General features: G+C 43.8%; 2 protein-coding genes across 5 annotated transcripts; one reads left to right on the plus strand and one right to left on the minus strand.

Annotated features, from left to right (window-relative positions):
- Window positions 1-852: 852 nt before the first annotated feature.
- On the minus strand, window positions 853-38134 carry LOC112223153 (protein dopey-1). 4 transcript variants are annotated; one of them, XM_024386161.2, is made up of 39 exons: window positions 37761-38134; window positions 36239-36434; window positions 35845-36026; window positions 35301-35471; window positions 34930-35119; window positions 34458-34556; window positions 34062-34161; window positions 30797-30906; window positions 29788-29902; window positions 29352-29472; window positions 29131-29250; window positions 28804-28909; window positions 28238-28267; window positions 25010-25231; window positions 22592-23090; window positions 22053-22336; window positions 20093-20245; window positions 19782-19882; window positions 17261-17535; window positions 15704-16984; window positions 14718-15621; window positions 12705-12816; window positions 11425-11607; window positions 10784-10909; window positions 10503-10637; window positions 10057-10112; window positions 9587-9691; window positions 8888-8954; window positions 8384-8528; window positions 7922-8001; window positions 7335-7444; window positions 6977-7126; window positions 6795-6856; window positions 4753-4905; window positions 4436-4572; window positions 4027-4082; window positions 3479-3643; window positions 3008-3137; window positions 853-1470 (listed from the first exon to the last, which is right to left on the minus strand). In XM_024386161.2, exons 2-39 carry the CDS (start codon window positions 36374-36376, stop codon window positions 1162-1164), a joined length of 7482 nt encoding a protein of 2493 aa, XP_024241929.1. In that variant the 5' UTR covers window positions 36377-36434; window positions 37761-38134; the 3' UTR covers window positions 853-1161. The 4 variants fall into 4 exon arrangements, with proteins under 4 accessions (XP_024241929.1, XP_024241930.1, XP_024241931.1 ...); XM_024386162.2 differs by having other exon boundaries at window positions 38025-38126; XM_024386163.2 differs by lacking the exon at window positions 28238-28267.
- A 1710-nt stretch (window positions 38135-39844) lies between these two features.
- On the plus strand, window positions 39845-55290 carry LOC112222577 (E3 ubiquitin-protein ligase E3D-like). Its single transcript, XM_024385318.2, has 9 exons — window positions 39845-39849; window positions 42630-42835; window positions 44883-44934; window positions 45344-45584; window positions 46307-46379; window positions 46756-46834; window positions 47050-47158; window positions 49233-49371; window positions 54944-55290. Exons 1-9 carry the CDS (start codon window positions 39845-39847, stop codon window positions 55003-55005), a joined length of 966 nt encoding a protein of 321 aa, XP_024241086.1. The 3' UTR covers window positions 55006-55290.
- Window positions 55291-71875: the final 16585 nt, after the last annotated feature.

Below are 71875 nucleotides of genomic sequence, written 5' to 3' on the forward strand. Positions count from 1 at the left end.
TTGACAGACACAAATTCATGTTCATGTCAACCCTCTCTCCTGCCTAGCACCGTTTGTACATATTGCCAGAAAATCCACCTCTCAACCACAGGAGAAACCATGCAAGCGCTCCCTCTTTGTGAGGATGTTTTCATGCCTGAGGAAGACTTCCAAAAAATCCTCCTGCTGCAAGACCTTGTAGAGGAATGTATTAGTCTTATTATACTAATGTTATTGTAGCTTGTCTTTTTTGAATCTATCTAATACCACAAATGTGGCAACATTCTAGTTATTCATTCTATTAGTCATGAAGCCAAAATAAGCACAAATTACAGCTTCTGTCCCCAACCCTATATATGAAATCACACATAAAAATGGCACAAATCAATCACACTATTTATGTACAATATGAGAGAGAACATGTTAAAGGCAAAGTGCAGTAAAAAATGATTTTCCTGTGTTTTATGTATTTCCACACACTTTCAGCATGACAGCGGTTTGAAAAGACTGAAATTTCAGCTGGTGGGATAGAGTTTTGGCCTGCCTGGTGAATAGACCAATAAGAAAGAGAGTTCCAAACCTCTCTGCAAATAACAGCTAGCTTTCAGTTTCTCTCTCCACTCAGATGACTTCCAGACAGTCCTAGCAAAAATCTTGCTTGAGAAATTGCTCTTTACCAAGAAGTTATTCTTTTTTGACCATTTTAATTGAAAACAATCACAGTAAGGTACTTAATTGCTAAACAGAAATGTGATATTGAGATAAAAACAGCTGCACTGGACCTTTAAGAGCTTTCCACTCTATGATGCTTGAAACATTTCAAATAACATGTCTGTCCATGGTGATGGTGAGACCGAGACACACAGTTGCATGTGGATCTCATGATGCCTTTAATTCAGTAAGTCACAACAATATAGAATTGCACAGCATCTTCACATTGTCCCAGAGGGCATACACAAACTGCCAAAGACAGTCTTCACAGCTGCCCTGTATATACAAATAATTAAAAGCCTTTGAAAAGTAAAATACAGTCATAAATACAAAAAGAGAAAAAGAAAATGTACAAACTTCATTCATTTTTAGTTCCCATGGTTTATGTCCCTAATATGTTCCATTATATACAAGATTAGTTTTATTAATATATATCGCTTGGGAAAATACATTTCCATCTGTCCCTCATATTCACGTCTTGATAAGGCCCTCTAGAAAGTCTTTCTCCACCATCTCCTCAATGTTCTGCCGTGCCCGGCTCCAGAACACTTTCTGGCTCTCCAGCTTGCCCTCCTTGTTGGGGAAGGAGTTGCCAGAGTGGCTAGGGGCGGTGGTGTGGGTGGGGCCATTGCGGCTGCTGGCCTTACTGTTGAACACCTGACTGAGCAGGTTGAAGAAGGGGAGGAGCTGCTCCATGCTGCGGATCATGTAGAGTGTCAGGGTGAGGTGGCCCCGTTCCCAGGACAGAGTACGCAGGGAACAGTCCTCCTCTGGGTTCTTCTATGGACGAATGGATGGAAACAGACGACAGCAGAATGAGCAAAAAGTTGTGACTTTATACAGCTATGAATATGTTATATTTACATTACAGTTCAAAAGTTTGGGGTCACTTAGAAATGTCCGTGATTTTGAAAGAAAAGCAATTTTTTTTGGTCCATTAAAATATCAAATTGATCAGAAATACAGTGTAGACATTGTTAATGTTGTAAATCACTATTATAGCTGGAAACGAAAAGGACAGCATCCCAGAGTCGCCTCTTCACTGTTGACGTTGAGACTGGTGTTTTGTGGGTACTATTTAATGAAGCTGCCAGTTGAGGACTTGTGAGGCGTCTGTTTCTCAAACTAGACATTTTAATGTACTTGTCCTCTTGCTCAGTTGTGCAGCGGGGCCTCCAACTCCTCTTTCTATTCTGGTTAAAGCCAGTTTGCGCTGTTCTGTAAAGGGAGTAGTACACAGTGTTGCACGAGATCTTCAGTTTCTTGCCAATTTCTCACATGGACTAGCCTTCATTTCTCAGAACAAGAATAGACTGATGAGTTTCAGAAGAAAGTTCTTTGTTTCTGGCCATTTTGAGCCTGTAATTTAACCCACAAATGCTGATGCTCCAGATACTCAACTAGTCTAAAGAAGGCCAGCTTTATTGCTTCTTTAATCAGGACAACAGTTTTCAGCTGTGCTAACATAATTGCCAAAGGTTTTTCTAATGATCAATTAGATTTTTAAATGAAAAAACTTGGATTAGCTAACACAATGTGCCATTGGAACACAGGAGTGATGGTTGCTGATAATGGGCCTCTGCACGCCTTTGTACTGTAGATAATTCCATTTTTATTTTTTTTATTTTAAATCTGCGGTTTCCAGCTACAATAGTCAAATACAAAATCACTAACAATGTCTACACTGCATTTCTGATCAATTTAATGTTATTTTAATGGACTTTTTTTTGTGATTTTCTTTTAAAAAACAAGGACATTTCTAAGTGACCCCAAACTTTTGAACGGTAGTGTATGTGCTTTGTTGGTGTGCCATTATCTGACTGGATTGTCTGCCAGAATTTTTCTAACATTTTCATTTTTTAAATATATTTTTTTACACAAATTAAGTACAAAACCTGCTGGAACACACTGTTCAGGCTACAGATGACATTTACATTTCTCAAGTTTCATTTTTGTTGTCACTTGGGGAAAGCGCTCTGATTGGCTCAAGGGTGTGAAGCTATTCCTGACGCTCCTCCAAGATTCTACATGTTGAATCGTGAAAAGACTGCCATCACTCTCGACCACCTGGCAGGTGGCCCCTGGAACACACCGTGTGGGACTGCACCTGATGTTCGCCCACTGATAGCCTTCAGGAAAGATTTTCAGCCTGCTGTGTCCAGGCTCTTACACTGCTGGCCTTAGGGGTACAGTAAGTTGTCCCAAATGTCAGTAATAGCTCAAGTTACCATGGTCATTGGGATTGGTCATTTTTTACTAATGTGGGTCATTGTCCAACCTTGCACACATTGCTCTGAAGGTAGACCAGAGCAGTTACCTTGGCTCGTTTCCTCAGCAGCTTGGCTAGTCGGACAACATAGGGTTTGAACTCTCGCTGGTGGGTCCCCTGTCGTCTCACCTCCAGGCCCGAGTCATCAGATGCCTCGGGGATAAAGGCCCAGCGGTACCTGGGAAAGAACACAGCCAATGCCCAAACATTACACACACATGAACCTTTTCACACATCTGAGCAAAAAACACACAATTTATGAGGGAAAGGACAAAGTGACAGGAAAATATATGAGCCATCACTGAATGATTTCGTTCAGTACGATAGTGCAAAAAGTCTTGAGGATCTCATTGGGTAAAAGTGTTGCAACATACTTTAATGCGTTGTGAAACACAATCTATGTGCTTGAACCTTTTATATAAATATAAATGAAACAGTACAGTGTGCACTACAGCCTTCAGATAAATGTACTGCATGGGAGTGTATGAACCCAGGCAGGAGTAGTGGGTTAGTACACACATCTGGAACTGGGGCAGGCTCTCTGAGGGCAGTGCCAGGGCCAGGTCCAGCAGTTTGCAGGCAGACAGGTAGAGGTTGAGCCAGCGCTGGCTGTTGTAGGAGGTGGAGAAACCGTTCCCTCCAGAGTAGGTGGTCTCCAGGCCAGCCACCGATGGACCTGACGTCCTACAGGTCAAACCCAGATGGAAACATGACCAATGCATACACACAGCATAGACTCAAGACAGTACGGAGCCGTTTCCTGGACACAGATGAAACCTAGCCCTGGACTCCATTGAACATGAGCATCTCCATTGAACATGCTTTTACATTTCAGGTCTATTCTTAATCTGTGTCCAGGAAACCAGCCCTACAAAGTCACCCAGGTTGAAGATAACATTGGTAGTGGATGTTTCCCCCACCATACATTCTAAAGCGCGTTGAGCACCTGAAAACTCGATAAATCCAATCCATCATCATCAAGTCACATTTCTATGGCAGGAAAAACACACACTCTCATTGTCATGTATTAATCAATGTCCACTCCCATTTGGTGGACTGACAGTTACCTTGACATGTCCTCGTCTGCAGTAAGCTCCTGCTCCATGAGTAAAAAGACCTGAACCTGAGAGGGAGGAAACACATCAGTAAATAGGAGAAGGATTATATATAACAATCTATTATCTTGGTCGACGATCTATAGTACAGTAGTTTGAGACAAAGGGGATGACAACCACAACTCGGCAATCGAAAAGTATTGCAAGAATAACAGTGGGGCTTACTTATCCAAACAAGACACTCAATACTTGATTTAAAAAGCCTACATTATCTTGGAAATTCTATCGTAGGCCTTCCTCCGGCTGTTCATCGGCAGTTGTCGCTTGTGTGTGTGTGTGTGTGTGTGTGTGTGTGTGTGTGAGACTAAGTGCGTACATTTTTTTGTGGTGTATGTTTGTAGCGTGCTCTTGTGTCTCTCACCAGTTCAGTGATCATGGTGGGCCACAGTGAGGTGAGGTGTTGAGGAGACATGCGCAGCAGTAGAACTCTGAAGAACAGGAACACCTGGGCATGGAGGATGGGCACCTGGGGCAGACGCAGACTCTCCACCAGCCGCTCTGATAGGGGAGCACACACACACTCATAAGTCAATACTCCATCGCTGTGTGTGTGTGTAAATATTTGAAAACAGAAGGATGTGTGTGTTTATTTCTTAGAGGCGTGTGTGTGTGTTGGTAAGCAGGGGTATGTGTTTGTGTGCATGCCTGTCTGTATGCTGTCTGCATGTGCATGTTTACCCTGTATGTCAGGTAGGTATTTCTGGTACTGGTCCACCTCGCTGCTGTAGATGGTGAAGGCCAGGCGTTTGAGCAGCATTGCTCTCTGCTCCAGCTCTGCGTCTCGGTTAGAGAACAGATTCAGAGAGCTGCTCTGAGCCACCGCCACACGAGCTGCAGACACACGCACGTTAACTACTATACTAAATCCAAATCAAATTTTATTTGTCACATACACATGGTTAGCAGATGTTAATGCGAGTGTAGCTAAATGCTTGTGCTTTTAGTTCCGACAATGCAGTAATAACCAACAAGTAATCTAGCTAACAATTCCAAAACTACTACCTTATAGACACAAGTGTAAGGGGATAAAGAATATGTACATAAAGATATATGAATGAGCGATGGTACAGAGCGGCATTGGCAAGATACAGTAGATGGTATTGAGTGCAGTACATACATATGAGATGAGTATGTAAACAAAGTGGCATAGTTAAAGTGGCTAGTGATACATGTATTACATAAAGATGCAGTAGATGATATAGAGTACAGTATATACGTATATATATGAGATGAATAATATAGGGTATGTAAACATTATATTAGGTAGCATTGTTTAAAGTGGCTAGTGATATATTTTACATCAATTCCCATCAATTCCCATTATTAAAGTGGCTGGAGTTGAGTCAGTGTGTTGGCAGCAGCCACTCAATGTTAGTGGTGGCTGTTTAACAGTCTGATGGCCTTGAGATAGAAGCTGGTTTTCAGTCTCGGTCCCTGCTTTGATGCACCTGTACTGACCTCGCCTTCTGGATGATAGCGGGGTGAACAGGCAGTGGCTCGGGTGGTTGTTGTCCTTGATGATCTTTATGGCCTTCCTGTGACATCGGCTGGTGTAGGTGTCCTGGAGGGCGGGTAGTTTGCCCCCGGTGATGCGTTGTGCAGACCTCACTACCCTCTGGAGAGCCTTACGGTTGTGGGCGGAGCAGTTGCCGTACCAGGCGGTGATACAGCCCGACAGGATGCTCTCGATTGTGCATCTGTAGAAGTTTGTGAGTACTTTTGGTGACAAGCCGAATTTCTTCAGCCTCCTGAGGTTGAAGAGGCGCTGCTGCGCCTTCTTCACGATGCTGTCTGTGTGGGTGGACCAATTCAGTTTGTCTGTGATGTGTACGCCGAGGAACTTAAAACTTACTACCCTCTCCACTACTGTTCCATCGATGTGGATAGGGGGGTGTTCCCTCTGCTGTTTCCTGAAGTCCACAATCATCTCCTTAGTTTTGTTGACGTTGAGTGTGAGGTTATTTTCCTGACACCACACTCCGAGGGCCCTCACCTCCTCCCTGTAGGCCGTCTCGTCGTTAATCAAGCCTACCACTGTTGTGTCGTCCGCAAACTTGATGATTGAGTTGGAGGTGTGCGTGGCCACGCAGTCGTGGGTGAACAGGGAGTACAGAAGAGTGCTCAGAACGCACCCTTGTGGGGCCCCAGTTTTGAGGATCAGCGGGGTGGAGATGTTGTTACCTACCCTCACCACCTGGGGGCGGCCCGTCAGGAAGTCCAGTACCCAGTTGCACAGGGCGGGTTTGAGACCCGTTTAAATGTTTTCCTCACGTCGGCTGCAGTGCAAGGAGAGTCTGCATGTTTTGGTTGCGGGCCGTGTCAGTGGCACTGTATTGTCCTCAAAGCGTTCAAAAAAGTTATTTAGTCTGCCTGGGAGCAAGACATCCTGGTCCGTGACGGGGCTGGTTTTCTTTTTGTAATCCGTGATTGACTGTAGACCCTGCCACATACCTCTTGTGTCTGAGCCGTTGAATTGAGATTCTACTTTGTCTCTTTACTGTCGCTTAGCTTGTTTGATTGCCTTGCGGAGGGAATAGCTACACTGTTTGTATTCGGTCATGTTTCCGGTCACCTTGCCCTGATTAAAAGCAGTGGTTCGCTTTTACTATAACAGTTCCAATATAATATCTACCTGTAGAGCTCACATACAACTATACACATAAATTATATACACACAGAAATGCTCATTTAGAAAAATCAGGCTACTCAATTATACTTACTCATTAGATCTCTAAACGTGGTTTTGTCGTGGGTCATAAGATGGTCAATGATGGCTCTCCAACTGGAAAATACAGGAGAGGACTTCAGATAGAATCCTATTATATGAAGCACATAACAAAACTACACAATCCCCGTGCCCCATCGTTCCCCTCCCCCACACACTCAACAATGCTCAACTCACTGGCTGACACAGGACGAATCCATCTGGAAAAAGGTGTGGTCCATGAAAAGGTCGAAGGCTTCTTTCTTCCAGGCCCGCCGGGTGTACTGGTACCCACTCAGGCTGCTCAGCAGCTGGATACACGCCCGGTAGCTGGGGGCGTTGTGGGCACTGCCAGGGAAGAGGCCACAGAGACACACTGCACATTAGAGATAGGACCCAGATATGACCTGACCAGGAAATACTAGGCCCTAGTTATACAGCTTGGGAGTGTTTCCTTGGCAGATCCCATGGGCATGTTATTTCGTGTTAACTGAGGACCTGGGCGTGCTCTAGGCTCTAGTGAAGGAGTGTAGTGTATTGGCTGGTCCATCCTTACCTGTGGTTGCGGAGGTAGGGCACAACATAGTGCATAATGTTCACCAGTAGAGGGATCACCCTCTCCTTCTCGTCACTGTAGAACACCATGTCTAGGAGATGGGCCAGCACCTGACAACACACAATCACTACTATCAATACTCTGCACTGTTCAGATAGGATACATGACAAAAGCGTACTACACTAAAAAGTCATAAGACTTAGCACTACAGCAGACATCAACCGACCAATAAACACCAATGCACTGCAATGAGTAAAACGGGTCACATGAGAGTGACATAAGCCTAAACAACGGAGAGGGAGGTCTGTTTATAACACTAAAGCAAGAGAGGCACACTTAGAGCCTCCAGTTTCTATCTGGCTTCAGCAGCAACAGTGTCCAGGGAAGAATGTATTGCTTTGCTAATAATGATTGAGGTTGGGCCTGGGGGAGGGAGAGCTGATCGTAAATCAGCTGAGTGAGAGTAGACTGTGTGTGGGTCCTAATAGCAGAAGCAAGGCTGTTGGTAGCCGCGAGTGGAGAGGATGCACAGACGGATGGACACAGACCGACAGACAGACGGCCAGACAGTGCGCTGGGTGTTTTACCTCCGCTAGCAGTGTGAGGGCGTGAACGCTGTACACAGATGGAGTAAAACTGGACGCCTCCATCACTGTGAGCATTAGATCTGAAACACACACACCATTAGTGACATATCATACCCAGCACACACACATGCAGACACATGCTGTTTGTGTGCACGATCAAATATCCACACTAACATAATGTACCCCTTTGAATGCATTCCCAATACATTGGGTCATTCTAAGTGGTATGATAGTGTGGATATTGAAAACACAGCCATACATTTAGTCACACAACAAACACCTCTAATCTGCACATTCCTGATTAAGGTTGTGTTCATTAGGGACCAAACGGAAGAAAACTGACTGAAACAGGGAGAGACTACCCTGGACTTGTCCAATAAGAATCCGGTGCCCCAATGATCACGAAGCTGACATATTGTACACAACTAGCACAGAGAGCCAGGGTCCTCTCATCAGTCCTACCCTCTACGTCTTGCTCCAGGCTAGTCCCGTCCACCATGATCTGTGGTGAGGCCTTGACCTCCAGGTTCCTCCTCAGCCAGGTGGTCTGCTCCAGAGAGGAGCCTGCGATGGTGCCGATGGCCTCCACCACCTTGTGGGTCACATCCTGCACACACACACGGTGAATAATCATACTGGCTTCATTACAATAACCATACTACCATACCACTTAAATAAAATGCATGCCCAATACACTGCTTCAATCTAATCGGTATGCTGGGGTAAATAATGGAACGGAAGTCTTGAATTTGATTTATTTGGGTAAAAACATATTCAGCAATAGGTACATTGTATTCCCAGGGGACAGCACTTAAAAGTATTATTCAAAACACTTGAATCAAAAGTGGTCCTCGATGGGGCTTTTACCTCGATTAATATGATCTTATCTAGAAGATAAGAATTGTGAATTATGTCATCTTAAAGACAGAAGAATAGTGAATCCTTTTGCATGGGACTGAGGCTTACCTGCAGCTCCCGCTGGTCCTTCTTGCTCTCTAGGTTTGGGTTCTTGAGGATGAACTCATTCAGAACTCTGGGGAAGAGACAGATGGATAGGTTAGTCTGGTGGCTGCGTATGTAAAGGGTACATAAGGGGAAGAGAGTGATGGTGTAAGTAAGAGAGGGCAGTGTCTCAGAGAGCGTTGTAAAGCGCAGTTATACCAAAAACTACAGAGTAGTAAGGAATCGCAGAGCTCTCCTCCTTTGTGGGTGTAGCTTCCAAGCAACAGGCTCACAACATCACGTTGGATATTGGCATATACAGCACAGTGCCAAAGCTAGCTTGCAAGACTCTCCCTCCTCCGACTTGATTATTAGCTAATTATAAACTGTGTGGGTCGAGCCCTGAATGCTGACTGGCTGACAGCTGTGGTATATCAGCTGCTCTAATTACTTTGGTAAGCAGTTTATAATATCAATAAGGCACCTGGGGGTTTGTGGTATATGGCCAATATACCACGGCTAAGGGGTGTGTCCAGGCACTCCACGTTGTGCACAAGAACAGCCCTTAGCCGCGGTATATTGGCCATATACCCCACCTCCTCGGGCCTTATTGCTTAAATGTATATTTAACTAGGCAAGTCAGTTAAGAACAAATTCTTATTTACAATGACTGCCTACCCAGGCTGTCTGTCTCTGTGTCTGTGTCTGTGCGTGTGGTCTAACCCCAGTATGAGGAACTGTCCAGGAGCAGGCAGCCCCAGCTGTATAGAGTCCTTCAGCAGTGCCAGCAGAGACGGCCAACTGTCCACCAGACTGGACACAGGGATCCTACATAGACAGACAAGAAGGACACAGTCACAAACAATGTTCTAATGATGGGTCAAGTACTCATTTAAGTAAGACACCTGTATAGACAGTTTAGTAACAATAATAGTAAAGCTACAGAACTCAATGAATTGGACTAACAAAATTCAGGGGTTTTATCTGAATTGAACTCGATTTTATTCTACATGCTCAACACACTTGACATAACAAAAATGTCAAACTAAACATGACATCACATGAACTAAACTACCAAAGAGGGAAAACTCAGATGGTACACGTCTTCCAGGCATGGATCGTCTTAGGATCACATATATTTGCTACTTAGGCTTAACACACTTGACAGACAGGCGGAGGTCTGTTGGTCTCACCTCTGAACATAGGCATAGAAGAACTGCAGCATGCACACCTCCAGAGACAGATGCTTCTACGGCGAGACGGTGAGAAAGAGGGAAGACGAGTGAGAGAGGGAGAGAGAGGGTTGAGGAAGAGGTAACACTGGACAGAACTACATTTAATTAGAAAATAATGAGGCCGTGGCAGGGAAGCTGCCAATTTACTTTGATATACTGTAACAATAAGATGGCATCTGTCCAATGTAACAGTAACAGAGGACCTGCATTAGGGTGAATTAGGACTAATGGAAGCAGGAGGCTAGGAGTCGTGCAGCTTTAAATATAGTCATAAACTGTAACAAGGTTAGAGTAGCACAGTGTGATCTAAGCATATGTATTGGGACACTAATTTGCTTTATTTTAATGGTAAAACAGAGCATGTCAGTTTAGATTCCAGGCTATTGGGAGACCGCAGCACCAACCTTCTCTTTGGCGATGGCCGGCGGCTGCTTCAGGACCTCTTTGACCGTCTGCATCACGGTCTCGGTACGCATGGCGCTGACCGACCGCACCAGCTCCACCAACAACAACTGCTCCTCACTGGCAGTGGGGATGACCTACACACACACACACACACACACACATGCGCGAACATGGACACAGGCAGGGTAAGAGACCTCGGCGCACCGCCATTAACCACACTAATAACCCAAAATGTAGGTGTTTAGTAACGGTTTCTACCATGTTGATTTCTGGAGCTTACCTTGTAAGAGGCAGTGGTCTTGACCTGCTTCCTCTCGTTCCACACGTAGGCGATAGCTGCCATGAAGTGGGCTCCGTGGTTCATGGAGATGGGGCCTAGCAGCTCCAGGATCTGCTGACGCAAGTTCTGAAGAGAAAGAGGAAAGATTGAGCGCTCTATGTAGTGCCAGAAATAAGACCAGGCCGACAGGCAGTGGACGGTCCATTCTCCTTGAACAATGTGCGAGTCCTGGGGAAACCCACATGTTGTGCAGGCTTTTGTTCCAGTCCAGCGCTAACGGATGCTTAGTCAAATCCTCAAATCAGGAGTACCACACAGTACTGCACACTCTGTAGGGTCCTTAGGAGCAATATAGTTAAGAGCTAGTAACATAAGCAGTTTGCTGCATCCACTATAACACATGCTAAACTAAGTACACCCCCCCCACTGATCTAGGTATCAACTACAGGTACTCTTTTCACAGTATCGTGTCGACCTAGACCAAACTGATGGCTATTATTACATTGTCCATTTCAGCTCAGTTATAGCAACTATGGATGGATGAGTGAGTAATCAGATCAGCTCAGTACAGCTTGGTTTAGCTCGCCTTAGTTCGATTCAGTACTGTGAAAAGGCTTAGGGTCAGTGTGTAACCGCAGTACCTTGGTGGATCCCAGGTTGATGTTGGAAGTGGATACAGCGGAGGCGGCAGCTGGCCGGTCTGTGTTGTCGGCCTGGTACAGGACGCTCCACAGCAGGGTGACAGAGGACATGATGGTGTGGAGGATGGACAGGATCCCTGAGCGAGCCTCCGCCAAGTGCTTCTGGTCCACACTCACCTGCAGCTGAGAGGCGACAGGGACATGGAGATACAGTCACTAGTGAAAGTCTACACACCCCATTGCAGTCTTCACGTTTATCTGCCTTAAAATTACATCTAAAAAGAGATTACATCCAATTTTTTTCCTCTACCAATATACTCAACCTACCCCACATTTTCAAAGTTAAAGAAAAATTATAGAAACATTAACAAATTAATACAAAAATGTAAAAGGAAGATGTATTGATTGTGTATGTCCTCACACCCCAGAGTTAACATTTGGTGGAAGCAACATTGGCAGCCAAATTTTCACAAAATTGCTCAAGCTCAATCAATGTGGTTGGGAGTCATTGTTGGATAGCAATATTAAAATCTTGACTCTACATTTTCAAGCAGATTTTCAAGTCAGGACTGAGACTGGACTATTTAGGAACACTCACCACCTCTTAGAAAGCCATTCTGGTGTGTCTTTGGCATTAAAGCTTGTGTAATTGTTACATTGAAAAATAAAACTCTATCCCAGGGTTTGGTTTTCAGAAGACTACGTTGGGTTTCCCGCTAACTTTTTACCTGGGCTTTGCTTCTTTCATATTTATTTTGATCATGACAAACTCCCAAGTCCCTGCCGGTGACAAGCATACCCATAACTTGATGCTGCTACCACAATAGCCATGATAATAGCAATCACTGTTTGAATATTGCTGTCCATCAATGACTCCCAACCAAATGTACTGAGCTAGAGCAATTTTGTCAATAACAATGGATATATGTTGCCCTAAGTGCAAAGTTGGTAGAATCTTCTTCAAAATGATTTACAGATGTAATGGCTGCCAAAGGTGCTTCCACCAAGTATTAACTCTGGGGTGTGAAGACAAACGCAATCATGACATCTTAGTTTTTTATTTATTAATTTGGGAAAAAGTCCAATCATTTTCTTTCACTTTGAAAATGGTGTAGTAGGTTGTGTAGATTTGTACAGAAAATGCCATCCTTCTTAGATACATGTGTGCAATATAAACAAAGGTCTATCGATGTGTAAATAAGTGACATCGGCATTAAATCAATGCAGATATGACATGTCTGTCTACTTGGCAGTGCAGTGCGGCTGACTAGCGCCCTCACCTGGTGGTACTGGGAGGATGGGTCCAGTAGACAGTAGTGGATGATAGCTGTCACTCCTTCCAGTACTGTTAGAATCAAATCTGGGGGGATGCACAGGGCCATCCACTGAGGTCTGGAAGAGGGATAGTGGGGAAAGTATAAATTAATAGTCATCATTTGGTATAAAAAACTATTTTGCCATAAACAATTCATGTTGTCATAGAATATACAATAACAATTTAGAATCCACAAAGGCATTAGTCAAAAGGTGGGTAATTGAGGAAACTGCTGGTCAAGAGAGACATCTTGTGGCAGCATCACTTACCTAACTTCTTACAAACATTCCCTCTGCTACAAATCAGCTGTAAATCTATTGCCTTGGATATGCACTTAAATTAACCAATTCATCCTCATACAAATATTTCACTTTACTCAGCTAGGTTCATCCAATTGGCGACAGATTTTCAGATGAATACTCAAAAATCTGCATAAAAGAATATGCGCATTTTCCCACCAAACTGACTTGTGAATAAAAAGCACTACGTGATGACGTAGAGAACATAAAAAGGTATCTTTCTTTCTTCTTAAAGGGATGGTTTGAGATTTTGTGAATGAAGCCCTTTATCTACTTTCCCAGAGCCAGATGAACTTGTGGATACCATTTTTATGTCTCTGTTTGCAGTTTGAAGGAAGTTGCTAAGTAACATTAGCGCAATGACTGGAAGTCTATGGGAACAGCAAGCATGCTAGGTGTTCCTGTAGACTTGAAATCATTGCGCTAATGCTAGTTAGCATTGGCTCACGAAACTACCTCTAACTTCCTTCATACTGGATGCAGAGACAGACATAAAAATGGTATCCACAATTTCATCTGATTTTGGGGAAATAGATAAAAGGGCTTCACTGCCAAAATCTTGAAATATCCTTTTAAATTTGTACCGAATAGAAACCTATAGTTCAATGTGAATTCATCTCATTTTCAACTGTACCGATGGTTTTGTCACAAAAACTGTTTGCGTTAAATAGCAAATGTGCCCACTATGGTCTTGGCAGGTGCGCTCTAGACAACAGTTTGCAAATACAGTGCGGGCTGTATTTAGGCTAGCCTATATGATGATATTATTATGGATAAGAGCGAGATTCTTTTTTATTTATCAAATGGCAGGCAAGCCTCGATTATCACGTCACCAGAATAAGACCATTGATATTTATTGTAAAGGCACATCGAGCTCATCCCTGTGCACTTTCGCAAACTTTTGAAGTTCATCATAACTTATTTAATCTGTCGCCTAATAAACTGCATGTCGCAGTGGGAGGACCACACAAAATATAATCACGTATAATGGCAGGTAGCCGCCCCATGTGCAACCGAAAGGTTGCAAGATGGAATCCCCGAGCTGACAAGGTAAAAATCTGTTGTTCTGCCCCTGAACACTGTTCGTAGGCAGTCATTAAACATTTAAATGTGTTCCTAACTGAGTTGCCTAGTTAAATAAAAGGTACAATAAAAGCGTTTCCACTGCCATTTCTTGCATAATTAGCCAAATTTTACTGACACCATGTCGAATCAACAAATTGTCCCCCGACATTTATGAAATGCTCTCAAAATGTCCTGTTTCCATTAGCCCGGTCGTGACATTTTTTTTGCATCAGGTAATTAATTGAATGGTTGGATGGAAACCTGATTACTGACAATCTGCTTGCAGTTGCCTTCACACCAGATCCTGGAACAACAATTTTCCCAGTTTTACATTTAAGTTATTTAGCAGACACTTTTATTCAGAGTGACTTACAATCAATCAGCGCAATCAAATAAAGTAGGTAGACCTAAAACACACACATTAACATTGCATGTAAAAAACCTTCCAATATAGCCACTATCCCATTGTACTGTGGACTACAAAGGAAGCAGTGGTGTGGTTTTACAATGGCTAACCAGGACTGATGGATAGATGTGTGGATATGGATGTCTCAGTACCGTTTCAAAATGCCTAGCCCATATGGGCTCATAAGAAACTATCCTATAGCAGTTACCTGGTGTCTGTGATGGCGGTCTCATAGCGGTACTGCTGAATGAGGTTGTCCAGGTTCCTACAGAGCTGCAGTGTGACCGAGGCCACCACCCTGCGCAGTACCTTGCCCATGTAGGGCAGCGTGGCCGTGATCAGGCCGATCCACTGCGGGTGCATCTTACACGCGTGGTGCTGGTGCAGCGCCCGGATCACCGCACACAGGAACATGCCCTGCGCCGTGATAGGCTGCCCGTGAAGGTACTGCAGCGACGTCATTGGCTGCTGTGGGTTCATGTGCTCCACCTCACCTCCCAGCAGTTCGAAGCCCGTCCCTGCCCCGCTACCCGTCCCTAATGTTACAACCCCTAATGTTACACCCCCCGGGACGACCACGGGCCCCCCGTCGCCACCCTCCTCGGCGGGCACTAGGACCCTGTGCTCCAGCACCACCAGGCTCTGGAGAAGCCTCAGCAGCTGGGACTGAACGGCGCTGCAGCCGTCCATCTGATCTTCTGAGAGGTTGATTACGCTGTCCTCTGAGAGACCCTCCTCCTGGGAGGCCACGTTGACGCCGGCCGCCCGCTGCTCGTGCCACTTCTGGGCCGAGAAGATGGAGGAGAGCAGGCAGTGGAGCACCACCTTCTGGACCTTACACTTGGACAGCACGTCACTGATGAAGCTGGCGAAGCCTTTGGCCGAGCCGCCAGTCACCTTGGACAGCTCGCTGAAGAGAAGGGTGAGGACCTCCAAGCTGGTCAGTTGCATGGCCCGGTTGCCCGCCAGGTCGGTGGCGGCCGTGCCCACGTGGGCAGAGTAATAGGAGCGCAGGAAGTAGAGGCAGAGGGAGATGATGATCTCTAGGAACATGGCGCAGCGGAACGAGTGGGAGTGGCTGTCCTGGGAGATGGGGCAGTAGAAGTCCTTACCTGGGAGGAGGTGGAGATAGAACATCGCATTATTTTATGTGGTCTTTATCTGTGTTTCTATGCATAAAAAAATGTGACTTGCCCATGACGGAGACGCGGTGGCGTGCCAGCAGGTTCTGCAGCAGTGACAGCTGGGGCGTGTAGGTGTTGTTGATGCTGGTGGTGGAGATGGCATCCACGAAGTCCGATGGCGCTGCCCGCAGCATGGCGGCGATGGCTGAAAGGGCGTGCAGTGTGCGGGATGAGTCGTACAGCTGCAGGTAGAGCAGCACGTGTTGGTAGAGGGGGTGGATGTTGAACTGAGGCGGCGAGGCGGAAGCTCTACGCTCCACTCTCGCGTTGGGACCATTTCCCCCGCTCACCCCTCCGCCCCCACTCGGCGAGCTGGTGTCACTCTCGATCTCGGACACCTCACCTTCTCCGCAGCTGTACCAATTCTCCAGATCCAGGCTGTCTCCGAAGAAGATGCTGGGCAGCCGGAGCTTCTCGGCCTGCAGGGCCTTCCTCAGCCTCTCCTCCTCCTTCCTCTTGCTCTTCTTCACCTTGGGCTTGGCGCCGGGGGACTTGTCTTGCAGACGCTCCATGATCTTACCCTTGAGGCTGAGCTGGGTGCTGCTGTGGGAGCGCTTACGGGCCCGCAGGTCCACGACGTCCAAGCGGAGGTTCTGGTCGTGAGGGGAGGCCGGGCCCGAGCTGTCCGGCAGGGTCACGATGGAGGGGGACGAGCTGTGGCGAGTGATGCCCTCGCGGTGACTCTCCCACTCCTCCCCTGTCTGGTCCGGTGGGGTGACATGGAAGAACCCCAGGGTGCCTCCCGCTAACATCTCGAGGCGGTGGGAGGGGGCGTGGGGGCCCGAATCGAGACGAAGACCAGCCTGCGTGTCTGATGAGGAGCTATCTGAGTCCGTTTGCGCCCACGCTTCAGGGGGGGACGGCGTTTCAGGTGGCCCCTCATCCTCTCCCAAACTCACCACCCTGTCTATCAACTCATTTAACACCGACAACACAACCTCGTCTAGTGAATCCTCCTCATCAGCAACCATACTGTCTGACTCTATAAGGACAGGGACTTGGTCAGATCCTAATCCGTTCACTGTGCTGCAGGTGCCGTCTGGCTCATCGAAGCTACCATTGTCTATGGAGGAGGAGTGGGAGCCGCTGAACTCAGAGCCGTGGAGGTGGGGTTCCCCCTGCTGGTCAGGAGGATGGTAGTCACCGCTCAGCGCCAGGTTCTCACTGCTCAGGCTGAGCAGAGACAGGCTGTCACTCAGAGGGTTGACTGTCAGGCAGAAGGGCTCCATGTCGCTCAACGGCAGCCCTCGGAGCCCTGACTTCAAAGAGTCCCCTGGCATCTGGTTGAAGTCTGAGAGAAGAGGATGTGTGACATACTGTTTATGCAAATAAATTACAGAGTCGAAATGAACCTTGAACTAGATTCACTCCAAACCAATGTTCACCAAACTACATTGACCCTTTAGAGCTATAGACTTTTCTTCCAGCCCAACATTATACAATCATGAGATGAGTGTTGAATCTATTAGTGCTGGGCTGGAACAAAAGCCTGCAGTGCTCTGTATCTCTTCACGACCATGGCTGTCCTGTCTACCACCATTCTAACCCGTGTCTCCCCTATACTCACTGTCAGAGATTCCCGAGTCTCTCATGTAGATGGGTTCTGAGGGGTCCTGTTCGGCCTGGGGGTTGTGGTTAGGGAACGCCTGGGCCCAGTGGCGCTGGGCCTGGACGCGCTGGATGGACACACGGTGGGTCTTGGGGTGCAACAGCAGCAGCAGGAGGGGCTCCAGGACCCGGGCGATGTCGTGCCTCTGGAGCACCTGGTTGAGCCAGGCCCGGCCCACTGCGCTGGCTGACGCATCCCAGTAACTTAGACTGTCCAGCATGATGAACAGAGACCTGAGAGAGAGAGAGAGAGAGCGAGCAAAGAGAGTGAAAGCAAAGAGAGAGAGAGAGAGAAAGCAAAGAGAGAGAGAAAGCAAAGAGAGAGAGAGAGAAAGCAAAGAGAGAGAGAGAGAAGAGAGAGAAAAGAGAGAGAGAGAGCAAAGAGAGAGAGCAAATGCTGAGTTTCAGACTGCCGTTGATAAAGAGAGAGCAAAGAGAGAGCAAGAGATCGACAGAAGCCACGCCGGCAGTCATGAGTCATGACCGCAGTCAAAATCCAAGTGACTGCTGAGTCACAGTAATCTCCTCCTATTCTCCGCTCTGTAGTTGATGCATTAGTAGTACCCAACTCGCTAACGGCCTGGTACTCAGCACTCGATTGTCTCTAATCAGTCTGGCATCAATTCAAATGCATCCAAAATTCACATCAAACATTTCAAGACTGAATTATAAGAACCTGAATGATGAGGATAACTGGTGATGGCGGGAGTCCTACATCTTTATCAACGGCAGTCTGATTATTTTGGGGTGGGTGTTTGGGAATATCATGCTTGCGAAACTCAGCATTAGTCCCCATTGGTTAACCTCGCTGATTAATTCAAAGCATTTAAGACGTCACATGCAGAACCCTCATATGCATATTAGAGCTTATGCATATGCATAAGCCTAGCCTATATGAATCCAAGCCAAAAAAAAGACTGAATTAAAATAATTACAATAAATACATATAGTTCTGTCTAAACCTATATAAGCCTATCTTAAAGCTTATACATACACTGAGTGTACAAAACATTAAGGACACCTCCTCTTTCCATGACAGACTGACCAAGTAAATCCAGGTGAAATCTATAATCCCTTATTGATGTCACTTGTTAAATCCACTTCAATCCATGTAGATTAAGGGGAGGCGACAGGTTAAAGAAGGACTTTTAAGCCTCAATATTATAGAGCCATGGATTGTGTATGTGTGCCATTCAGAAGGTGGATGGGCAAGACAAAAGATTTAAGTGCCTTTGAACGGTGTATGGTAGTAGGTGCCAGGCGCATCGGTTTGTGTCAAGAACGGAAACACTGCTGGGGTTTTCACACTCAACAGCTTCCCGTATGGATAGAGAATGGTCCACCACCCAAAGGACATCCAGCAAACTTGACACAAATGTGGGAAGCATTGGAGTCAACATGGGCCAGCTTCCCTGTGGAACACTTTCAACACCTTGTAGAGTCCATACCCCGATGAATTGAGGCTGTTCTGAGGGCAAAGGGGGGTGGGGGTTTACCATCGATGTTTCCGAATAGATTTCACTTGGTTTTCGATGTTGTGGGCTACTGTCCGTTCCCAAATTAAGCACTGGGTAGCTTGCAGGGTTAGGGTGGAGTCTGGCATACATGGTTTGAGCTGGTTGATGCATGGAGTGAAGGAAGTTCTTATAAGCCCATACATTTCTATACGCAATCCCGCTGTAGCCGACCCAGCATGATTGAAAAAGGAAGCACGGTAAAGGGCATCCTCCATTCCCTATTAGAGTGCATATGGATTACTTGTCCCCCCCCCCATACCCGACAATGGACATTGTAAATTGAAAAACAATCATTCACAGTTAAAGTTAGCTCTAAATCAAGTGCATAGGACCTCCATGTACGCACTCACTCAATAATCGTTTGGAGAAAATATCCTTTCTATATTATTCAACTAAGATCAATTGTATTCATACAACTCTAAAATTATATATTATAAAATAATGGTACGGGAATGAAGCATTTCTTGTCCACTCAATGAACTAGTCTACAGCTTAGGCTGCCATTGACATGGCGCATAGCCAGATCTATGCTATCCTGTTCCTCTGAAATATATTTAATACACATCATGTTTCTTAATGGATTTATTGTGATGATGTATATTAATAATCCACAGAGCGTCAATCTGAGTTACATTTTAAAAATCCCTATCAAAACCGGTCAGTTTACGCTAGAGACATGTTTATTTCGCATGGGCTGCATCTCAATCTGCGGAGGAAGGTGGCCGAGCTACAGCGGTGTTTGTCGGACCATGAGACATCCCCAAAATCGGTCTTCTCACAAGAAAGTCTGTAGCGTCCAAACGGTATGTGTGTGTGCGTGCGTGCGTGCGAGAGAGACCGACAGAAAAAGAGTATAAGATATGTATTACATTAATATATTAGCAGCTGTTCTGTCCACCCTTGATAAAACAAAGGATAAAACCAAACTTTTGAGTGGAGTGTCAGTAGAGAGGGAAAGCCTACCTGTCAAAGGTGCGGTTGAAAGGGGAAGACTTGGTGATGTTCAAGTCTCTGGTCAGATGCCAAAGCACAGAGAACTTCACATGGGCCTCAAGACGGATTTTCTGAAAGAAAAAAAACCCACAGAAATCGTGTGTGGATGCGTGTGTGTTGGAGCGTATTCCTTCAGGCATACAGAATTCTTACAAGCATACTGTGAAGCTGTGTGTGTGTTGGAGCGTATTCCTTCAGGCATACAGAATTCTTACAAGCATACTGTGAAGCTGTGTGTGTGTTCCTATGGGTCTGACGGCATATGTACTGAGCTGACCAACCTTGTCTCTGTGCATGAGCTGCTGGCTGATGACGTCCTCACAGATGCTGGAGGAGGGCACCAGGTTGTGGAGCTGGTAGAAGAGCTCCACACTGCGCTGGTGGTGCTGAGGGGTCCCCTCCCCCAACTGTCCCCACAGGATAAGGGCCACACTCTGAAGGGGTGAGGGGGAGAGAGAGAGTGTGTTAGAGAGAGATATAGAGTGATTTATTAGCATAGCATTTATCATGCTGAAAAACAGATTGATCAACATATAGTACCAGCCAACAGTTTGGACACACCTACTCATTCAAGGGTTTTTCTTTATTTGTGCTATTTTCTACATTGTAAAATAATAGTGAAAACTTTGAAATAACACATATGGAATCATGTAGTAACCAAAAAGAAAAAGTGATTTTATATTGGAGATTCTTCAAAGTAGCCACCCTTTCCCTTGATGACAGCTTTGCACACTCTTGGCATTCTCTCAACCAGCTTCATGAGGTAGACACCAGGAATGCATTCCAATTAACAAGTTTGTCTTATAAAAAGGTTAATTTGTGGAATTTCTTTCCTTCTTAATGTGTTTGAGCCAATCAGTTGTGTTGTGAAAAGGTAGGGGTGGTATACAGAAGATATCCCTATTTGGTAAAATACCAAGTCCATATTATGGCAAAAACAGCTCAAATAAGCAAAGAGAAATGACAGTCCATCATTACTTTAAGACATGATGGTCAGTTAATCCAGAAAATTAAGAACTTTGAATGTTTCTTCAAGTGCAGTTGCAAAAACCATCAAGCGCTTTGATGAAACTGGCTCTCATGAGGACTTCCACAGGAAAGGAAGACCCACAGTTACCTCTGCTGCAGAGGATAAGTTCATTAGAGTTACCAGCCTCAGAAGTTGCAACCCAAATAAATGCTTCAGAGTTCAAGTAGCAGACACATCCCAACATCAACTGTTCAGAGGAGACTGCGTGAAATCAGGCATTCATGGTCAAATTGCTGCAAAGAAACCACTACTAAAGGACACTAATAAGAAGAGACTTGCTTGGGCCAAGAAACACAAGCAATGGACATTAGACCGGTGAAAATCTGTCCTTTGTTCTGATGAGTCCAAATTTGAGATTTGTGGTTCAAACAGCTGTGTCTGTCAGACGCAGAGTAGGTGAACAGATGATCTCTGCATGTGTGGTTCCCACCTTGAAGCATGGAGGAGGTGTGATAGTGTGGGGGTGCTTTGCTGGTGACACTGTCAGTGATTTATTTAGAATTCAAGGCACAATTAACCAGCATGGCTACCACAGCATTCTGCAGCGATACGCCATCCCATCTGGTTTGCGCTTAGTGGGACTATCATTTGTTTTTCAACAGGACAATGACCCAACACACCTACAGGCTGTGTAAGGACTATTTGACCAATTGAGATGGTTTGGGATGAGTTGGACCACAGAGTGAAGGAAAAGCAGCCAAAAAGTACTCAGCATGTGGGAACTCCTTCAAGACTGTTCAAAAAACATTCCAGGTGAAGCTGGTTGAGAATGCCAAGAGTGTGAAAAGCTGTCATCAAGGCAAAGGGTGGCAACTTTGAAGAAACTAAAATATTAAATATATTTAGATTTGTTTAACACTTTTTTGGTTACTACATAATTCCATATGGTGTTATTTCATAGTTTTGATGTCTTTGATATTATTCTACAATGTAGAAAATATATATTTTTTTAAATAAGAATTACCCTTAAATGAGTAGGTGTGTCCAAACTTTTGACTGGTACTGTAAGTTTGTACTATTCATCATGCTGCAAAACAGATTTATGAATATGTTTCTACCATTTATCATGGTGAGCAATGGCAAAGAGATCTCAAAAGTTTCTTCCATTTATCATACTGAGCTACATTGTGTGTTCTCTGTACGGAACCACTTCTAAACATCTCAACAATATCAGATCCAAATAAGCCACAAATCTCTTCCCTGTCACTTACCTTAAAGAAGTCGGTCTTCTCTGCGATGTACTTTAGGATTCCCTGTGTGAGTGGTGGCCTGATCACCACAGCAACACGGCCCTGGCTAGGGCTCATGGGCTGGGTGGAGTCTGGGTTGCCACCAGCAATGCTGCCCTCGGCAGTGACCATGGCGACAGACTGGGTGAGGCCCACCAGGTCCATGACCAGGGAGATGGCCACGCCCTGGACGCTGAAGTCACTGGCCAGGCAGCAGGCGTCCATCAAGGTCTGCAACCACACGGCAGGACACACTTGCTCGCTGTCTGCAGGAGAGAATAGAAACGATACTATATTGAGAGAAGGGGAGAAGACATACAACAGTAAATAGCTGTAGTTCAGATGTGCTCATCTAACACAATGGGGAGAGAAGAGACCATATGTTTGACATACGGAGAAGGGTATAGGATTATCATATCAAACTGAAATGTAATTAAACGATTCTCCAGCCATAGTGAAGATCTGTTCATCTGAGCAGAGCCTGTTCTGTATCTCAAATGTGGTCAGTCAGTCTGTCTTACCAGTCTGCTCCTTAGGCGGGGGCGTGGACTTGAGGTTGCCCTCGGCGATGTAGACGGGGAAGCTGGAGCACTCCAGGAAGAGCTGGCAGGCGGCAGTAAAGGCCGCCAGACACTCCCTTTGCCCCGGCACCTCAACCACATCACGCCCGTTCTGCTGGGCGCCGCCCTCTGGTTCCGTTCGTACCACTTCGCTCCTCTCACCCCCAGATCCTTCTACCATCCCCGGGGTGATGTAAAGGGTGACCAGGCGGGAGAGGAAGTGCTGGAAATGCTCCAGGCAGCACTGCATGACAGGCTTGTCCTGCGGCTTGTTCTGGGAGGCTGGGAGGGAGCCGCTGCAGCCAGTCTTGAGGGAAGGCTGAGTGGGTAGTGCTGGTTCCTCAGAGTCCTGGTACTGGACAAAATCGGTGAAGCCACTCTCGGAGGAGCGACTACTGTTGGGTTTCTCCCCGTTCTCAAACACCTCGCCGCTGGGGAGCTCCAGAGTAGAGGGCAGGGACTTAGGAGAGAGAAAAGGAAGAAGAGAGGAGAAAGGAGAAGAGGTCAAACACCTCGCCGCTGGGGAGCTCCAGAGTAGAGGGCAGGGACTTAGGAGAGAGAAAAGGAAGAAGAGAGGAGAAAGGAGAAGAGGTCAAACACCTCACCGCTGGGGAGCTCCAGAGTAGAGGGCAGGGACTTAGGAGAGAGAAAAGGAAGAAGAGAGGAGAAAGGAGAAGAGGTCAAACACCTCACCGCTGGGGAGCTCCAGAGTAGAGGGCAGGGACTTAGGAGAGAGAAAAGGAAGAAGAGAGGAGAAAGGAGAAGAGGTCAAACGCAGACAGCACAGTTCCTAATAAATAACGGGGCCTGTTTTAGGATTGTCAGTGGGGACCAAAGTGCATCAGGTCAAGAGAAGAGCGCAGGTCTCTCAGGAGACAAGGAGGGAGAGGACTTCTAAGCACAGACACTCCCTGACAGACCCCCCCCACACACACACACCTTAGGCACCCACAGCGCAGACAGGGAAGTAGACAGCTGTTGCCCCAAACTGAACGGACTCCTTAACTACACCCTACATACAGCTCCCTCCCTGCATCATGCCAGCCAGCTTAGGACAGATCGACAGACAGCCCCACATTGCCATGCCACAAAACAGCCCCAGGGCTTTCCCAGCATGCAGTGCGGCAGGCTGAGGCTACACATTCTGGCGGCAGGACTCAGATGGCAAACTACGTCCTGTAAATGTCCCCAGGAGGGTAGCTGGAGAACAGGAGGAAGGGAGAGGGGGGAGGATGGATAGAGCTGAAGGGAGGGAAGGAAACCTTCCACTCCAATGGAGCAGACATACCCAAGGGGAAACCCTTCCTCTGAGAGAAAGAGGGGCTCAGCTGTTTGTTAGTTATCACTTGTGTGTGTGTCTCTATGTGCCCCCTCCCTTGCACCTCTCCCTGGCCTCTACCTCTAGCCTAGGAGTCGGTCAACTTTTAGTCAAGCCTTACTGAGCACTGAAACACTCTACCAGACCGCCAGGTAACAGACAGGGGGACAAAGATAGTTGACTGATCCCAGCTTCTAACACCTCTGTCTGGGGAAAGGGGAGGGACAGTTCTCCAGCTCCCCTCCAGTCCTGGAGAGGGGACCACCCAGACAAATTGAGGGGGTAGAGGGGTGGGGGCCAGCACTGGGACCAGGGGACACCATGAGGGACTTGGATGGTTGTTTATGTTTTTGAGGGCTAGGGAATGAGGCCAAACTGCTGTCATCTCTGCTAGGTCAACAACAGAGAAGCCCTGCTCTGATGATTTTATTTGGCAGGAAGTGAAAGAAGTGACATGTGTACTATCAAAGGTAGTCAGACATCAGCTAGGAACTGAAAAATTGACAAAGTTTTCATTTTCAAAGTGAGAATCAATGAATGTGGGCGTGTTAGGGGGTTGTATGTTTGCCTTTGAACATCCGCTTGACAATGAAAAAAGGCAAAACCGATTTAACACTGTTCAGAGATAAAAGGAACGGTGTTATTTTATGATCAACCAAATGCTCAGGGACAATTTGCTAAAGCAAACTGTGTAAAGGCAAGGTAGAACTCGGAAGACAACAGGATGCTTTCAGACTTGGCAGAGGTGATGACTGAAGCTCATTCATCATCACCAATGCTTTACGGGATCAAATGTAACTGGGTTAAAAGCGTAAATCAGGATAGACCAGTTGCGTTTTTCATGAAAAAGTAGCCTACAGATTATCCTTATTACCTGGGAAATGTCTGCACGAAATATTGATTCATCATACATTTAAGCATTTATTTTACATATGCATACAATCATGAAAAAAAACCTCAAACATAAACAACAAAAGCTATAGAATATGCTCTGTAAGAACCAAGGTTAATCTAACTCGTATAGGTGTCCCGGGCTGGGGCACCATCTCAGTATTTCTCACCCGTTTCTCCTCCTTAGCAGAGACTGTGGAGGCGAGGGGGCCCGTGGGCAGGGACAGGGGGGACACCAGGGGGGGCTGCACCTTGCTGAGGATCTTAGAGCAGAGGCGCAGGCAGTGGGTGAGCTCCCCAAGGCCCAGGGCCGGGAGGTGAGAGGTCAGGGCAGAAACCATGCGCAGCAGAAGCTGGGGAAGGTGCTCCGTCTGGATCTCTATGTAGGTCTCCTGAAGGGAGGAGGAAGAGGAGGGTGAGAGGGCTCTGGAGAATAGGGTCGCCACTCGCCTGGGGATGGACATTAGATTTCTAGATTAATCCGGTACGATGCATCACATTACCTGATTTGTGTTTTAACTGTAAATTGACCCTGTCAAATAAACGTAATAAAATAAAAAGGCAGCATCAAGCATATCTGAGAAAGCTCTTTTTGGAGCTTGATGTAATTCAAATCCAATTCCGAATCTATATAGTTATTTATTATTATTAGTTATCAGTACAACGCTTGTGTTTAACCTCTCAATTCTTTAAAATTAGTCGACACATTAGAGAAACTGTATACCATTACCATGGCTTTGTAGGCATTTCCAGAATAATCTGTGGTTGTTTTGGACCCAGAACCGCGTCCAACGATTTGGGGGGGTACCCCCGCCCCAAGGAGGTAAAGGGGGATACCCTGTCAGTTGTATAACTGAATGCAATAAACTAAAATGTGTCTGAATACTTACGTCAATGAGATATATTTCTGTATTTCATTTTCAATAAATTTGCAAAACATTCTATAAAACATGTTGCCACTTTGTCATTATGGGGTATTGTGTGTAAATGGGTGAGAGAAAAAAATATTTAAACAGCAAAATGTGGAATAAGTCAAGGGGTATAAATACTTTCTGAAGGCACTGTATATCATTCCAGCAAGACAAAAAATGAAGGCATGGCACGTTGCCCCCCCACGCCCAAAGAAAAAAAATGAACTCAAATTATTATTTTTTTGCCTGCTGCATCTCGGGCTCTGTAGTAGTCACACTGTTTTTCTTTATCAGAATCCAACAGTTCTTACCTTCCGAACTGTACTAAGCATGTGTTTGTAGGACTTACAGTTTTGAAACATACAAATGTACAGTGCCTTCAGAAAGTATTCACACCCCTTTTTCCACATTTTGTTGTGTTACAGCCTGAATTGAGATTGTGTCACTGGCTAGGACTAGGGAGTTTTTTGGTTTGTTAATCAAAAGTAAATGGAATATAGCTAGGCACAGACAAAACCATAGAGGAAAGCCTGGCTCAGTCTGCTTTTAGAAATGTTTACAGGTCTAAAAGCAGACTGAACCAGAAAATGTCTTGAGTCAATAAGTATTCAACCCTTTTGTTACGGAAAGCTTAAATACATGTAGGAGTATAAATCTGCTGAACAAGTCACATAAGTTGAATGGACTCACTGTGTGCAATAATAGTGTTTAACATTGTTTTTTAAACGATTACCTCATCTCTGTACCCTACACACACAATTATCTGCAAGGTCCCTCAGTCCAGCAGTGAATTTCAAGCACAGATTCAACCACGAAGACCAGGGAGGTTTTCCTATGGTTCGCAAAGAAAGGCACCTCAAGCTCACATTGAATATCCCTTTGAGAATGGCGTCAGTTATTCATTTTACTCTTCGGATGGTGGTATCAATATACCCAGTCACTACAAAGACATAGGTGCTCTTCCAAAATCAGTTGCAGGAGAGGAAGGAAACCTCAGGGATTTCACCATGAGGCCAATGGTGATGTTAAAATAGTTACAGTTTAATGGCTGTGAGAGGAGATAACCGAGTGTGGCTCAACAACACGAACATAAATCCAAAATACTAAAGCTTGTACAAAACATAACTATTCCAAAGCATGCATCCTGTTTTCAATAAGGCACTACTAATACTGCAAGAAATGTGGCAAAGAAATTAACTTTCTGTCCTGAATACAAAGTGTTATGTTGGGGGCAAATCCAACAAAATGCATCATGTTATGGACAAGTGAGTTTCTTGGGGGATAAAAATAAACAGAATATAGCTAGGCACAGGGAAAGTCCTTGAGGAAAACTTGGTGCAGTCTGCTTTTCAACAGACACTGGAAGACAAATTCACCTTTCAGCAAGACAATAAGTTAAAACACAAGGCCATATCTACACTGGAGTTGCTGAACAAGACAACATTGAATGTTCCCGAGTGGCCGAGTTTACAGTTGACTGAAATTGGCTTGAAAATCTACGGCAAGACTTGAAAATGGCTGTCTTGCAATGAACAACAAAGTTGACAGAGCTTGAAGAATTTTTTAAAGAATAAGATGCAGATATTGTACAATACAGATGTGCAAAGCTTACCCAGAAAGACACACCGCTATAAATCGCTGCCAACGGTGATTCCAACATGTATTGACTCAGGGGGTTGAATACTTATCTAATCAAGATATATTCATGTTTTATTTTCCATTAAAAAAGATATTCCACTTTGACATGAGTATTTTGTGTAGATCATTCACTTAAAATTACAACTAAATAAATTTGTATCACACTTTGTAAAAAAAATAAACATTTGGGAAAAGTCAAGGGGTGTGAATACTTTCTGAAAGCATTGTATTTTATGAGGGTAGTACACAATACTATGCGTTGTTTAGAAAGTTGTTAGGTTAGACCCTTTGAAAAATACAACCCTACTAAAATATTTCATCATGAGCAGGCTTCCTCAAATCATTGTCATCTTACATTGTACCTTTTCCTTGAATGTTGTAATGGACATTTTCTTTACAAATGACATGTTCAAAAATTATGCTAAAAGAAAACAGAACAATGGACAAATTAAGAATAAACAAAAGTGAAATATTCAAAAAGCCATAGGCTACTTCTTTAAATGTGAGCAATGGGAGCATATTATTCTGTGCATGCAGGATAATGACACACCAGGCTGAATTTTAATTTTCACAACATCCCCCACCAAACTATGAATATATATACAGTATATTACTACACAAAAATCCCAATTCTGTTGGACTAGGTAGACATTCCTCCCATATTCCCAATAATACAGGAACATTTTACTCACTCTGAAGTACAATAACCATATTCAAAGCCAGAAAAATAACCAACATTTAAAATTGGCTTTAGGAATGTTGCTGGGACGTTGCTAAAATGTTATCCAAGCACAGTAATGCAGGCAGGCAGGATGAAGGGTGAAGAAGCAGGAGACAGCAGTACTTTACCTGGCAGATTACCCTCATGCTTCTAGTAGGCTTCAAGGAAAGAGAGCAGATAGATTGAACAGACAGGAGCAAGCAGAGCATAGGCCAGAGGACACTTTGTATGCAAAACATACTCATGCAGAGAAACATCTGCACGCTCACACACACACACACACACACACACACACACACACACACACACACGCGCAAACACACGCAAACACCTGCACAAGCAATCGCTCACACACACGCTGTGCACGCACACAGACAGTAATAAAGGTGTCAGGGGCTTTCCAACCATTTCAGATTGGAAATGAAGACAAGCATTCTCTCTACTAGAAGATGCAATGACACAAAATACAGGCAGTTCTAGAACCTGTTAATGCATTGCACACACACAGATAGAAAGACAGCACACACCATAAGGGATTGCCATGAGCACTCACATTCAGAAACTGCGACTTATAATTAGTAAATATTCTATTGTATGAGTACTGATATTTCAATGGCTGTTGTTCTGTATAGAGGGACTATAGTATGAGTGAGAAAGGAAGCCAGGGAGAGAAGGGTGTGTGTGTATGTCTCACCAAGGACACAATGTCCAGTAGGAAGTCCACCAGCTGACAGAACTCCACCAATGAGAGCCCTGAGGACTCTGTGCTCCCAGCATTCCCTGGTCCATTCTTTGCCTTGCTGCAAGATGGACAGAGTGACCCATTTACAAACACAAAACAGGTGGGTGTTCATTACGCAAAAAAAAAAACGGAGTAAAATTTGTCCAATAAGAAATGCCAAACTTTATTTTCTGTTGCGAAACATTTTGCTATGGTGTGGCCTACTGAACACGACTCAGGCTCTAGCTCGCTATCTTACCATGTCAGCATTAACACATGGAGCAGCGCATACACACAGACCTGCAGCAGTCCTCGAACCAGTGAGCGATATAGTCCCACATGTAGTACGGCTCAAAAGAGTTGAACAGGAGATTGGCCGTCTTGATAAGCTCTGCAGTTTTCTTGTTTTCTCGCAGTTTGCTGAGGGAAACAATCAATACGACCCTTAGCTTACAATGGTTATTATTAAAGCTTTGGCTTTTTTCATGTGTTTAGTGTTACACACACACATGCTGGCCAACCTGCTGAGATGAGCATGGTCCTTGCTGAATTGGTTGTGGTTCTGCAGGTCCAACTCTGCTCGGCACTGTGTGTGTAATGTCCTGAAGACCTCGATCAAAACGTCCTCCAGGATGGCTGGTCCTGGAACACACAGGGTCACAAATCAGTCACTGATCATTTACAAATGTATCTTGAACAGTCGAAGGGAAATAGGGTCATTAGGCACCAAATGGAAGGAAATGGACTGAAACGGGGACGGACTGCCTGGATTTGTCCAATAAGAAGCGCTCATTTTAATTGTCAGCTGTGAAACGTTTTGCTATGGTGTTCCCTTCTGAAAGCGGCCCAGTAGTGGGTCACTATGACCAAAATGCTGTGTGTGTTCTATTCGGTGTGTAAAAGTGACATGAATGATATGTGTTGCATTGATCTGATGGATGTAGTAATATACCGTACCGAGTTCAGGTTTGTCCAGCAGACTGATGAGAATGCGGAAAGGCTTGAGGTCATGCATCAGGATGCTCTCCTCCTCCCCGCCTCGGGCCTTCCCTTGCAGGATCCCCACCATTGCCTGCACACACACACGGTCAAAACTTCTGGATCAAAAAGCATTCAAAAAATACAGAACGATCAAAGCAACTCCAGAGACAGGCGGCAGAACACGGACTCAGCTGGTTAGCTATCTAGTTTCTGGTTGGGATTACATTTTTGGGTTAGGGCCTGGGGACATTTTCCAATGCAAATCTTATTTTTGTCCTTCAGTGTGTGTGTGTGTGTGTGTGTGTGTGTGTGTGTGTGTGTGTGTGTGTGTGTGTGTTTCACGCCTCGTCTAACACAGAAGCGGATGGGTCCGGGGAACAGACGGTCCCTGCAGTAGCCCCGTTTCCCGGCAGGAGGAGACCCAACAAGTGTCCATGAACAGATGGCAGATGAACAAATTAAAGCCCTGGTCTGTCTGTCCCAACCCCTGGAGTAACAGGACACATCACATGTAGGCCCCGCCATCATAGGGGCCAATGCTGTTGGAGCGTGACAGTGCATTACAAGGGGGAATAGTGTGTGATCATGGCCCAGGCACAGAGCAGTATTTCAGAGAGCTTCAAAGGGAAGGCCCCTGGGATTAGGAGGGGTGTGGAAGTAGGGGGCTACAGGCATTACAGGCAAACCCCTAAGGGTGTGTGTGTGTAGGTGGGGGGGGGTAGTTTAGAGATTAAAAGGGGGCACAGAGGGGGAGCAGTAGGGGTCTGAATTTCACCTGCTGAAAAATGGCATTTACCTTGCTCCCTTTCAGATGAACAACTCAAACTTTGAAAATAATAATTTAAGCAAATAGCTTTGGAACAGTTTGTCTTTTAAGTGTGTGTTAGCAATCTGTATTTAAAGGCTGAGCAAATGCACATGGAACAGCTTGTCTTGTTTTTGCATGGATTTTTATAAAGGCCGTGTGTGTGCATACAAGGCGTACCTGGACCAGCATGTCCTTGGAGTAGGTATTGAAATACTGGGTAGCATGGTCCTCAGGGTTGCTCTGTCGAGAGCTGCGAGGGCCTGTCCTCACACCATTGTTGTCAAAGCCTAGGAGCAGAGTACACACACACACACACAATATGATGAAAGACAAGGGAGAAGAGGGTGGGGTGAGATTGAGTTACCAGTAATTTTGCAAACAAACAAGCTTTTCTGCGTGTAAAAAAATGAGCCCTGCTTAACCAAGCAGACACTTACCAGCATTTTAAAAAAAATCCACAGCGAGTAAGACGCAAATAAGACAAAACAAAGTAGGGAAATAAGCACTGGCATATGACTTGTTACAAGACATGTTACTGCACAAGACATTAATGACCAGATGATCATTCCAACAGGCAAAGTCCAACAGCGCAACTATACTAAGTTGTACAGAACGCATGCAGTGGTATGTATTAGAGGTCGACCGATTATGATTTTTCAACGCCGATACCGATTATTGGGAGACCAAAAAAACCAATTAATCGGCCGATTAATTTTATTTTAAATAATGACAATTACAACAATACTGAATAAACACTTATTTTAACTTAATATAATACATCAATAAAATCAATTTAGCCTCAAATAAATAATGAAACATGTTCAATTTGGTTTAAATAATGCAAAAACAAAGTGTTGGAGAAGAAAGTAAAAGTGCAATATGTGCCATGTAAGAAAGCTAAAGTTCCTTGCTCAGAACATGAGAACATATGAAAGCTGGTGGTTCCTTTTAACATGAGTCTTCAATATTCCCAGGTAAGAAGTTGTAGTTATTATAGGAATTATAGGACTATTTCTCTCTTTACCATTTGTATTTCATTAACCTTTGACTATTGGATGTTCTTATAGGCACTTTAGTATTGCCAGTGTAACAGTATAGCTTCCGTCCCTCTCCTCGCTCCTCCCTGGGCTCGAACCAGGAACACAACGACAACAGCCACCCTCGAAGCAGTGTTACCCATGCAGAGCAAGGGGAACAACTACTAGAAGGCTCAGAGCGAGTGAGGTTTGAAACGCTATTAGCGCGCACTAACTAGCTAGCCATTTCACTTCGGTTACACCAGCCTCATCTCGGGAGTTGATATGCTTGAAGTCATAAACAGCGCAATACTTGACGCACAACGAAGAGCTGCTGGCAAAACGCACGAAAGTGCTGTTTGAATGAATGTTTACACACCTGCTTCTGCCTACCACCGCTCTGTAGGATACTTAGATACTTGTATGCTCAGTCAGATTATACGCAGCGCATGACACGCTAGATAATATCTAATAATATCATCAACCATGTGTAGTTAACTAGTGATTATGATTGGTTGATTTTTATAAGATAAGTTTAATGCTAGCTAGCAATTTACCTTGGCGTACTGCATTCGCGTAACAGGCACTCCTTGTGGAGTGCAACAAGAGGCAGGTCGTTATTGCGTTGGACGAGTTAACTGTAAAGTTGTAAGATTGAATCCCCCGAGCTGACAACGTGAAAATCTGTTGTTCTGCCTGTCCCTGAACGAGGCAGTTAACCCACCGTTCCTAGGCGTCATTGAAAATAAGAATGTGTTATTAACTGACTTGCCTAGTTAAATAAAGATTAAATAAAGGTGTAAAAATCTGTGTCCAAAAATACCGATTTCCGATTGTTATTAAAACTTGAAATCGGCCATTCCGATTAATCTGTCGACCTCTAGTATGTATGTGTGCATGTGCTTGTTTGTGCCTGTATACCAGGGTTTCCATTATGAAAATGTGGCGCCGGACATTTGACCAGCAGCACTTTAATTACCGGAAATATACCGAACCCATAACAGAAATCACATTTAGATTATGGTAATTCATATTAAAAGAACATGCAAGACGAGGAGGCAAGAAAGTTCTTACCAAATTCTGATGTGCACTTTGAAGATGTTAGAATAACTGTCCAGATTTACTTTTCCTCAGCCAACAAGACGAGGGAGTAATGAACAGCAAAATCACTAGCCTATGTCAACCTACTATCCCCCATAGAAAAGTTGACCTATTCTATTGGTCATCTTGTCGTTCTGTGCAAGAAAGAAATAGCCTATCCCAAACAGACTCTGGGACAGTTGTGGCACGATAGATCCTAAATTCATACAACCTGTAGGTCTAGGCTACGTAAAAACATATATATTTTTTTAAAGCAATGATTCTGATGCAACAGATCAGAACGTTTAGCTTAAAAATGTTGATAAACTATTATTTATTCACATTATAAGCGCAGCAAAGCAGCACAAGGCAGTAGGTTAGGCGTGAATGTTCGTTCCATAATGCAATTAGTGGGAAAACACAGTTGTCAAAAGCACACCCCACATTCTAGTGGTTTCATGTGACAGAGAGAGGGGAGATCTAATATGCAGCCACTAGCAAGGGTTGTTAATATGACTAGGATTGTGTCTTTGGCTACTGGACAATGAAAGAAAGTTGAGAACACCTGCTCTTTTCCATGGAAAGCCATGATACACTAACCAGGTGAATCCAGATGAAGGCTAAGATCCCTTATTGATATCACTTGTTAAATCCACTTCAAATCAGTGTAGGGGAGGAGACAGGTTAAAGAAGGATTTTAACACCTTGAGACAATTGAGACATGGATTGTGTATGTGTGCCATTCAGAGGGTAAATGGACAAGACAAAACATTGGAGTGCCTTTGAATGGGGTATGGTGGTAGGTGCCAGGCGCACCGGTTTGTGTCAAGAACTGCAACGCTGCTGGGTTTCACGCTCAACAGTTTCCCGTGTGTATCAAGAATGGTCCACCAGCCAAAGAACATCCAGCCAACTTGACACAACTAATTGCAAATTGGTGTGACGCGCTGATGAAGCCCGTTTTCGGTTGCCTAAGCCTTTGCTGTAGCAGCAGCTAGAGCGCTGTCCGACAGATTCTCTGCTAAAACGCTCTGTATGCTGTATGCATGTGATAAATAGGATACATAACAAATATACTGAACACGTACCAATTTAATTTCACTAAATTATGCTAATTATCTTATTGACTGATAAGCATGACCCGTCAAATGTATTTACATATACTGGTATTTCCATCAGTGAATAGGCTAAAAAGCATTATTTCACAATGGGATTTTTTTCTTCTTCTCCCAGACAATTTGCAGGTGCCAATTTTATTTATCGGATTTTCCCCAAAAAATTACGCCCAGAACCCGGCTATTACCGGCTAAGGAAAACCATTGCATGTGCGTGAGTGTGTCTTTTACCCAGCAGCCAGGCGTACAGTCTGCGGTTGAGTGACATGTCCCTCCTCAGAACCACGTGCAGCGCTGCAGAGAGGATCCGAATCATGTCTGGACGGGTGGCCTGGAACAGCAACACACACACAACAAAAGTAAGGAAATAATAGCTGAGGTCAGACGAGTTCTTAATTAGAAGGATGCCGTAATTTGGGCTGTTTGGTCTCTGAGGCACATTGTGCTTCGATGATTGAATGGTGAGGTGAACAGCCAAACAAGCATCCACTGTGAGTCACTGCATGCTCTCCCTCTAACTGGATGTTGGATAGCCTCATCATCAAGAATGGCCAGTTCCCAAAAGTGCTGTGACTGCTGTCTTGTGTGCTGAGCAGTGCTGACAGAATAGTGCAGATCTGTCCTTACCTGACTCATGTGAAATGGGAAGCAGAAGAGGATCAGGTCCAGGGTGCTCCTCTGGACCAGAACACTGGAGTCCTGTACTGACGTGCTGACTGCCTCCACCTGCAGGGTTCGACACCACACAGGGTTAAATCAAGCCCCATTTACATCTATCTAATGTACTGCAAATACTTTTGTGAATGTCGAATTTCAGAACAACCAGACTAGGTTAACTCCTATTGCATTTGTTGCTTGTTCTTCAGGAAAGAAGTAGGGCCCAAAGTTTAAGTTTTTATTTTATTAGGAAAAACTCCTGGACCTACTCAATACAAGTTCACAGGATTTAATAATCTCAGTCTGCATCATGAATACACTACTAATGATTTCCAAAAGTTCCCCAAACACAGGCACTACAAGCTCTACTTGGTGTGTGCATCTTGGGGGGGATAAAGGAAAAAGACAAGTGTCTCTGAAAATGATTCTTCTTTTTGTGTACCATGAGCTCGATGTCGCTGCCCATGATGTAGAGCTGGTCCTCCATGGAGAGTTTGCGGTTGAGGTGCAGCAGGACAAAGGTGACCCCGGGCAGGCGCACGGCGGGGCTGGTCAGGATGCTGCCCCACAGGGCGCTGTAGAAGGCCGACTGCTCCACCGCCGCAGCCACCTTCTCCAGCAACATGTTGGTCCTGGACAGGATTGCATTGAATTGAAATAACTGAATTTGGGTTGCAAATCAAACATACTGAATCCCAGATGATTGAATTGTTACTAAGGTTGATTCTGACTGAATATTTTTTTCCCTTCATAATTAGCAATTCACTTCATTCAATGACATAATTTCTCTTTCTCCAGCCCTCCATCTCTTACCTATCATAGTATTCAGAGCCCTCCTCCAGGCCCGGTAGGACCCCAGTTAGCAGCCCCTGCAGGCCAGGTTTGAGGGTCTTTCCCAGGGGCAGGTAGTATGTCTCATACAGGCCCAGCAGCACCGGCTTCACAGACATAGCAGCATTTGAGAGTAGAGGGAACAGCCCAGAGCTGAAACAGAAAGCAGGGGGCAGGTGTTAGGGTAATAGAGTAAAGGGGAAATTATAGGGCAGATAAGGCATATTTTTCTACAGTTGACCTATTTTCATTCTCTTACTAGTTCAAAGGAGATGGAATGAGGGTAAGGCCCTGCAATAGACTAGCGTTCTGTCCAGGGGGTGTACTTCTACATCATGCTGCCTCACGCTACAGAAACAGGAGAAACAGGCTCCTGCCCTATGGACCATTCTGGCTTGGACAAGGCTTATTTACTTACTTTACTAGTTCAAATTCAGTTTATGACATGTTCTCCAGTTACAATAAAGCTACTGTACTTCTCCTACTGTCCTGAACAAGTGTTGACATCCAGTAGCCTAATCGATACCTGTAGAGGAAGAGGTCTTTGGCCAGCCTCTTGGGCCCTATGATCTTGAAGATGATCTCGTAGGTCTCCAGGGCCTTGCGGTGCACCCCGCTGGGCAGAGCTGGGTGGAGGCATTGAGCCAGACGCTTGCCTATCGTCAGCTTCTTGGGCACCACCTGGTACTTGGCATTGCTTTGCAAAACCTGAGAAACAGATTCAAACATTTGACGTGGAGTACCAGTGGCCAATCTACATCTTTCCGCAATAGTGTCGAGTTAAAAAAAAAAAATGCATTTAGCGCATTAGAGACTATGCAGATCTGGTTTTAATTGCTTATGTGGTCATTGTGTATCCATTCCAAACTAAAATGTACACATGTGAAATATCCAAACACGTAAATGTTTGTGGTCGTTACCTTGTTGAGTTTGCCCAGTGCAGAGATGAGGTCCGCCCATTCGCTAGAGTACTCAAAGTTCTTGAGGGCCTTGTCAACCGCCGCCACATAATTCCTGTACTTGGAGTCACTGAGCAGCTCCACTTCCTCTGCATTCATCCTCCTGGGTGGATATTCTGCTACTTGTCAACACCAAGCTCACATACACACATCACACCTGGAGTGAATGAGTCAGGGGGGGGGGATTATAACTCTGAGTCATAGTGAGTGATTAATCAGAACATTGCGTATGGAAGCTTCATTAGTCTCACACTACATATGTGTAATTAATGTGCAGGCCAGTGCCAGTCAATCTGTCAGAATGAGAGCATTACAGAGGAGAAGTATATGGATTGATGATGGTGCACAGATGGAGCTGTTTATTGACCAGTCATATACAAATGACAAATGTTTATTAGGAACAAAGTCTGACAGGGTACAAGAAATTGACACGGTTAGTGTTGGTATGTGAAGAGTGCGTAATCATGAGTGTCTTCTTCCAATCGTCTTAGTGAAACAGATGCCTGTTTCACTAAGACATGGAAGAGGTAGATAGATGGGCGGGCTTCAACAGACAGATACAGAAGTCAAGTGAACAGAGAGAGAAAGATGTGTGAGAGAGTTGGGTTTCAACTACAATCAAATCAAATCACATTTTAATTGTCACATGCTTTGTAGACAACAAGGTGTAGACTAACAGTAAATGCATTTCCAACAGTGCAGAGTTACAGATTTAAAAAAAGAAAACATGGAAATAGTTGCACAGTGAATAGCAAATAAAAATCATGAGTAAAAAAAAAAGAAAACATGGCTAAGTATAGGGAGTTGAAAATAACATGGCTTGATACAGGGAGTACCAGTATCGAATACAATGTCAACCTAGGCAGAAACCTACATTCCTGCCGCCTGGTAATCAGGGAAGGGACAGACCTACGTGGTACGAGTACGTGCATCACATGACAGCCCTGCCCATTGCCTCACAATAAAATGTGTTATTGGTGGGGTGGGCGAGACAGGAAACTAAATAACAGCCCTAGTCTTTGTACTTGCTGCAATATGGATCTGTATTTAGTTGGCAAGAGAGCCTAATTTCATAATGACACCAACTAGATATTGACAAGAACTATATAATGATATGCAAATTATATAACGCAAGCTCAAACTAGCTAGCAAGTCACCTATTTAAAAAGATGGAAACAAGACAACAAGTGTTATTTCGAAGGCAGACGACGTTATACACTTTTCAAGGCAGCTAAAAATAACTCGCAACCAAACTTGAATGACATCACCTATCGTAATAAGTTAGCTAACTAACTCAGTCAAGGCATGGAACCAACACCCAGATGGTTACAATAGTACCATGTAACTTAGTTTGCTGTAACGTTACAGCCTGCAACGACTAGCTTTGGGACACATTCTCAGACAGACTAACTCCCGATGTTGTGTCCCAAAGCTAGCAACGACAGTTATTTCTCGGCCGTGACAATCAACGATAAATGCTTACCGTTAGTAGGATATTTGAAAACCTCTATCACTAAATTATTTATCCAGCTTGACGAATGAAAAAAAAAAATCAGTCTGCGCTATTGGCACAGTGGGAAATCTATCCTTGGTAGCTAACGGTATGTGATAGCAATGCCCGTGTTGCTGTTGCCGGGCCCCCGTCGTCGAATCAGTTAAACCGTGGCACTTGTCAAGTAAGCACACAACGCTCACGGGTCAGATAATAACGTGTATCCTACATATTCTGAGATAGCAATGTCTTTACCTTTATTATTGAATAACAAACTACCATCAAAACCACACCTGCCCTACGTTCAGGTTCACAAAGCCCAAACAATCCCGTTTACAGCTGTCCCAGACTGCATTGCAGATTGTTACACGTCTACTTCATTTGTCCGACTGCAAATCCATTCTAGCGATATATAAGTTCCGGCTCGTGTTGAGAGCTCCTCAAATATATGCCTTAGAAGTTGATAGTTGAAATTGATAGGCTGATGATTTTTATTGCTACATTTACTTTAATTCACCATACTGACAATCAGATGTACACAGTCATTTCGTTATCTCTGTTAAAGCAAAAAGTAAACTTGCACGTGTCTTTGTTATTAAATGTTAGCCATTGCGAGTACCAGAAGTACATAGAAGAAAAAGACAGACACACCATGGGAGAAAATACCAAAGGAGCTGGGGACCCCAGTGGGGTGTTTATCGAACTAAGGAAGCGGTTGCAAAGTGGTATTCTTGTTCTCCGGTAATTATTTGCCAAATAGTTAGCAAGCTCTAGCTAGGTAACGTTAGCTAGTCTTAGCTAATGTCAGCTAGTTGTGCTAACGTTCGCAGGACAGGACAGAGGTGCGTTCGTGCCGTGCACAAATTCTCGCAGAACAAACGAAAAGAAAGGGATTCAACATCTCAAGCAAGGACCACACACTTATGTGATATTTATAACATCAACTCCGGGCCCTACATCACAGGAACTTAACCAGGACCTGGCTTTAGTCCCGATTGATTTTGGGTCAACCCCGAATCTTTTTCATCCAACGGTTATAATCAGGGGTGTAGAGTGGCTGGTGCCACTTCTCAGAATAGTGATATTTCTCGCAAGATCACTTAATGATTCATTAGTATTCTACATAACACACCAACCATAATAGCATAGATAATGTCAGGCTACTGTTATACCAAAAACACCACGTAATTGTTTATGTCAATTTAGGATGATTGTGCTGAAGTTGTTGCAGTTTTGTTCTCATGCTGTGTCTGTGTTTAACTCCATCTGCTAGAAAATTCGATTAGATAGTAGTTAGGCCGGTTACAGATATCAGAAAATATCAGTTATCAGTTATCAGAAAGCAAAATATTTTTTTTGATAAGATGTTCTCTGTGATTCTTAATGTAAACATTTAGGGCAGTAGTGTATCTGTACAGGCACTCCAGTTATCAGTTCCTTCATAACACCGCAGCAGTGTGATGGCTCTCCAGTCCCGCTACTGCTATATGCAAACCCAACCCACCTTTACATCATTCAAGATTGAAATGCATATTGCCATGAAACTGATTGGATCAAATGGTTGGCATGCATGCAGCATGTACGTTTCACATGTAAAACGTGAATAATTATCATTCACGATTGACAGTGATGGCGGCCTAATTTATAATAAAGTAGGCATAATGTGGAGTTTTAGGATTTAAAAAATATAACATTTTCCTTGAGCTACTTAGAGTATGTGTAGGCAATCGTGCAATTTGGATTATGCATTGTATGTATATTATAAAATGATCTTATACAATGTCGGTACATACTTTCATTCAGAAATGATGACGTAATAATAATGCAAAATTGTGGTCCTGTGGGCAAGCTAAAAAAAATATCACTACACCGCTGGTTATAATAAATGTAACGCAATTGCCATGTGTGGTCAACTGATAATACCAGCACCGTTTTGATTGAGAACAGAGTCGTTGCGCTGTTTTGAGACACGCATGGGAACTCATCTTGATAAATCAATCAATGTCCGATTTTTGTTTTCAGTGAATCTCCGTTTGGATATTTGGTTACATTTATGCTTGGAAATATTAGCTAAAATGAGGTGAGTGCACATGATCTTTAGTCTAGCAATTGAAAGCAATCCAGAACTATTCTACACACACATTAGGCCTATAGCCCAACTTTCCAATACTTTTCTGATGCATTTCAGTCACATAGCCTACTGATGCAAATACACGTGTACACTTTTCCCATAGGCTATTCAAGTCATTTGACATCTTTTCTTATTGGTTAAAAAGGTCATAAGGCCTTCTATAACAGTGTAGCTGAAACCACTATTGGCTTCATTGACTTTCTGAATTTATTATCTTGTAATAGGCTAGGCTACTTGCTGATATATCATTGTTACAGTAGGCCTACCTTCACAATAACCTCATAGGATTATTGACCACGATCAATTGAATAAATAAGAAGAAGTGTTCATTAGTTAGCCTTGGAGAATACAGCGCGCTGCAGTTAAATTGAAATGAATGTGCCAATTATGTAACTACTGTCTCTACAGAAATAAATGAAATCGTTGAAAATACTACACCAGAGAGCATAATATAGCCATAGATGATCAATATCTCTCTTCTTTTTTTATGCTGTTGATTGTGTTTTGTCACATGAGCGCCAAGACTGCAGCCCAGGCGCCAAATATCAAACCGCCGACTGTGGTAGCTATCAATGAACAGCATTTTTAAAATATATATTTCAAAATACAATTGCGGGAAAAATCTGTTTGGATAAGTGAGTGCCACCAGAAAGTTCGTGTACTTTAATTTCCTCATATTGTAGGCCTAAAATATGTGTATCCTCTCTTTTCACAGGCCTATGCTATTGGTTGCGTTTAAGACATGGGCAGTTCGTTTTATTGATCTCGGTAGGCCTATTTCAACATCAGAGTAACTTGCCATTTTGATCATTTGTGTGGTATAAAAAATCTGATTCATATCTCCAGTCATATAAAATCACGTAGAATTGCAGGAAGTTATATTAGAAAAGGGCCTCTTTTTCTCCTCTGACCCTCTCAGCCCCTGCTCTTCAGATATGACCCCCAAATGTTAGGAAACAGGTGATGGCCCTGCCCTTGCATCACATATATTGGGCCAACATGTTCTCATGGATGTAATGCTATATTTTGACACCAGTTGTGGTTTTGAAGTAGGAAATGAACAGTTTCACGTTGGGCAATTTTTTTGTTTCGTTGATATTATAAAATTAAATGGGCCATTCCAGCTGTGGCAGCTAGTCAGACTTAACATGGACTTGAGTCCATAAAACATGCTCTTAAGTCAAAATGTTTAGTTTTAATAGGGCCCTAATGCTGCATTTGGACTGTTAACAAAAACAGCGTTAGGGCCCTATTCAGACTTGAGATAAGTTGACTTAAGATGGACTTAAAACAAAATATTTTGACTTAAATCAATGTTTTATGGACCTAAGTCCATGTTAAGTCTGCTTATCTCAAATTTGAATCGGCCCCTAATGAATCTTTTCATCTCTGAGAATAAATGTATACTCTTCTCACTTAATTCTGCTTTTCGACTGTAACACCAGTGTTATACAAGTGTATACACCCTTCTGTGATACTTGGGAAATTGTGTTTCCACTGTTCCACAGGGCTGACAGTGAGGACTTGTGAAGAGCAGAATCAACAACCTCTGCATAGGTTATCAAAACAGTTGCTTTGTGAGAAGGTGTTAAAGTTCACAGTTAGCCATTGTTATGTAAACACAATCTGAAAAGTACCAGTGGCCTGGCTGTTGCCCTAAGTGAGAGCAGGCCTGCCGGAGCCATGGCCCATTGAGACACGGTAGATGGACACATAAAAGTCCCCTAAATGTGTTACAGTTTATTGGTGTGGGATTCTGTAGGTTAGGCCTATAGCCTTGTCGGTAGGTTAGGCCTATAGCCTTGTCGGTGCTTCACTGCATAGCCTAATTGTTCTATAGTTGGATAATATCTTGTAAAAAAAGAGCAGGTTTTACTGGTTAGAGACCCTTGTTTTGCCAATCGCTTGTGTATTGTCTGGTGAGGCAGTAGTAGCCTAAATATCTAATTGTAGACAGAATAATTTAGAGCAAATCTGATGATGGTTCCTTCCAGTTGTTTGTTGTTGCTTCCTCCACTCGGTTGGAAGTGAGAAAATCCAATGCAGCTGACCCAAGCCCAGCTGTCTTCGCTGGGAAATATGTTTTTCCTCCTGGGGGACAGCAGTTGTGTCAAGCATGGACAGAGACACATTGCATGGCTAGTGAAAATAATTGCATCGAACCAAGAGATTGAGCAGAGGGCAACATATCATCCATGCATGAGTGCATCAGGGGTGTCGCTGCGGGGGGGGGGGCTTTTTCTCTATTAGATGAACATTGTACATGCACTTTCCCCTACCCACCACTCTTTATTTCTTCCTTCATTTCTCTTTCTTACACACACACACAATATATAAATATCTTTATTTCTCTCTCCCTCTCTCCCTTCAGTTGGCCTACAGCTCGTTTCCCTTCTTCCTTCAGAGCAGTGAGTGCATCCTCTCTCTTTGCAAGTTTTCCTCTAACTTATTAGACTTCTACTTTGAGCTGAGACGGCAACAGGCAGGAGGTAGAGGGGGATAAGAACAGGTTGGAAGGTTATGATAAATGACTTTAGTACTGTCACACACACTGGTCTACCATTCACTTGTTTATCATCCACTTGTCAAGGAACGTGGTCTCATTTGTCTCTTAGCCATTGTGCAGAAGTCTACCATTATACTGAGTCATTAATCCAATTGTATATGTTTTGTTACCAGGTTTACCTGTGCTTAGAAAAATTAAGACACTCTGTCTGTCCCTCCCCCAGGAGAGATGTGGCTAAGAGCTATGCAGAGGTGAGCGTTACAGGAGGAGATTTGTCCCTCCACATCCGGACTCCTCGGGTCCTGCTAATCGTGGAGCTGCCAGCAGGGGTCAGCCTCGTGGAGGGCTTCTGCAGGGAGGCACCTGGAACAGGAGACGAGATACACTTCAGAATGCGCCTCAATGTGGACCAGCACACAGATGACACAGGTAATGGTGAGGCTAGCTGTATGGACGACACTCAAAAATAAATGTGTGCACGTACGCACACACACAGAGAATTACCACCATGTCAATGTATGTTTCTCACATAGCCTAATTACCATCTCCACTTCAGGCAATATGGAACAGTATCAGCAGATAATTTGTTATTTATATAATTTATTCTCATCTGGCTTGAGTCGGTTAGTCCATGGCTGTGAAGCCTTCCCTCAAACTGAAACAGTGGAGTCCTCCTGTGTGCTCTCTGAAGCCTGATCAGCCCACACAGTACTGATCTATAAAGGACTGAGTCATCGGCTCAGTAATTGGCCTGTCATGTCTGGTGCATAAAGCTACACACACTGATAGATATACAGACAATGTGAATATTTGACCTGAATCAGCTGTAACTTGATTTTCCTAGTAGTCTGGGTAGCCATTTGATTAGATGCTCAGGAGTCTTATGGCTTGGGGGTAGAAGCTGTTTGGAAGCCTCTTGGACCTAGACGTGGCGCACCGGTACCGCTTGCCGTGCAGTAGCAGAGAGAACAGTCTATGACTAGGGTGGCTGTAGTCTTTTGACAAGTTATAGGGCCTTCCTCTGACACCGCCTGGTATAGAGAGAGGTCCTGGATGGCAGGAAGCTTGGCCCCAGTGATGTACTGGGTCGTACGCACTATCCACTGTAGTGCCTTGCGGTCAGAGGCCGAGCAGTTGCCATACCAGGCAGTGATGCAACCAGTCAGGATGCAGAACCTTTTGAGGATCTGAGGACCATGCCAAATATTCTCCTCAGGGGGAATAGGTATTGCCGTGCCCTCTTCACGACTGTCTTGGTGTGCTTGGACCATGTTAGTTTGTTGGTGATGTGGACACCAAGTAACTTGAAGCTCTCAACCTGCTCTACTACAGCCCCATCGATGAGAATGGGGGCATGCTCGGTCCTCCTCTTCTTTTTTTTTGTGTGTGAATTTTACCCCCTTTTCTCCCCAATTTCATGGTATCCAATTGTTAGTAGCTACTATCTTGTCTCATCGCTACAACTCCCTTACGGGCTCGGGAGAGACGAAGGTTGAGAGTCATGCGTCCTCCGATACACGACCCAACCAAGCCGCACTGCTTCTTAACACAGCGCGCATCCAACCTTGGTTAGCGCGCACTGCGCCCGGCCCGCCACGGGAGTCGTTGGTGCGCGATGAGACAAGGATATCCCTACCGGCCAAGCCCTCCCTAACCCGCACGACGCTAGGCCAATTGTGCGTCGGCCCACGGACCTCCTGGTCGCGGCCGGTTACGACAGAGCATGGGAGCGAAACCAGAGTCTCTGCTGGCTCTGCAGTACAGCGCCCTTAACCACTGCACCACCCGGGAGGCCCGGTCCTCCTTTTCTTGTAGTCTGCAATAATCTCCTTTGTCTTGATCACGTTGAGGGAGAGGTTGTTGTCCTGGCACCAGTCTGTTTTCTTCCGTTTGGTACACCCCAGGTTTACTTTGTCTCACTCATCAGATCTGGCTTATATTAACTGTAGTCATTGCAGCACTAACCTGGGAACCAGAGGAGATTGCTCCCATGTCTCTCTCCCTATCCATATACACAAAAAGTGTGATCTAGGGGGCAAAAGTCGATAAACACTGCGGTGGTGGCGGACTGGCGGTGGTGAAATCAGCTTGGCAGAAAGCTGGCAATTAATCTGTTTTTGAGCACTCCTTCTCTGAAATGCTTTTTGGATATGGGCCCAGACCCCAGGCCTTCATCTCCCTGCCTTTGTTCCCTCTGTGTGTTTTATGGTGTGAGGGAGTAATTTAGCGCCCCACCCAACGGCTCAGCCGACACAACACAAGGACAGGGGTAATTCATTGACAAATCCAATCAAAAACAGATTGATTAGCAGCTTTCTTCCCAGCTTCTTTCACCACCGCCAGTCCGATGTTTATCGACTTTTGCTCCGTCTCTAGGTGAAGCTCTTTTCCGCCGATAGAGTTGTTTATGTTTTCTGTGGCTACTCTCTCCTGACAGGGGCCCTGGGGAGTGTGATGGAGAGGCTGCTGGTCTAAGAGAGTTATTGCTTCCACTGCCAGTCCTGTGGGACCAGGGTGCTGGAGGAGAGGTGAGACGACCACGAGAAGGAAGTTGGTTTGTTGGTTAATTTACGTCCTCCGTTCAGACACAGGAAGTGATGCCGCTCACAGTAGTGGAGAAGATGGGTTCAGTGAGGGAGATGGATGGCTGTTTGAGCTAGAGGACAGTGCTGTGTTCTGTCTCAGCTAATCTCCCAAATGTCATGGAGACATTGGATAGGGGGATACATGCACACCTGCTTAGGGAATACATATGTTTGTGACATTATGTCATGGAAAATGGGTAGAACTGGAATATTGCCCTGCTTTCCCTGTTAATGCAAATATGTTTTTGATTGATTCATGCAAATATGTTTTTGATTGATGTTATCGATTAATTTCATCACAGTACAAGTAGTCTCCATTGTGTAACAATGTAATGTCATAAATTTTTCTCAGGGTGTTCAAGCGAGTGCTCCCTCTCCCCAACGGCAACTGGAGCTCCCTGGTGGATGACTGGTGTTGCCATCCGGACCCCTTTGCCAACCTGAAGCTGCTGCCCCGAGCGGAGGACTGTTTACTGGGCGACACTCACCTCCTTGTGCCCCGGGATAGAGGCTGTGAGGAGACTCTCACCCAGGAGCTCAGCCCCAGGCCCATCACCAACAAAATGGCTGATGGTCAAAATCAGGACACACCGGTGAGAGGAGGCAAGGAAGGAAGGAACCTCTGAGGCAGAATATCAATGCTGTTTTAGCATTGCTCATCACTTTGATGTTCGTTAGATACATCATTTTGACGTTTCACCTCGCTCTCACTCCCTCCCCAATGTGCTGTATACCTACCAAAAAGTAAAGCTACATTTTCAAAAGTTTTCCTCATGTTTGGAAAGTGTACTGTATTTACATGAGCAGTGTATGTGCTTCAGGCTCATTGTTAGTGGGAGACTGTATCTGTATACCCCCCATCCCACTGGGCCCGAGACTGGCAGGAGGAGATGGACACATTCTACTTCACTACCAGCAGCAGCTAGCAGCACTCCCTTTTAGAGAGGAAACTTGGGGAGGCGGGCAGACAGGCAGCACATCAACACTTATCATGAGCCACTTTAGCCCGAGCTTACAGCCAGGCCTCTCTCTCTCTCTCTCTCTCTCTCTCCATCACTATCTGGAGTGGGATTGATTTCCCTCTCCATCTATTAGTCACTATCTGTGGCTCAGCCTGGGCCTTTTAGTGTGGTTGTGGTTGAGTGGATGGGAAGTGGAAAGAGAGATGAGGAGAGGAATTCTGCCTGCCCATTGCTCTCTCCTCTTTTTAGGCTGTTTGATTGCAGTTATCGATTCCCGTTTTGGAGGAACTTAAATTAGAACTGTGTGTTCTTGTCTTTAGCTTTATTTAGTATTTTTCTGTTCTTTTTTGTAGAAACCCAACCGCAGGCGTACACTTGTCTCCTGTAAGAGTTGTACAGCTGGCCTGGGAGAGGCTGTGGCACCAGGTACATAACAGTCATTATAGAATAGATACAGTATATTGTCCATTTTTTCAACGGGAATTTATTGATTGGATGTCATAATACCCAATGTCACACACACACACACACAAACACACACTGGTTGGGAGCAGCACAGCGTCTGCCTCAGAGCGGCACGACCAGAGCAATTTTAGTGCTTAAGTTCCTTGCTCACAGGCACAAAGGCAGTAAATGGCATGAGATCAGCAGCCCTTCGTTTGCCAGTTCAATTACCAACTTTTATCATCTACCCCGGGGCTTGAACCATAATGAAGTTACATTGCATTAGGAAAGATGCCCAGGCCAGGTTCTGTTTGCATGAGGGTTCGCTCAATAATAACAGTTTCTGGAAATGTTGCAGGGACCCTGAAACTCTACATCACAGAGGTGACGGTGAGACCCATTGTGGGAGACGGCCAGTTTGATACCTCTCTAGACAGGTAACTATGGTGCTGCTTCTCAGACTGGTGCATGTTGCTGTAACATCTGTGGATACTCATCATCATACGGATACTCAGCTTCTCAAAGTGCAAATCAATGGAAATGTATCGTTCTTCATGATGTTACTACAATGCCAATGAGATGTAGAATATTATTTTAGACACAGGAAGGTAGAATTCATAATGATGGTTAACCATGCCCTACTCTTCCACAGGTCACTGTTCCTGGAACAGACCATAGCTGCCAGACTGGTGGAGCTGTCCTCCTCCCAGAGCGTGTTTCGTTTCTCTATCCAGACCCCAGATGGAAAAGCCTTCGTATTGGTAAGAGGTGTGAACGTGCGTACATATGTGTGAGCGAGAGCGCTTGAAATATGTGAGGTAGAGACGGCATTTGCATTGGTGAAATGTGTGTGGCTTTAACAGAGCGGATGTGAAGTGTTCAATGACTTCTTCTGATCCTCAGCTCTGGCTCCTGAACAGTGACTCCCTCATCGTCTCTTTCTCTGCCACTATGTCATCGGCTGTCAGAGGTGACCGCCAGTGTTCTGAGCGTCAATCACCCACTAAGGCTGGCAGCGCCGTCAAAGCACTGGCAGCACACACCAAGAGTGCGATATAGCCTACATACCAATCTCCTGCTGAATGTCAGCCTGACAGCCTCTGCATTTCTGCTAGAGTATGTTTTTATTTATTCTAAAATTGTGTTTTGCAACTGAGAACAGAAATGAGTCACAGATAGATGTGGTGGCTGCTCCATGTTCCTTCATGCCGAGTTCCCCGCAGGAGGATTCTTCACTTCGGTTACGATTTCCTTCTTCACCTTAGAGAAGTCTGGTTTTGCTTTGTAGGATGTGACGGCCCCTCCAGCAGACTGGCAGCCGAGCTGTAATTAACAAACTGTAGATGAAAGGAGAGGACTCCACTCCTATCCGCACGGCACTACAGTACAGCGTAACTCAGCGCATCACATCGGTGCTGTTAACTGCATGTAGGATGGGAAATTGCCTGCTGTTTTAAGTATGACAGGAGGTATTCAGAGGTATTCAAATCTGTATTCAAATCTGGACATCGAAGCCAGTTCCACTGCTGATTTTCATTCTTCCCATCTAAATCAGGGACTGGTTTAGACCTGGGACACCAGGTGGGTGGAATTAAATATCAGGTAAGAACAGAAAGCCTGCAATACTCTGGAAATCCAGGCTTGGATTTGAATACACGAACACCCTACGCCAAGGCTCTCCAACCCTGTTCCTGGAGAGCTACCATCCTGTAGGTTTTCGCTCTAACCTTAGCACGCAGGTTGATAATTAGTAGGTTGATAAGCTAAATCAGGTTAGTTACAATTGGGGTTGGAGCGAAAACCTACAGGAGGTTAGCTCTCCGGGAACAGGGTTGGAGAGCCCTGACCTACACTAGCTTAAAACGGATCACTCCTCCAACATTTCGGGAAGAAAACAGCGTGGCTATTGGCTGACACAGCTTATATGTGGGGAAGTGGTAGAGAAACATTTATCCCTGACCATGTTTTAATTCAGCCGTGTAAGTCACGGAGCACCATCTGTCTTGGTTGAACGTACTGGAGGTGACGTGGTGTTTGTTGGAGATGCACGCCAGTAATGTGTCTATAATTGGTGGGAGAATCGGTGAGCCTCTGCTTAATTTAATTGTGGCTGTCACTGAGGGCAATGACTTGATTAGTGTAGAGTTGACGACTGCAGAACTAATCTAATTTATTACCAGGGGTGTACTCATTAGTACAAACTGTCGAAAAACATTTTTTGCAATGAATACGAGGGTTTCTTATTGGACAAGTTCAGGTTAGTCCCTCCCTGTTTCAGCCATTTGCTTCTGTTTGAACAATGGCTCCTCAACACTACACCCCAGGTGGACTTGGGTGACCGTTGAAGTGTTATGACCAGCGCTGCATGTGTTATGCTTTTCTTTACTGTAAAAGCAGTTGTATTCACTGTATACTAAGTGAGTGTTACTTTCGATACTAAGGGCTTATCAGCATTTTAACTCAGTGGCTCTCACAGGGCTACTACTGCACAGATGGCCAAATGTAATGAAAAAACCTGGATCGCTTCCACAACCTGTGACAGGGAATCAATCTCTCCCTCACTTTCTCATTCCTCCATCCCTTTCAAACTCTCGCTGTTCAACATTACCCAGTGATATATTCAAATTATTTGATTAACATCATAACACTTCAAACTGGGATTTATGTCCCCTTGCCTAGAAGATGTGAACCTCTGAGAGATATTTGACGTATGTATTACTCTGACTGATGCAGTGCTGTACAATTTCTCTTCATGTCTTTCTCTCGGTCTCGTTATTTTTTTTTACATTTCTTTGTCTCTTTCTCTCGCTATCCCTTATCTCTGTGTGTGTCCAGTGTTGTAGACACCTGGGAGAAGGACATCGGTGTCCACCCCCTAGACCTGCCTCAGACCACGTGCCAGGAGCTGTTGTCGGTGCTGACAGCCAGTACTTCCTGTCGCCCTCTGTCGCTGCATTCCATGAACTCCTACCAGGTAACAGGGCCTCTGGGTAATGTAGGCAGAGCTTCTCCCCTTGGCAGGAGGAGCATGCCACTGTTTGATTCCATATTGCTGCTATCCATTATTTACAGCCTCTGCCTAGTAGCTATCGTTGCGCCCATTTTTTAAGCTCATTTTCTAAAAGAGGTCCAGAAGGATTTTTTGACACACTTTTTTGACACATCTTTAGAGGATGCTGGAGCACCGCCAATACTGTTGGGCAGTCTAACTTATTAGTGCACACAAAAACAGTCTCCTCTACAGTACAAAAGGGAGAGTTTTCTTGCACCAAGGCAAGATTTGGAGGTGTGAACTTTTGCTGACCTCACCAGGGACTCTCCAAAGACTTTCCAGACAGTTGCACAGTAATTACCAGCATTGTCTTATCCCTGCCTCTTTACCTGTCACAGCAGCACTCACCTGAGAGCAAGACGTATAGTTGCAGAAGTTGAAGTAGCCTAACATCCACAAAACATATGAAACATAACAAACATTTGAGCTCCTGCATATTCAGTGTGGCTGTAAATAAGGCCTCAGGCTCCTGTCTCATTATATAGTTATCATGACTCTGGGTCCTTTGATTAAAATGCTTTCTACTTACTGTTCTCGCTTCCCACCACTACTACAGTGCCAAACCTCTACGAGACTGCTTATTACATTTAAGAGCTCCCCTTCCTCTCTCTCTCCCAGGCTCTGCAATCTCATATTTTGTGTTCCTTCCCTCTTTCACAAAACTCTTGTTACTTGCCCTCTGGGTCTGTACAGGGGAGGAGGAACTAAATTTTGACTCTGGAAGAAGCTATCAATCCCACTTAGAGGGAGGGGAGAGAGAAAATGGAAAAAGTAAGGAAAGAAGTTCTCTTCAGTTCGTCGTATTTCAGTCTGATAGGCGTGCAGGGTGTTAAGAGTTAGTAATTCCGTACATTCCAGATGTCGCAATAAGTATTTTTAGTTTACATACATATTTTCCATAGAAACCATCAATTGTCTATAGTTGCAATGCCATACACTCCTCCCCCCCACACGTTACCATATTCCCAAGTCCCGTTCATCACTCAGCTGGAAAGCCTGGAAATGGAGGATATCAATGTCTTGTCCTGACCGTGAGTGATTATCCTGCTGCTGACGAGGGACTTGTTTTAGGACGGGAGAAGAGACAAGAGGGGACTGATGAAGAGTGTCTGATTTTAGTCACTTAAATACCTCTACTCGAGAGATGGAGTCACTGCTCTGCTGTAGGCCTAGTAGTACCAGAGAGTAGTGTGATCACATAGTCAGACAGAGTTACAGCAGATGAGGGCTGACAACTCCCAAATTGATAGTGTAGCCTTAATAGTGTGTGTGTGTGTTTTTGTTTGTGTGCATGATGTGCGGGCATGTGAAATGGTGAGTGTGCCAGTCTATTGTGTTAGCCTTTCTAACCAGATCTAGCCTCTCATTTATTGGAGGAGGAATGGTGTGTTGTCTGGGATGTTGTGTTCCACCTCTGAGCTGTGCTGCGGTGTAATGGGGTGTAAAGCAGTTCCAGTGCAGAGTGCCACCCCTGCATCAGGGAACAGACAGAGTGCCACCCCTGCATCAGGGAACAGACAGACCCCCACCCCCGCCAGCTCATTAATCTCCCACGCAGAGAGGCACACTGGAAGATAAAACTGGACAGAAAAAGGTAAGGGGCAGAATGCAGGAAAATTTTGATCTATATCAAGTCTCACCCTAACGATGTCTTGAACACTAGTGTGGCGCATTGTTGAAATCAATTACCTCCCTCAGATACACGTGCCTCGTTTCATTACTTCTGTGCCAGGGGATGCATGAAAAAAGGGATTTCGGAATTCTCTGCTAACCCGCACTTTATTGTATTAGAATGAATGACTTGTGAAACTCAGTCAGTGTGGCTGGTCCCCATAATTTAGATTACTCAGTCAGTTGCTGTGGCTCTCAATCAGAATCGGAAACCTCCCTCAGTCAGTAGCCTATTTTAATGTTTTTATTTTTTGCCTTTATTTAACTTGGCAAGTCAGATAAGAATAAATTCTTATTTACAATGACGGCCTACACCGGCCAAACCCGAATGACGCTGGGGCAATTGTGCGCCGCCCAATGGGACTCCCAATCACGGCCGGTTGTGATACAGCCTGGATTCGAACCAGGGTGTCTGTAGTGGCGCCTCTAGCACTGAGATGCAGTGCCTTAGACCGCTGCGCCACTCGCCACTAGATCAAATAAACAAACAAATAAATAAATATATATTTTTTAAAGAATATCCCTAGGACGTCGGGGGAGAATAGACGTTAATAAAGGAGGCGGTCTAAAATTGTATTTCCATTATTCGAATTTGTAACTTGTGAGCTCACGACGAAGCTGGGATGAGAAACTGTTTCACCCCTGGTAAGAACATTAGCATATCACAACTATTTCTTATGTCAATAATAATTCATTTCATTTGTAACGTGTTTTTCTCACACCCAAGGCGCCTTCTTTTTTTAAATATATATAATAAAAACAATCCACAAAACAGAACATAGACGGACAAGAAGCAAAGCTATATACAGGTATCATCAACTCTGGAGGTCATGAGAACAGAATTAGCTGAGGTCCTTGAAAGCTTTTCTGAACAGCACGGTCTTGAGCTGTACCTTAAAGGAGGACAGAGACACTGCACTAATAATGTCTGGAAGTGTGTTCCACAGCTGCGGAGCCACACAACTGAAAGCCCTGTCACCTGTCGTTTTTAGTCTGCTGCAGGGCTGCTGAAGGAAGACGGACCTGGAGGAGCGAAGGGTGCGTTTGAGGCAGGAGGATAGAACGAGGTCAGAGACATACAACTGAGTGTCGTCAGCATAGAAGTGAAAGCCCAGTCCGTGTTTCCTCAAGATGTTTCTCAGTGGCAACATGTAGATACAAAACAGTAGTGGCCCCAAAACCGAGCCTTGAGGGGGACCCCCTGTCGGACCACAACTGTCTCACCTACTAGGACCCATGCCTACAAACGTAGCGAGCAGTGGGATAGGACCGGAACCAGATAAGTGTCTGACAGGCCCAGGTGCTTCTCCATGCGGTCCAGCAGGATGGTGTGGCTGACCGTGTTGAGTATGAGGACGATGTCAGCCCCAGAGTTAGCGTTCATGAGGTCGTCATTGGTGACCCTTACCGTGGCAGTCTTGGTGCTGTGTCTAGCTCTGAAAACCAATTGGAGGTGCTCAAATAGGTTGTGAGGGGCCAGGTGGTTTTGGAGTTGGTTAGAAACAGCACGTTTGAGGGAGGAGCTTACTCTGGAAGGGCAGATTGGAAATAGGCCTGTAGTTCTGGAGGTTGTCATGCTTTTTAAGAGCTGGTGTGACTGTGGACAGTTTGAGCTGAGGAGGGACACATCCGGTGATGAGGGACTTGTTGATACTTTCTGTGAAGAAAGGCTCCAGAGCAGGTAAGCAGGTCTTGAAAAGGGAGGTGGGGATAGGGTGAAGTGAGCAAGTTGTTCTAACAAGCTTGGTTACATCAGCTGCAGTGACTGTGGTGAAGGTGGAGAACCTAGACTCAGGGAGTGTAGGACTGGGTAGACCCAACTACAGGGGCTGGAAAGGACAGGATGGTGTTTTGGGGTTTTCAATTTTGCTTTGGAAGAAGCGCAGGTATTTGTTGCACTGTTCAGAGGAGGCTGAGTTAGCAGAATTGTTGACAGGTTGGAGGAGCTTGCTCACAGTAGAGAACAGCACCCGGGAGTTGTTGATCAGCTGGGAGAAGTAGTTTGTCCGAGCTGAATTTGTATTCTCTGTTTGTATTCTTGCTGATGTTGCTCAAACATCTGCGCATGTACCGTTAGCCCAGTTTTCTTACACACGACGGCCAGTTGCTTAAAGAGAGCATAGCTCCTCAGTGTACCGGGGACAATATTTGGAGAAAGACACCAGGTGGGTTTACAAAGGAGCAACTTCATCCCGTATGGAGGCCAAGGCAGTGTTGTGTTGAGCCACAGATAGTTTCACAAAAAATGTCAGAGTTGAGCTTAAGAGGCTGATAAATCAGCACAGCAAGTACTGATACAGAGCCAGTGATTTTGAAAGCCATGCATTCAAAAGATGAGACAGCTGGTTCTGGAGTAGACTTCACAGTGCAGTCAGTCCTGCAGATTAGACAATCCGGCAAACCTGTCCAGATGTGCGAGGACAGTCCAGGTAGGTGTTGCCAGATGGAGTGCCATTTGTTGAGGGATATGTACTCAGTCTGTGAGGCAGCAAAAGTCTAGAACTCTGTCAGTGATGATGTCATTCAGTAGTTAGCCTTTGTTGTTTATGAATGTAGCATTTGAAAGCCTCAATTGAATTACTTTGGAAGTTGCCTGAGGGGAAACCTGCAGAACTGGCCAGTGTCTTTTATGATCCACATCCGGTGCACACAATAGATTTAAGTTGGTTCATTAGTCTCCTACCGCGCCGTCCTCCTTGCCGTCTGCATTTTTTTCCGGAGGATCCCGTCTTGCATACGATTGTTCTCTCAGCTCCCTGCACAGGGTTGTTTTAATATGTTCAAAACATCTGAGGAAACCTTGTGTGTAGTGAGTGACAGTTGCTGCCATTTCTGTATATTTTTGTCCAGCCTTTGGTGCAGTAGATATGAGACAAGAAGAGATGAGATCTAAGGATCTGTGCTGGTATTTGAATCCAAATAATTAGCTTGGAGTCAAATATGTTAACTAATTTTAACACTGTTGATTAAAAAAGAAAAACTAGATATGTGTTCAAACACAAAAAAACTAAGTTTCTAAAAGCAATGCACATAAAAAAAACAAACACTTAAAACAAATAATTCAGATGAACTTTGCAGGAGTAAACTACCACGTCTGCCACTAGGCGCCATTGCAACCATCTATCAATGACCGCAGCTGGTCCAAAGGTACATCCTTGAAAGCATTAACGTTAGAGGTTGAGGTTCACTCTCTTCAGTCAAAGGGAATAAATAGTGGCTTGTTTCTTGCTTAGTTTTTCTTGTATTCTTTGGGGGCTTAGCTATTTTGTAGCACATTCACCTTTGGTCTTAACAAATTAGTCTGTGACAGCAAATTATCATTTGTCTTGATGCGGTGTACAGGCTGAGTCATGCGTTTCGGGAGGGAGCCTTGAGTGAAGCCAATGCCCTCATGCATCATCCCAATATAGCGGTCTCACTGGAGATACAGTCAGGCATAGCTGTGACCCTCTTCCAGGCAAACTACTAGGACTAGGAGATGACTTTGAGTTTTGTGTATGTGCAAGACCTGTGTTTTTTAATTATTCTTAATGTACTGTTGTGTCAGCCATCTGACCATGAAAAAGGACAGGACATGCCACAAGCCAACAAATACCCTCATTTTATCTGAGCACATTGTTTACCTAAATGTCACTGTTTTCACCATTGTTTTTAAAACAATCCATACAGTATACTCATCATAAGTCAGTTTCCTTGTATGTAATGAAGATTATATTTTGCTGGCTGTATATCTGAATGTACATAAACAGGTGAGAAAAGTAATACTGTATCTCTTATTGTTACACTTTAGAGATCTAACCCTATCTATCTGAATTCTCTACAGGTGGCGTACATGAGACTGTAATGTCAGAGGTCACGAGCCATGGATCCACTCATCTTTCCTAGAGGGAGGACCAGCAGAAGAAGCACTGGAACACTAGAGTACAGTGACTTATGTCTTAGGCTGTGTTCAAGAGGCACGTAATGGAAAACCAAGTTTCGAGCATTTTCCAAAAAGAACGCTCATTCCGTTATATGTTTTGTATAGGTTTATTCATTTTGGTCCTACTGAACATGACCCTGATAGATGCTGTAATGCAGACCATGTAAAAAGACTTGTATCATTCCATTCCATTGGAATGTCTGAGTTATTGATGACCTGCCCAGATTAAATAGTGAATCTGACTAACATGCCTATGTTGAAGTGCATGTTTATTAGAGGGGGGGGGTCACTTTTATTGTAAATAAGAATAGAATATGTTTCTAAACACTTCTGCATGAATGTGGATGCTACCATGATTACAGATAATCCTGGATGAATCGTGAATAATGATGAGTGACAAAGTTACAGATGCCCAAATATCATACCCCTCAATGGCTTGTAGGTATATTTGTGCATCTAACTTTCTCACTCATTATTCACGATTCCTTCAGGATTATCCGTCTATTCTTTTTTTTTCTTCTTTTTTTTACAATTAAAAGTGACTCCAAAATGACACATTACATTATTTACCATTAATTTCTATTGGGCACAAAATCATCTGAAACACAACCAAAACAAACAGCAAATGTGTAGTCACAAGCTTGATGTAGTCATTGCATGCTATAAATATGGGACCAAATACTTAACTTTTTACTACTTCAATACACATAAGTGAATTTGTCCCAATACTTTTGCTCCCCTAAAATGGGGGACTATGTACAACAACAAAAAATGGTTCACCCGATATGGATGAAAATACCCTCAAAATGAAGCTGACAGTCTGCACTTTAACCTCAGTCATTGTTTGATTTCTAATCCAAACTGTTGAAGTATAAAGCCAAAATAGGAAGGGCAAAAAAATGCTTCACTGTCCCAATAATTACGGAGGGCTCTATGTAACCTCTGTGACAGGCTTTTCATTTTACCTCTACCCAATTTTCAAAGCTACACTACCTGCTACTGTGTGAGGAAAATCAACTGACAGCATCATTATAATAACTCAGCTATAATGACTTTAAAAAACAATTTTTACCAGAGAGCTAGTAATTATGTGGTTGCTTATGAAATCGAATGCTCCAGAGTTTTCTGAATGTCAGCTAGTCAAGCTTTAATTACACATACTTCCTTAGATGAATGTGCAATAGAAACTCAGCCAGCTTTAAAAGTACATGACAACATATCGTCGATGCAGAATATGATTATATATTATGCAGAGTATTGTTCTATAACTCCATTAGACTCAAGGAAAGCCAGTGTGATTCCGTTTCATTTTGAGGATTTGGATGTTCTCTTACACTGGGTCTATAAACAAGGCATAACCGATAATAGGACACAAATATTGTGCATCCCCATAGGCTATAAGGAGGTCATTGTTGGTAGCAACTGTAAACAGAATAGCAATGAAGTGGAACAGGGTCTGCCCTATTTAGAATAAGTGAAGAGTTATATTCAGTATCACTTAATGTCTGTAGTGAGCAAGCTAAAAAGTCATGGTTTGAGTACCAGGAGCAGAGCTTCATGACAAACTAAGTTAACCAAATGTACAGATAGAAAAAAATGTAGCTCTATTTTGGGGCTTTTCAGACCCACCTTGTCTATCATGGTTTTGTGAACCAATATTAGGACATAACTATAGTGAATCCCAACACAGGTACAGTATAAGGGGGTCATTGTTGGTAGCTGTATAACAGCAAGTAACTATAAACTGTAACATCAGCCCTAGCTGATGTAGATGCAGAGTTTGACCAGCTTGTAACTGTCTATAGTAAGATAAAGGTAGACCTTAACAGTACTGTATAACGGGGGGACTAAGCTTCGCCAACAAATGTATCAAGCTCTAGGCTCTATTCCTCAATATTTTTTTGCTGTCTCTGTTTTGGAGCTATTCCGGCCTACCCCTCCATCATTGTTTTGTGAATAAGACAAGCTATCTGTGTAGGTTATGTAGCAGACAATGAGATACGATTCAGCATTGTGTCTCTGTCAACATAAGGTGTCTAACGTTATTTTTAGATGTAGATTCCTCTGGTTTTCCTCCCTGGATCTGCCATGTGCTGATGCGGCAACTGACAATTACTTTGATACAATACGAAGGCACATTGTGCTCACTGAGGTGGAAAAGCAGAGAGGGAATTGGCAAATTAAATATATCCTGTGTTGAACGGTCAAGAGGGTCTCGGCTCTCTTTCCAGCCCTTGTCACACGAGAGTCAATTAAGCGAGCTCTCTATATAAACCATCAGTATGAACCGAAGCAGACTGAGTGGGAAGAGGTACTGGAAGAGTTGCCCTCGTTCTGAAGACACACACACACAAACACGACAGATACATTAACAGTGTTTATTGTTCGGAATGGCTGCATTTGGTAGCCTTGAGGAGATGCTGTCTTTCACTCCTCTCGTCTTTGATCAAAGAAAACGGTGTAAAATGTGTTTTTTTAAAGGATCCTCCAAGGTGATGTTGGGCTGCCCTGTGTTGTCATTGTACTGCTCATTAGTCTCCTCACCTAGTTATCGCTAGAGAAATGCACAACTGCAAAAAAAAATTGGACCTATGATTTGGATGTAGCTTAACAGGGTTTTTTTTTCATCTCAGAGGATGCCTTAGAAAAGGTAGAAGGTAGAAAAGGAAGGGATCAAAACCTACCTTGAGAGAATAAAAGGTTGGAACTCTCAAATGTGATTACGGCCTTACATTTGTATCTAATCTAAGGGGTGAACACTGGCTGAGTGTGCGACTGTGTGTGAGTGTGTTTGTCCATCAGGGAGCTCGTATGTGATCGCAAGATTGAAAATGTGTTGCTTGTGAGATTAGGCACACACTATTTCTGGAGAGCACACACACACCAATTTAAGAAAGGGGACCCATTCAAACTCATTCAGATTTCATAGACATTTCTGCCCATCCTCACTGACTCTCTGGAGTTCTCAGTGCCCCCAAAACTGACACAGTAGGCCGGTTTCCCGGACACAGATTAAACCCAATCCGAGACTAGGACACATTTCAAATGGAGACTGATTTTGTAATTTATTTTACATTTGTGTCTTGGAAACCAGCCCAGTGAGTATAAGACATTGATACCCCGTTTGACTCTCCAACCCCTGCAAATGTTTTCAGTTTTCTCCCAGCTCCCATTGTAGATAGTTCATTATTAGATAACATCACATACGTGCAGACAGACCCATTCAGAGCTCTCCGATATCAATTTCAGATTGGATGTTCCGGGCATGTGCCTAAATGAATTCGTTCTGTATTATTTTTAGATTAACTGGGACGGGTGGTGTGTGTGAGATTACCTGACCTGTGTAAAGGGTGAGATCCATTGGTATAAAGTCAGAGGAACCTACCTCAGTTATTTTAATCAATGAGGAATCGGATAGAGTTCCTGCTGCAGTCAACCAGCCCTAATGTTGTCTCTGCCTAAGTGCATCTTCAAGCTCATTCCCCCTACGAATGATTCCTGAACCTTTGATGATCGCTCTTTGTAAATCAGTGTCATTACTGGGGTTAAAATAAATGGGTAAAAAAAAAAAAAATGATATTGATAGCAGGTGGAATTAATATGATCGCTTTCCAAGATAATATTGGTATCTTTTTATTTCTCTCTTTCCTCCCCTCGTTGAGCATGCTTATTACTCTTCACATCTTTCTATAATTCGTCTCGTTCTCTCATTTTCTCGTCTGATACATTTCTCTTCTTGCTCTTACGACTACATTGTCAGCTTCCTCTCATCCTATCCTAACCCCTCCCTCATCCCCCCTCTCTGTCCCTCTCCAAACCTTCAGCTACTTCCTCTACTGCCCTCCTATGCTCCTCCCTCTCCCGTCCCTCTCTCTCTCTCTCACTCCTCTCCTCTGCTCTTCCCTTCCTCCCTCTCTCTTCCTACCGCTCACTAATATGGCATTGGGGTGTATCTGCGTGTCCCCTGTGACTCATTAGTTTGCCCATTGGCCTGGGTGCCACCCCCGGACAAGAACCAATGAAAATGCCATGCCCGCAGTGAAAGGTTTGAGCATACAGTAGTGCCAACACTCCCCTGGGCAAGGATGGTACCACCACATCAGTAGGCATGAGATGCTCAAGAATAAATCTTGCTCTGGATTCTGTGCTACTGTTCTCCCAAAAATAAAAAGCCATAGCATAGCAGACACACATTACAATGTTAAACACACTACTTGTATGTTACATGTTAATTAACTGTTAATTGGCGGCTTGTACTCCCACAGATGTCCACTAAGACATATGATAGTACAAGATGGTGTGATGGCATGCAGTCAGTCAACTTTAACATTCTAATGGAAACAATCTGAATCAGCATCTGTGTGCTCAGTATCTATATGTTATGATATATACAAGCCGTTAGGAACACCTGCTCTTTGCATGGTATAGACTGACCCGGTGAATCCAGGTGAAAGCTTTGATCCCTTATTGACGTCACTTAAATCCTCTTCAATCAGTGTAGATGAGTTAAAGGTTAAAGAAGACATGGATTGAGACATGGATTGTGTGTGTGTGCCGTTCAGAGGGTGAATGGGCAAGACAAAATATTAAAGTGCCTTTGAACAGGGTATGGTAGTGGGTTCCAGGTGCACCAGTTTGAGTGTGTCAATAGCTGCAATGCTACTGGGTGGTCTACCACCGAAAAGGACATCCAAATTGACACAACTGTGTGAAGCATTGGAGTCAACATGGGCTTGTAGAGTCTATGCCCTGATGAATTCAGGCTGTTCTGAGGTCAAAAGGGGGTGCAAATTCAATATTGGGAAGGTGTTCCTAATGTTTAATACACTCTCTATATCTGTCTATAAACAGGTAACTGCCAAAAATAAAGGAAACACTTGAGTAAATGAGGGATACAAAGTATATTGAAAGCAAGTGCTTCCACACAGGTGTGGTCCCTGAGTTAATTAAGCAATGAAAACATCCCATCATGCTTAGGGTCATGTATACAAATGCCCAGTTGCCCATTATTGTGGCTACCGTGTCTCGAAGAAGAGATCTCAGTGAATTTGAAAGAGGGGTCTCAAGCAAGCATAGGGGGTTTAAAGGGTGTGTGTGTCTCAATCACCAGATCTCAACCCAGTTGAACACTTATGGGCGATTCTGGAGCAGTGCCCGAGACAGCGTTTTCCACCACCATCAACAAAACATCAAATTATGGGAATTTCTCATGGAAGGCAGGTATCCATCCCTCCATTAGAGTTCCAGACACTTGTAGAATCTATGCAAAGGTGCATTGAAGCTGTTCTGACAGCCGACGCCCTATTAAGACACTATGTGTTTCCTTCTTTTTTTTTTAGCAGTTACCGGTGTATCTTCACTATATAAGATAAACATTTGAACAGCAATTTGTTGTTGTTTCTGTATCTTTTTGAAAAACTTTTCCTTAAAGGCAGCCTGGATTTCTCAGTAGGTTGATGGAGTGTCTGAGGGGTAGGCCTGACAGTCAGGAGAATAGACCTTCCAGTGACAGTTGACAGGAGCGTTGGTAATGATGAGACCAGGGTGTACAGCGCCTGTATGGTGTAGCAGTAGATATTTTATTACCTTTCAAGAGGAACAGAACAGCTGCTCTGTCTTTTAGAGTGAGATATAAACATCACTGCCCGAGGTCAACTGCATAGGGGCAGTTAGATACACTGAGTATACCAAACATCTTGTGTCTTGCCCATTCACCCTCTGAATGGCACATATACAGTGCCTTGCGAAAGTATTCGGCCCCCTTGAACTTTGCGACCTTTTGCCACATTTCAGGCTTCAAACATAAAGATATAAAACTGTATTTTTTTGTGAAGAATCAACAACAAGTGGGACACAATCATGAAGTGGAACGACATTTATTGGATATTTCAAACTTTTTTAACAAATCAAAAACTGAAAACTTGGGCGTGCAAAATTATTCAGCTTTCAGTGCAGCAAACTCTCTCCAGAAGTTCAGTGAGGATTTCTGAATGATCCAATGTTGACCTAAATGACTAATGATGATAAATACAATCCACCTGTGTGTAATCAAGTCTCCGTATAAATGCACCTGCACTGTGATAGTCTCAGAGGTCCGTTAAAAGCGCAGAGAGCATCATGAAGAACAAGGAACACACCAGGCAGGTCCGAGATACTGTTGTGAAGAAGTTTAAAGCCGGATTTGGATACAAAAAGATTTCCCAAGCTTTAAACATCCCAAGGAGCACTGTGCAAGTGATAATATTGAAATGGAAGGAGTATCAGACCACTGCAAATCTACCAAGACCTGGCCGTCCCTCTAAACTTTCAGCTCATACAAGGAGAAGACTGATCAGAGATGCAGCCAAGAGGCCCATGATCACTCTGGATGAACTGCAGAGATCTACAGCTGAGGTGGGAGACTCTGTCCATAGGACAACAATCAGTCGTATATTGCACAAATCTGGCCTTTATGGAAAAGTGGCAAGAAGAAAGCCATTTCTTAAAGATATCCATAAAAAGTGTCGTTTAAAGTTTGCCACAAGCCACCTGGGAGACACACCAAACATGTGGAAGAAGGTGCTCTGGTCAGATGAAACCAAAATTTAACTTTTTGGCAACAATGTAAAACGTTATGTTTGGCGTAAAAGCAACACAGCTCATCACCCTGAACACACCATCCCCACTGTCAAACATGGTCTTGGCAGCATCATGGTTTGGGCCTGCTTTTCTTCAGCAGGGACAGGGAAGATGGTTAAAATTGATGGGAAGATGGATGGAGCCAAATACAGGACCATTCTGGAAGTAAACCTGATGGAGTCTGCAAAAGACCTGAGACTGGGATGGAGATTTGTCTTCCAACAAGACAATGATCCAAAACATAAAGCAAAATCTACAATGGAATGGTTCAAAAATAAACATATCCAGGTGTTAGAATGGCCAAGTCAAAGTCCAGACCTGAATCCAATCGAGAATCTGTGGAAAGAACTGAAAACTGCTGTTCACAAATGCTCTCCATCCAACCTCACTGAGCTCGAGCTGTTTTGCAAGGAGGAATGGGAAAAAATTTCAGTCTCTCGATGTGCAAAACTGATAGAGACATACCCCAAGCGACTTACAGCTGTAATCGCAGCAAAAGGTGGCGCTACAAAGTATTAACTTAAGGGGGCTGAATAATTTTGCACGCCCAATTTTTCAGTTTTTGATTTGTTAAAAAAGTTTGAAATATCCAATAAATGTCGTTCTACTTCATGATTGTGTCCCACTTGTTGTTGATTCTTCACAAAAAAATACAGTTTTATATCTTTATGTTTGAAGCCTGAAATGTGGCAAAAGGTCGCAAAGTTCAAGGGGGCCGAATACTTTCGCAAGGCACTGTACACAATTCATCTCTAAATTGTCTCAAGGCTTAGAAATCCTTCTTTAACCCCTACTCACAGCTGCTTCATCTACTCTGATTGAAGTGGATTTAACAAGTGACATCTATAATGGATCATAGCTTTCACCTGGTCAGTCTGTTTTTAATGTTTTGTATACTCAGTGTATATTACGGTCATTATGTACACGTAGTATAAATATGGAAAGGTTCCATGATGTGGTAACCATAGAATAAGGCGGGGATCAACCTTGGTCATAAAGACCTACAGGATATGCAGGCTTTGGTTGCGGCCCAGCAATAATACACCTGAGATGACTAGGTGATTAGTAGAATCATATTTTTTGTGTAGGGCTGGAACAAAAATGCACACTGGGTAGTAGCTTAGTATAGTTGGTGAGCAGACCGCTGAAGTAAATAAATGGAAAAAGAATGGTTTCTATAATGAAGATAGCAATCTACACTAAACAAAAATACAAACGCAACATGTAAAGTGTTGGTCTCAGAAATCCCAGAAATGTTCCATACGCAGAAAAAGCTTATTTCTCTCAAATGTTGTGCACAAATTTGTTTACATCCCTGTTGGTGAGCCTTCCTCCTTTGCCAAGATAATCCGTCCACCTGACAGGTGTGGTATATCAAGAAAATGATTAAACAACACGATAGTGGGGCGGCAGGTATCCTAGTGGTTAGAGCTTTGGACTAGTAACCGAAAGGTTGCAAGATCGAATCCCCGAGCTGACAAGGTACAAATCTGTCGTTCTGCCCCTGAACAAGGCAGTTAACCCACTGTTCCTAAGCAGTCATTGAAAATAAGAATTTGTTCTTAACAGACTTGCCTGATAAAGGACTTGTTAAATAAAAGGTAAACCATTTTTTTTTTTTTTTTTATAAATAAGGGACTGAGGAGTATTTATGTCTGTAATAAAGCTCTTTTGTGGGGAAAAACTCATTCTGATTGGCTGGGCTGCCAAGTGGGTGGGCCTATGCGCTCCCGGGCCCCCTGCCCAGTCATGTGAAATCCATAGATTAGGGCCTAATACATTTATTTCAATTGACTGATTTCCTTATATGAACTGCAACTCAGTAAAATCTTGGAAATTGTTTGCATGTTGCGTTTTATATTTTTTGTTCAGTATATTTTTTGTTCAGTATATTTTAGCATGGTCTTTGTGGCTGTAGGAGTTGTGGTACCTGAGTTTGACTAGCTAGACCAGGTGAGGTCCCCATGACAAAAGACAGTTAGTTGGGATGATAACCACTTATTCCCGATGAATCTCTCACCAAGTTCCAAATGACATGCCAATAAAATGAACTTCTGAGCAGACTTGACCTCTCTAGGTGAGTGCTACATGAGAGGTGAATAGACACATGGATGGATGGAGGTTATGGACAGGGCAATCTGTTAGCTTCTAAAGTCAAGATGAATGGCCCTATTAGAGCAGGCCAATGTGTCTTCTGTTTGCCTCATGTCATCCCTCCCTGCAGCAGCTGTGTCCTGAACCTAAGTTACCCATGTAGGAGCATCAGCACAGAGGGAAAGATGTTATGTCACCTCAAACTGCCAGGTCATAGCAAGATCAGAAAATTGGGGCTGTAGAGAGAAATGTCTTTCTCTCGCCTTCACTCTCGCTCTCTCCCACTCCGTCTATCTGTTTTCAGTTATCATGGTCTTGGTGAGAGGGGCTGCTGTTTGTGTGGGAGATGAAGCCTCAGGACACGGGAGCCATATCCCACTCATGTGATTAGCTCAAGAGAGCTGTAAACCAAAATAAATAATGTCCAGCAGATAATCCTGCTGGCCAGTATCCAGAATGTGTGTCTGTGTACGGCTAAAGGTTGTTCTACTTCTGTTAAGTTCTGCAGAAGAAGTCTCATGCACATTTCCCTGGATTCATCGGAGTTTGGTGGCATACTTGAAAGTCATTGTGACCAAAAACCTTTCTTTGGCTTGCTGAATGAGGCATGCACTTTCCACATTATTCTGAGGTGCTTTGTGATATGTGAGTTCTGTCTCGCAAAGCAGTCTCAGTTGATTGTAGTTCACCCCAAACAAAGGTCTCGGAGGCAGCTTCCTCTATCCGATCCCAGACTTTATTCTGGGATGGAGATATTACCATGTCTTCTGACAGACGAAAGACCTACACTCAACCAAATGGGGTGAGGAGGAAGTGAGTGGGGGCGGCGGGGGGCTCACCCTAACAAATATAGAGCACGTCATACATTTAGTTCTTGGTCTCTCTCGTCAAAGCGCCCCCTGGCACCCTATTTCACCATAATGCCTCGTCGCCCATGGAAAAAAGGGAAGATGTACTTTCCGCTATTTTTCTTTTAAGGGGATTTCTTTGGATACAATGTCTGTGCTGCTGTGTTGCTGCTTTGAAAGGATTTTTTTTGCCATGTTTATTTCATCAGTCAGTTAGCTGCCATTTTGACTTTATGTGCAAATGATCTGACAGTCACATTGCAGCTTCTCATCAAGAGTTAGGAGACATTTCAAGTTATTGTGTAGTGTATTATAACTGGAGAAAATGTGGCTTTTTAACACAGTAACACATTTTTATCTTTGTGTCACATGGCATATCCTTGCTAATTTAAACACAAAACACTCTCTCTCTCTCTCTCTCTCTCTCTCTCTCTCTCTCTCTCAGCAGGCCAGAGGATTGGTTTGTGGAGTTGACTGGGTTCCATATTATTGGAACGGAGTTTACTGCTGTAAAGCGCAGTGAGGAGTGGAGTCTAAACTCACTGTCTCACATCAGAACACTATAGGCCATTAGTTTGTGCATGTGTACACTCCAACTATATAGGTTCATATGCATATACGTAAAACAAATCGAATAAAGATGCACATTCTGTATAAGCATATTTCATTATGTTGAATTATGTTTGAGTGCCATTATGATGTAGGTAAAAGAGTTTAATACTTACCCCAGGGCCAGAACTACTCCTTTGTGACATAATATCTCCAGAATGTAGGTGCCCGCGGTCATGTCCCTGACACACACCCATCTCAGCCCTCACTCTGAGTTCATTTTGTGGCTCAGCGTTGATGAGCCATTGCCTAAATGAACCACATAGAGGAAACAGTCGTTTAACACAGCAGATGTCAGCTTGACTCTGTCCTTTACAACCCCCCAATCCCCTTTTTATTCCATTCTGCTGATTCTTCTCTCCCCCCCCTCTCTCTCCCTCTCACAGAAAACATGTTGTCTCTTCTATCTATCCCTCTAATTACTGCCGGAGCCTCACCTGCTGTCTTCCCGGGCTGAATGAGCTTGTAGCGTAGCCCTTTGTTTTCAGTCTTCAATGCACTTGAATATTCTCACTGCATGGTAAAACTGAGCTAAACAAGGGGGACTCGAGCTGAATACAAATGCAGAATGAAAGAGATTTGAATTGAATGGTCTGCCTGTTGTTGCTCTGATCATCATATATCCTCTCTAATCACAGAGATATTTACAGAATAGCTCCGAGCATGCAGTGGGGTATATAGTGTTCCTTCTTCATGCACTTGGAAGGAACAGTGCCCTGCAGCCATTGTTTTGGAAGATTTCCTCCCCAGATCTTGGCTTATTTGTTTTTTTGTGATGTGATTAAAATGATTCATCTGAATTCAGCATTATTCAAGTTGCTCTAGGGAAAGAGAGAAGAAAGAGAGACAGAAAGTATTTGAGGGAAGTAAGTAGAGTAGAGTATCGGAGATAGACAAGTGTAAATTTAATTTCATTGGCAGAGAGCATACACAGCAGATTATTGGTGTAACGTATTCCTGATTCTTATAGCTGTACAGTATCCACAATATACAGTACAAGTCAAAGGTTTGGACACACCTACTCATTCAAGGGTTTTTCTTTATTTGTACTATTTTCTACATTGTAGAATAATAGTGAAGACATCAAAACTATGAAATAACACATCATGTAGTAAACAAAAAAGTGTTAAACAAATAAAAATATATTTTAGATTTTAGATTCATCAAAGTAGTCACCCTTTGCCTTGATGACAGCTTTGCACACTCCTGGCGTTCTCTTAACCAGCTTCTTAACCAGCTTTTTTTTGGTTACTACATGATTCCACGTGTGTTATTTCATAGTTTTGATGTCTTCACTATTATCCTACAGTGTAGAAAATAGTAAAAATAAAGAAAAACCCTGGAAGGAGTAAGTGTGTCCAAACACATGACAGGTACTGTACGTATTATTGTTTAAGCTACAGATGCCAGTTAAGTTGGTGAATGCCAGAAGAACAATGATTAAAACCTATAGGCACAGATACCTAAATACCCGCTCAAGTACCATTAAAACCTCTTAGATGTCATGTCCCCTATTTGGGGGACTTTGACCGGTTCTGGACCGGTTCAAACTGACATTTTGGTGTACAAAGTGCTCTGTGAACATTGTATGGTCCCGTGTCTTATAGTGCAAGAAATCCCAATCTCTCTGCTCCCAATCTCCCAGCAGGTTTCAGACCCCACATTTGCATAGGGAGTGACGTGTAACATTTTGGGTCCTATCCAGACAAAGGAACGGTGAAACTGTGAAACTCACAATTGCAATAGCACATATGAAACTGAGACCCCCCCCCACCCCACACACACACACACACACACACACAAAAAAAATCATTTTGGGGGGGAAATTCATTATTAAAATGTAGAATCTGGCAGATGCAACAATGCTAGTTTCATCTCGCTGTGATATCCTCAGCCGGATTTAGAGCTCCCAACATCATAGAATTGAATGAAATTAAGACTTCTTTCTCGAAATCCCTTCATGCTTAAAGGTGAAGTTTTAACGAGTCTGCCGACATTTGAATGGTGTCTCTGTGCAGTTCAGTGGACGTTTAGGAGAAAATTCTCTGCCGGCGGTTATATGAAATACTGACAATTGTCACGTCCTGACCTTAGTTCCTTTTTTATGTCTCTATTTTAGTTTGGTCAGGGCGTGAGTTGGGGTGGGCATTCTATGTTTTCTATTTCTATGTGTTTGGCCTGGTATGGTATGGTTCCCGTTGTCTCTGATTGAGAACCATACTTAGGCAGTCTGTTTTCCCACTATGGGTTGCGGGTAGTTGTTTTCTGTTTTGTGTGTATCACCTGACAGAGCTGTTTCGTTCTCGTTATTCCTCGTTATTTTGTTTAGTGTTCAGTTTTGATTAAATGTACAACATGTACACTTACCACGCTGCACCTTGGTCCTCTCCTTCTTCCACCTACGACGACCGTTACACCAAGATTGTACTGTCATTAATTTTACAGTTATAAGAAATGTGAAATCTTATAGTAAGTTGTATTGTTACTATATTTAGAAAGCATTTCAGTCATTTCAAGCCCTATTGCCCCACTTTGTTAAATAATATTTGTACTATGTACTTGAGCTTGGGTCCTCAAAAGTGAGGACCCCTCCCCAATTTATAACTATTTTAAGAAAGGTCAGTTCCAGAACGATTGATTGTTGATGGCCATCCCTTTAAAAATATTTATTTGGGGGTGTCTATTTAGGTAGAAATAAAAATGTTGCCCTATCATTCAACTTTTTACTTTATTGAGATTTTTTTTTTTTACAGGTACAGCATTTCAGTAAAAGTGACTGGTTTTAGCCAGCCGGCTAATTTTCAACTGCAGTCCCTGGGCAGGTTATTAACTCAAGGCTAAGTTGTCGTATCGGGTTTTAAAAGGTACCGTCTAACCGTCTTTTGTTCTATTCACTGTTTATTTTCACATAGTTAAGGGGATTTGTTGGAGAGCACAAGAGATGAATCCTCTCCACAGCTCTGCTCTACTCCAGCGCATTTCAGGAATTTGCTTTTGTCAGGACAAATTGGATTTCCATTTTGAAATCACGAGTCGTGAGTACAACGGTCAAACCGGGCAACTGGAGAGCACTTATGTCAGTGTTTGAAACAACAATGTACCTGGGTGTGGTCTGTGGTTGGACATGAGCTGGCACAAGGGAGATAGGCAAGTCCCTACAAACCTAAATGATCTTTTATTCTTGTCATCTCCTCTGAGCTCATAGACTTTTATTTTGTATTTATTTACTTAACCAGGTAAGTTGACTGACAACACATTCTCATTTACAGCAACGACCTTGGGAATAGTTAAAGGGGAAAGGAGGGGGGGTGAATGAGCCAATTGGAAGGGGGTAGTAAGTGGAGGGGCACAATTGCACAAAACTTTGGATTGTAGATGATAGCGGGAAGTCTAGTCAAGTGCCACATAATTGATCTGATATCTACATATAATACTCAGATTACACATCACTTTTAAGAATATCTCATTACATCTGTCGGGACTCGGGAGGCGGTCTGTGGCTGTGTCTCACTGTCTCAGGCCTATTTCATTATTCCCCGTGTCGAATGCCAGTAAGCTTCCCTGGTGAGGCGACTCGTCTCATTTCATAAAGAGAATGGAAAATGACAAGATTTGAGATCAGGCGGGCGGAACGACAATGCAGTTGACAACAGGGAGCTCATATTGTAACCAGAGATATGTAGTATGGGAGTGTTTCCACCTGCACTCAGGTTCGATGGATGGACTCTGGGGTTGTCATGAATGTGTGCAAGTGCATAATGTATACACACATGTATACACCACACACACACACACAAAGACACACACACGTGGTGAATGGCATGGTATGTTCATGTTGTTTCAGACATAGAACACTCCACACCTCTCAGACCCAGGTGGGAACTCGTTTGCACTTAAATAGGGAATAAGAACAGTGTTACAGTGTTACAGTGTTATATTCAACCAGGCTTACAATAATGAGTCATAACACCTTTGAGCGAAGTGTATTTGAGTTGAATCAAAGAGCACACCATCTGTGTAGGACCCGTGTGTAACCCTGTAAAACATCAGTGTATCTTGTTGGATTCTGGGGTAAACTTTGAACATTGTAATACTCAGAGTATAGGAACATTAGTTACAAAGGAGACATGAGGGGTGCCATAATGAAGCTTGGGAGGGGCTGAGTGCAGGGGAAACATGTGACAGTACTGATAAGGGGAGAAACCGTTGAAGACTCATATCACTTAGTTCCCTGCTTGGCAAGAATGATGCAATGTTTAGAGATAAGGAGGAGACTCCACCCAAAGTGGGGTATGATTACCACCACGGGGGAAACCATGTCTTAGTCTGAATTACAGCTGTAATGACCCTTTGGGAAGAATTACACTTGGTTACGCTTCTCTAGTGTCCGTGACTTATTAACTCTGAAAAAATTAGAACCTAACAATCTAAAATAGAATATCTCAGAGCCAGATTTCCTTAACCGGTCTCCAACATTCAGGCAGACAGACCAATGGCAGGGACACAGCTAATTTGGAAGAAATAAATATTTTTCAAATATGGTTGTCTCCATCAGGCGTTGGTAGCAGCTGTGCTTTGATGTGAAGCGTGGTAGACCTTCCTCCCTCTGACACTCTAGCCTCCACCGCCATGCCTCTGTGGTGGTGAGGTCATTATTCACTGTGAGGTGCACTGATTTGCATCATATTTTTTACCAGAAGTTTAATAACCTTTACTGGTTGAATCAATTGTTTCAACGTAATTTGTCAATGTATTGTAATGTGGAATCAACGTGGAAAATACATTGGATTTGAAAAATGTGATCAACCAGAACTGTTTTCATCTAATTTCAACCAGCATTGTAAACATTGAAATTAGGGTAAAACTTCAACTTAAAAACATTCACTTAAACTGACTAACAAATTGTTAGCTCAATCTAATTTCAACATAATCATTCAAATGTACAGTATGTTGAAATTGCATTGAAAATTCCACATAAAATCATCCTATATTGGGTGGTTGAAATGATGTAGAATTTCATATTTGATAAGACATTTTATTTGACTTTGTTTCAATGTTGATGGTAAAATGTTATGTTTGAATCAACATTGTTTCAACGTCATGCTACAGTATCATCCTAAATAAAGAGGTACATTGAAATAATGTAATTCCACAGTCCCAAGATTTCTGGCTGAACAGTTACTTTTGTTATATGAGGGGTAATGCACTTCAGTGAGAACAAGTCTATCATCCTGATACCTACCTCTATGTACTCTGCTTAGCTTTAAAAAATAAAATACAAAAAACCCCTGCTATTTCCATGACATAGATTGACCAGGTAAAAGCTATGATCCCTTATTGATGTCACCTGTTAAATCCACTTAAATCAGTGTACATGAAGGGGAGGAGAGGGGTTAAAGAAGGATTTTTAAGCCTTGACACATGGATTGTGTATGTGTGCCATTCAGTGGTGGAATGGGCAAGACAAAATATTTAAGTGCCTTTGAACGGTGTATGGTAGTAGGTGCAGTCCAGTTTGCAGCCCAACATGCAGCATAGAGAAGACCAGCAAGGGGGCCCTCATCAGCATTATACAGGCATGCCCTCGCTGTGAGCATTCCAATGAATGGAAAAGTCAGCCACATTTTGGCAAGTATCCGGCCAGCAACCTTCACCTGTCAGCGCCAACAGCTTTCACAGACTTAGAATTTGTACAAATACGAAAGGTATCCCACTTCATTACTTTCATACATTTGATTAACCAATTATGAAACCATTTATGTAATCTGACATTATTTGCTGCTTATTTTAGATGCAAAATGGCACCGCTAGACATTTTTGAGTGTTATTTCTTACATTATTAGTTCAGAAAGTTTTTTGCGTTATTATATACAGACGGAAATTACTTTTTGATATCAGAGTGGCAATAATTCATCAGCATTCTGACCAGAAATACGACTTATACAAATTGGATTGGATGCTAGGCAATTTAACTTATCCCTGAGGCTGCTCCAAGACGCCACTGGCGGAGAAGAGGTATTCGGATTGAACTTCTAGTTCGACTCAGGAGGCTTGCACACCATACACCGCTTCCGAGTATATTACTCGCTAATGTTCAGTTCCTGGACAATAAAGTAGATGAGCTCAGGGTGAGGATCTCCTTCCAGAGAGACATCAGGGACTGTAACATAATCTGTTTCAAGGAATCATGGCTTTCTTTGGATATACTGTCTAGAGGTCGACCGATTATGCCGATACCGATTATCGGAGGGCGGGGGGAAAGCCGATACCGATTAAATCGGACTATTTTTATTGATTTATTTGTAATAATGACAATTACAAAATTACTGAATTGAACACCTATTTTAACTTAATATAATACATCAATAAAAATCAATTTAGCCTCAAATAAATAATGAAACATGTTCAACTTGGTTTAAATAATGCAAAAACAAAGTGTTGGAGAAGTAAAAGTGCAATATGTGCCAAGTAAAAAAGCTAACGTTTGAGTTGCTTGCTCAGAACATGAGAACATATGAAAGTTGGTGGTTCCTTTTAACATGAGACTTCAATATTCCAAGGTAAGAGGTTTTAGGTTGTAGTTAATATAGTATTTATAGGACTATTTCTCTCCATACCATTTGTATGTCATATACCGTTGACTATTGGATGTTCTTATAGGCAA

The sequence above is a fragment of the Oncorhynchus tshawytscha genome, linkage group LG23 (genome assembly GCF_018296145.1).
Source record: "Oncorhynchus tshawytscha isolate Ot180627B linkage group LG23, Otsh_v2.0, whole genome shotgun sequence".
Lineage (NCBI taxonomy): Eukaryota > Metazoa > Chordata > Actinopteri > Salmoniformes > Salmonidae > Oncorhynchus > Oncorhynchus tshawytscha.

What these genes read in the sequence shown, in the direction of transcription:
- LOC112223153 (XM_024386161.2), bottom strand. Translation starts at nt 36,376, where the DNA reads ATGAATGCAGAGGAAGTGGAGCTGCTCAGTGACTCCAAGTACAGGAAT. An exon ending in CCCGCCTAAGGAGCAGACTG is followed by an intron (nt 22,337 to 22,591) that starts GTAAGACAGACT and finishes TCTCTCCTGCAG; the next exon opens with ACAGCGAGCAAGTGTGTCCT. An exon ending in CATCCTCCCAGTACCACCAG is followed by an intron (nt 11,608 to 12,704) that starts GTGAGGGCGCTA and finishes GTCGCCTCTCAG; the next exon opens with CTGCAGGTGAGTGTGGACCA.
- LOC112222577 (XM_024385318.2), top strand. An exon ending in CCAGCACACAGATGACACAG is followed by an intron (nt 42,836 to 44,882) that starts GTAATGGTGAGG and finishes TGCTGGTCTAAG; the next exon opens with AGAGTTATTGCTTCCACTGC. An exon ending in GTCAAAATCAGGACACACCG is followed by an intron (nt 45,585 to 46,306) that starts GTGAGAGGAGGC and finishes TCTTTTTTGTAG; the next exon opens with AAACCCAACCGCAGGCGTAC.